We start from the raw sequence: 72,089 nt of genomic DNA, 5'->3' as shown, positions 1-72,089 counted from the left end.
GCATGTTCATCATTACAAATCATGATTACTTTTTGAGTCTCTTTCCCAATTACTTCCTATCCCCCATTTCTCTCCCCCTTTACCACTTCTATAGTTCTGTTCTCTCCTTCTGAAAATTCAATGTTCTATTATGGTCTTTCTTTCTTTCTTTCTTAGCCCCACTTATGAGTGAAGATGTGGTATTTCCTCTCTGTGTCTGTCTTATTTCACTTAACATAATTTTCTTCAAGCTCATCCATGTTGCTGCAAATGGCAGAATTTTATTCTTTTTCATGGCTGAGTAGTACTCCATTGTGTATGTATACGACATTTTCCTTATCCAGTCTTCTACTGATGGACATTTAGGTTGGTTCCATATCTTGGCTATTGTAAACAGAGCTGTGATGAATATGGGAGTGCAGGTATCCCTTCGACAAGATGATTTCCATTCCTTTGGGTATATACCCAGAAGAGGGATTGCTGGATGGTATGGTAGAGAATTTTGGTTTTTATGGTAGAGTGAACAACATGTACCATCCACTGCCTCCTCTATCCATGACAGATCTTCTAGATTTTTATTTAATAACACTTCTCTGGAGTATGAGTTTCATGTAGCTCTTTCCTTCTTTCTAATGATTTTTTTTTTGTCGTTTCAAGATGACTCATATTTGTATGTGTGTGTTTTAAGTGAAACTCTGTTTCCATTTTTTCAGATGTGCTTTTCCTACTTCTGACTTCATAGTATCTTATCTGACTGTTCCATCCATCAGGTTTCAGGCACCATCTGGATTCCCACTCTGTCCTGTTTGTCTTAGGTATACAATTAATCTTACTTTTAGCTCTCTTGTGTCAATTCTCATATCCTGCCCTATGGCCAGCATAGCTTCCCATCTGATTCAGACACCTGAATTTGAAGGTTTGTTGAACAAGGATAGGTTTGTTTTACTCTTTTCAATTCCCATCCTAATCATGCACGGAAAATGGTGGAGACTAGATATTGATTGATATTTCCTGGGATTAATTTACATTGGTAACTAGCCCCTTTTTTGGAAAGTAATTGAGAGCCTCACATATATTATTTTATAGGAGTCAGTTGAGAATATCTCCTAATGTAGCTGATGTGATGACCTAACTCTTTTTTTGAGAACTTATAGTTTATCATTTGCTCAGTGCTGTATTTCATCAAAACAATAGCTCTGATCTCTCTCCTCTCTGTTTCACAATGTCAAACACTGATCCTAACCAAAATACAAAGCTTCTAAAATACTGTTCTGTTTAACCACCATTCCAGTCAGGTCCTGATTCATTTTTTTTTCTAGATTATATGCCCCCAGATAGTTTTTCTTAAAGTCTATCCTCAAGTATTCTCTTCCACATAGAAAACATACATCACTTTCTTCATTTGACAAACTATTCCTATCCTACAAGTGTCAGTTTAAACTCTACCTATTCCATAATGCCTTCCTTTATTCATCTCAGTGGAATTAATCTGACCATCTTGAACCATGTGTATATGTGCTTCTGATACTAGATTATAAACTCCTCTGAGACTGGTGAATAGTTTTATTCATCTTTTCAAATGTATGTGTTTTAGAGCTTCTAATACATTGCTTTACATATTGTAGTTGTTTTTTTGTTGAATAAAATAATACTTGAACATCTTGTTTCTTAAATTCCCTAAAATCTTCTTGGGAAAAGAATCAAGTTGTTAATATAATGTATTCTCCAAAGCACCTTACAAAGACTTTATATAATTCACAGTTCAGTGCAGTCTTTTATACCATAGAGCCTAAGACTTCTTATCTTGGAATGAAACTGACTTTTATTTAAAGCCAGAGGCATAACACTACCTGACTTCAAACTATACTACAAAGCTACCATAACGAAAACAGCACGGTACTGGCATAAAAATAGACACTCAGACCAGTGGAGCAGAATTGAGAACCCAGAAATCACCCCTCAGGCTTACAGCCATCTGATATTGGACAAAGGCAACAAAAATCTACATTGGGGAAAAAACTTCCTCTCCAAAAAGTGGTGCTGGGAAAATTGGATACCCATTTGAGAAGAATGAAACTAGATATGCATCTCTCACCATAAACTAGAATCAACTCAAAATGGATTAAAGACTTAAGTATGAGACCCAATACTGTAAAATTGTTAAGGAAAAATATAGGTGAAACACTTCAAGAACTACAACCTACAGAGTGGGAGAAAATTTTTTCTAACTATGCATCTGACAAGGGATTAATATCCACAATATACAAGGAACTCAGGCAATTACACAGTAAAACATCAAATAACCCAATTAAAGAATGGGTAAAGGAGTTGAATAGGCATTTTTCAAAGGAAGACATATAAATGACCAACAGGTACATGAAAAAATATTCAAAAACACTAGTCATCAGGGAAATGAAGATTAAAAACACATTGAGATACCACCTCACCCCAATTAGACTGGCTATAATTAAAAAGATGGTGAATAACAAATGCTGGTGAGGCTGTGGAGAGAAGGGAACACTCCTACACTGTTGGTGGGACTGTAAATTAGTACAACTACTGTGAGGTTTCTCAGACAACTACAGATAGATCTTCCATATGATCCAGCAATCCCATTTCTTGGTATATACCCAGTGGAATGAAAATCATCATGTCAAAGGGATACCTGTACTCCCATGTTTGTCGCAGCTGTGTTTACAATAGCCAAGACATGGAACCAACCTAAACATCCATTGATGGATGACTGGATAAGGAAACTGTGGTATATATACACCATGGAATACTACTTTGCTACAAAAAAGAATGAAATTCTCCCATTTGCTCCAATATGGATGAGCCTGGAGAAACTTATGCTGAGTGAAATAAGCAAAGCACAGAGGGATAAATACCGCATGTCTTCACTCACAAGTGGGAGCTAAGAAAGAAGGAAGGTAGGAACAAAAGACCACAGTCATATGTTGGACTTGCAGGAGAGAACATACCTTGGGATACAAAATGGAGTGGTGGGGGAAAGGGTGAGGGGGAGGGACGTTGGGGATAATTGGGTGGGGGACATGGGGTGCAATTACAATTTGTGGTAATGGGCATTCTGCCAGTATGGATCTGGCGTTCTTGAGTGCAAGGGGTGACAATCAGCTTTGTATCTCATAAAAATTCATAACCAATAAAAAATAAAATATAAAAATGTGTATGGTCATGATAGTAAAAAAAAAAAAAAAATTCCAGGCACACCGATTTGGCCACTGATAAGATGTGTGGATTTTGACTCACTGATCTTGAACTGAGTTCTAGTTTTCTCATTTAAGAAGAGTAGCAATTGCCCTCTGTTTATGTGATTTTTATGATTGTTGGATGACCTAATTTATGAAAAGTTTTTCAACTGGAGCCTAAAATATGCTGCTGACTTATAAATGGGAACTTATTTTTTTTTCCTGTGCACACTGCTTTCTCTAATGTCTTCAAAAGAAGGTCTTCTTCGCTATATATACCACACACTTCAGAGAGGCAATGGTCCTACCCTCTGTGTCATTTTTAGTCTCCAGTGTAATTTCTTGTCTACTGTTATACTGTCTTATAAAATCCTTTCCTTATTTGAAGCTCATGGTGTTATGTTGTGTCACCCACAGTCATTCCTTATGTTAGGTCATCTATTAAAATATTACTCATGTACCCTCATTCTAGATGTTGGCAATTGACACTCACAGTCTGATTGGAACGGATTCACACTAAAAGCACTGTTCTTCAAGATGAAAAATTGTAGGCTGTCCTTTGATAGAGAGTAGGAAAAAACGAGGTCTCAAACCAGCCAGTGAGGGATGTGTGCTCAGTTTCACTGCACATGTCTATAATTTGTCATGTTACTACTGATGTTTCTCTTGCTCTTTATGAAATGGAAAAGTTTAAAATATTTTATAATGATCTTGGTGGATTGTTCACATTGGCCATCACTTTTCTGATTTTTGAATACCTAGAATTTCATACCTACAAGGATTTTTAAAGTCATCAAATCTAGTGTTCTCTTGAAATTTTCTCCAAAGAATCTTTGCTATATAAGTATCCATGATTTGCTTAAATTCTACTACTGACAAGAAACTACCTTCTAGGATTTGGAAGAGAAGACTTCTGTTTCTGTTTGGGATTTTAAAAAGGTTCCTCTCACTTGTCTGCAATTTTTTTCCTTGGGCCCATGTGGAAACTCTTTCTGGTGAATTAAAATTCTAGTTCTAGCTTCAATAATTTTAACTATATTCCATTTAGGATCATGCAGGCTTGATAGTTCTAAAAAAGGTATATTGTTCACTACCCCTTCCAAATACTTTTCTATTCACCTGTGATGTGCTTTCTCCATTGTCATATAAAGTCTGTTAGGTCAGTATTTATTTCACTCATTTTTGCATTTTCAAATAGAATGACAAAAGCATAAAAGATATTTAGCAAATACTTATGGATAGAGTGATAATACGTGTAATGCAGTAGTATGGGAAAATGTGATGATATGAGGAATGATGTTTGGAGGAACAGGACAGGGAGAGGCCAGTGCTTAAGTGATGAAAACAGTAATCAGATGTCTAAAGCTGAGTAGTGTCTTGAGCTGGGCTAGTTGAGATAGAATTAAGATTAGTCTGAAATCAGAGCCCACATGCAGATGTTTGAGAAAAGGGAGAAAAGTTTACTTTTCAAATGAGAGATTTGCCATCATGTGGGACTCTGCTTCTCCTCCCACAGCTGTGGTGGTAATGGAACAGTATGCAGAAACACTCATGCATAGGAGGTGACACTCAGCCTATGTTGGGGGAAAATATGGCAGAATCAGTGACTCAAGCTGTTAGATGGTCGAGGAATAGCCCACAGAAAAGAAAAGCTTTAATTGAAGCTTATCTGGGCCCTTCTCACTCCATTAAGTGCCCTTTATGGCCAACTGGCCAATTTTACTCCTGCCACAGGAAAGGACTACCCAGGGAGGGCAGAGCATTGAGATAGCAGCTATTAAATGAAGAAAGTGAGAGACGTGACACAGATTAAATGAGTTAAGGTTCTGCCTCACTACCACTCAGTTTTCTCCCACTGTTCTGTACTGACTCTCTGAGAGAATGTGCAGAAGGTCCTGAGATGAGAGGTGGAGCAGAGCCTTCAAATGCTGGTGACTCTTAGAAGACTGATAGAAAAGGTAAAGGATTTAATCATTTGTGCTCAAGGGATTTAATGAGTAGAGATGAGCAATGGTTAAGGAGAAAAATCTAATTTAGTCTAGAACTGTGATATCAGGGAACATGTTACATTCAGACAAAATAAGACAAAAGGGTTTAGGAAAATGGAAAAGAGGGAACATTTCTTGGCTGAGGGAAGAACATGAGTAATGTTTACTGGGGTGAGCCATAACATAAAATCATATACTAGTGTGGCTTAATTACTGTATGGAAACAATGGAAGTTAAGTCTTACAGAGTTATTTTCTAGACATAAGCCCATGGGGACCGTACAAGGATGTTTAAAGGGGAATGGCATACTCTAAATTGCATTTTATTCAGATTGTTCTGGAAGAAGTGTTGTGGAGGTATTTGAGGGGTTAGACTAGAACAGATAGATAACTCCAGGAGGTGATTAAAGGACTCATATATCAAAAGATATATTTATATCTGCTTTATTTCAGACAGTATAGCCCTGTCCTCTCCCCACCAGCCTTGGTGCTGTTTTATAAAAACACACCTGTTATTATCCTTTATTTTGAATGAATTCAGTATTTCTTTTTTTTCTCTTTTTACTCTGTGGAATGTCCTCTTGTGTTTTATTAGTTATAACCTTTTGTTTTCTTTTAAATTTTATTTTGTTCCTTTAGGTTTACAGTATACATTATTAACTTATCACAGAGTATCTTCAAGTGATATGCAATTTCATCTATAGCATAACAAGTTTACAATAGAATACTTATATATTTACTATGCAGTTCTTATTTCCAGAACTGTTCATTCCTTTGTGTGGATACAGGTTGCCATCTGGTATCATTTTCTTTCTGCCAAAGTAAACTTTTTTTTTTTTTTTTTTTTTTTCACAATTTAGGGCTTCTGGTGATAAATGATTTTTTTTTTTTATCAGCATGTTGTATCATCTTTCAGGAGGGGTATGTTAAAGTCTCACCATGATTATGGATTTAGTTCTCCTTTTGTTTTTGTCAATTTTGCTTTATTTTAATGGAAATTGTGATAGTATGTCTTCCAATTCATCATTATAACCACTTTATTATTAAAAAATATCCCTCTTTAAATCTGGTAATGCTCATGACAATGTTTGCTTTAATCAGATCAGGATAGCTACCCCAAATTCTGCTAGTTAGTGGTTTCATAATATATTTTTTTCCTCTTCTTTTGTTTTTAACCATTCTGGATGCCTATATTGAAAGTATCTACTGGAAATAAAATGAATATATTCAATCAGATAATTTTAGTCTTCGCCACAACCTGGCCCTGCTTCAGACACTGGCCCATGCCTGCCCCAAGCCCCGGAGAAGGCATGCCCACTGACAGACTGTGCGGGTGCCCCAGGTAAGCACAACTTGCTGCTGCAACCCAGCCCACTTCAGGGGCTGGTCCATGCCTGCCCTGAACCTAGAGAAGGCACACCCACTAACCAAGCAGGACCCATGGTAGCCCATAACTTACTCAATTGTATTGATATGAGAAGAGTCACCAGTAGAGACTACAAACAGAGGAGAAAGTCTTTCCCCTCATAGTCCACACCAAAGTAATGAAAGAAACAAGGGTCCTACCAGATGACTAAAATCAACAAAAAAATACTAGAACTACAAATAAACAAGAAGATACGACACCACTGAAGGATTATGGTAATTCTCAAGTACCAGACCCCATTGAACAGGAAACCCTTCAGATATCTGAAAAAGAATTCTGAGCATTGATCTTAAGAAAACTCAAAGAGATAACAGAATGATCAAATAGAGAACACAATAAAACAAGAAAAAATATCCAGAACATGAAGGAGGAAATTTACAAAGAGATTAATACCTTAAGAAGCAATATAACAGAACTCCTAGAACTGAAATATTCACTCAATGAAAAAGAAAAGAGAATAGAAAGCTAGAACAGCAGGCTAGAGGAAACAGAAGAAAGAATTTCAGACCTCTAAGATGGTCTTTTTGAAATAACCCAAACAAAAAAAAAAAAAAAAAAAAAGAAAAAGGAAAAAACAATTTAAAAAAATGAAGAAAATCTAAGAGAGCTAGCAGACAACCTCAAGTGTACAAACATCTGAACCATGGGTATTGCAGAATGGGAGGAGAAAGGAAAAGGCATTCAATACATATTCATGGAAATAATAATAATAGAGAACTTGCAAGGTATAGGGAAAGATGCAGACTTTCAGATCCAAGAAGCCCAAAGATCCTCAAACAGATTCAATCCAAAAAAATCCTCTCCAAGACACATTGTAGTCAAACTGGTAAAACTCAAAGACAAAGAGAGAATTCTAAAAGCAGCAAGAGAAAAGCATCAAGTCAACTATAAGGGAGTCCCCATCAGACTAACAGCAGACATCTGAGCTGAAATCTTACAGGCCATAAGAAAAAAAAAAAAAAGATGATATATTCTAAATACTAAAAGAAAACAACTGCCAGCCAAGAATTCTATACCCAGCAAGATTATCCTTCAGAAATGAGGGAGAAATTGTGTATTTCCCAGACAAACAAAAATTATGGGAGTTCACTGCCACATGACCAGCCCTGCAAGAAATATTCAAAGGTGTCCTGCATCCAGAATCTGAAAAATGATAACCACTATCATAGATTTACAAAAACGAGGAAAACCTACTGCTAAAACCAAAATGCAAATGAGAAAGGGAAGCTATCTCACGTCAAAAATCCAACTATCATCAAAGATGAAAAATAAAAAGGGAAGAAGGGACAAATAATATTCAAAACACCTAAACTAAAAGCAACACAAAGTCAGATGTAAAGCAGTACCTGTCAATAACAACCCTAAATGTAAATGGATTAAACTCCCCATCCAAAAGACACAGACTGACTGATTGGATTAAAAAGCTAGACTCAACTATATGCTGTCATCAGGAGACTCACCTCAATTATAAAGACACACATAATAAAAGTGAAGGGATGGAAAAAAATATGCCATGAAAATTGAAATAAAATAAGAGTAGGAGTAGCTATTCTTACATTGGATTAAATAGACTTCAAGTCAAAAACCATAAAAAGAGACAAGGAAAACCATTATATAATAAAAAGGAATCTATCCAGTTAGAAGACATAGCAATCATAAATATGTACATATCCAACACTGAAGCACCCAGATATGTAAAGCAAACACTCTTAGACATACAAAAAGAGATAGACTCTAATATGATAATAGTGGGTTACCTGAACAGCCCTCTCTCAGCATTAGGAATATCTTGCAGGCAACAAATCAACAAGCAAACACAGGATTTGAACTATGCCTTAGACCAATTGGACCTGACAGATATCTATAGAACATTTCATTCAACAACTATAAAATACACATTCTTCTCATCAGCACATAGAACATTCTCCAGGATAGACCACATGTTATGTCACAAATCAAGCTTCAGCAAATTTAAAAAAATTGAAATCATTCCAAGAATCTTTCCAGAGCACAGTGGATTAAAAGCGGAAACCAATAACAAGCCAACTCTGGAACTTATACAAGTGAATGGAAACTAAACAATAGACTCCTGAATGACCTATGGGTCTAAGAAGAAATTAAGAAGAAATCAAAAAATTTCTTGAAACTAATAAAAATAAAGATACATCATACCAAAACCTGTGGCATACTGCAAAAGCAGTACTAAGAGGGAAGTTTATTGCAATAAATGCTTACATCAAAAGAATGGAATGACTTTAAATAAATGACCTAACACTACACCTCAAAGAACTAGAAAAACAACAGTGCAATCCTACAGGTAGAAGACAAATAGAAATAATTAAGATACAGACAGGACTAAATGAAATAGATACCCCCAAACAGTATAAAAGATCAATAGAACAAAAAGTTGGTTTTTTGAGAAGACAAATAAAATAGACAAACCATTAGCTAGGCTAACAAAAAAAAAAAAAAAAAAAGGAAGACAAAAGATCCAAATAATGAAAATCAGAAATGAAAAGGGAAGCATTACAACTGATACCACAGAAATATGAAGAATTCTCAGAGATTATTATAAACAACTATATGCCAATAAATATGAAAACCAGGAAATTGATAAATTTCTGGACAAATACAAACTTCCAAGACTGAACCAAGAAGAAATAGAAAACCTGAACAGACCAATAACAAGCAAAGAGATTGTAGCAGCAATCAACAATCTTCCAAAAAAGAAAAGCCCAGGACCAGATAGCTTTACAGCTGAATTTTAGCAAACCTTTAAAGAAAAATTAATACCACTTCTCTTCAAATTTTTCCAAAAAGTGAAACAGAAGCCATTCTCCCGAAGTCTTTCTATGAGGCCAGCATCATCCTGATAACAAAACCAGACAAAAATATAACAAAAAAAGAAAATTACAAACCAATATCATTGATGAACATAGATACAAAAATCCTCAACAAAATATTGGCAACCAGAATACAGAAACACATCAAAAATATTATACACCACAATCAAGTAGGATTCATTTCAGGGATGCAAGGATGGTTCAACATATACAAGTTAATAAATGTGATACATCACATCAATAAAATCATTCTATTAAGATAATCATATGATTATCTCAATAAATACAGAAAAAGCTTTTGACAAAATTCAACCTCCCTTCATCATAAACACTCTCAGAAAATTAGGTATAGAAGGAAACTATCACAACACAATAATAGCCATTTATGACAAACCGATTGCCAGATCATCTTAAATGGAGAAAGGTTGAAAGCTTTTCCCTTAAGAACAGGAACAAGACAGGGATGCCCACTCTAATCACTCCTATTTGACATAGTATTGTAAATACTAGCCAGAGCAATCAGGCAAGAGAAAGAAATAAAGGGCATCCAGATTGGAAAGGACGAAGTCAAACTATCCCTGTTGGCAGATGACATGATCTCATACATGAGCTTATATACAGAATAGCCTATAGACTCTACTTACAAACTCTTAGAGCTGATTAACAATTGCAGTAATGTTTCAGGATACAAAATTACACCCAAATCAGTAACATTTTTATACTCCAGTAACTAACTAGCAGACAAAGAAATCAAGAAAGTGAGCCCATTTACAATAGTCACCAAAAAAAAAAAAAAAAAAGTGGATATCAATTTAACGAAGGAGGCAAAAGACCTCTACAATGAGAACTACAAATCACTACAGAAAGAAATTAAAGAGGCAACAAAAAGATGGAAAGACAATCCATGCTCTTGGATGGGAAGAATTAACATGAAACTGTCTGTTGTACCCAAAGCAATCTACAGATTCAATGCAATCCCCATCAAAGTACTAATGTCATTCTTTACAGAAATAGAAAGAGCAATCCTAACATTCATATGGAACTACAAAAGACTCTGAAAAGCCAAATCAATCCTGAGCAAAATAAAAATAAAGCTGGAGACATAACATTACTTGACTTCAAATTATATTACAAAGCTATTGTAACCAAAACAGCATAGTACTGACATAAAAATAGACAATTGGATCAATGGAACTGAACAGAAAACCTGAAAACCACAACTGATCAAGCCAACTGATCTTTGACAAAGCCAACAAGAACATACATTGGGGAAAAGACTGCATCTTTAAAAAATGTTGCTGGGAAAATTGGACTTCTCCTCACAGAAAAATGAAATGGCTCCTGCACCTCTCGCTATATGAAAATCAACTCAAAATGGCTTAAAGACTTAAATATAAGAATGAAACCATAAAATTACTAAAGGAAAACATAGAGGAAACACTCCAGGCAATAGTACTGGGCAAAGACTTTATGAAAGCACAAGCAACAAAAGCACAAACAACATAAGAAAAAATAAACAAATGGGACTATATCAAATTAAAAAGCTACTGCACAACAAAAGAAACAATCAACAGAGTGGAAAGACAACCTATGGAATGGGAGAAAGTATTTGCAAACTATACATCTGACAATGGATTAATATCCAGAATATATAAAGAACTCAAACAACTATACAGTAAAAAACCAAATCATCCAGTTTAAAAATGGGCAAAGGAGATGAATAGACATTTTTCAAAGGAAGACACTCCCTACTGTCATGTGAAAAGATGTTGAACATCACTATTCATCAGAGAAATGCAAATCAAAACCATGTTGAGATATTATCTCATTCCAGTTAGACTGTCTATTATTACAAAGGCCAAGAACAACAAATGATGCTGGGAAGGATGTGGGGAAAGGGGAACTCTTCTATGCTGTTGGTGGTACTGTATACTAGTACAGCCATTATGGAAAATAGTATGGAGGTTCCTCAAGTAACTACAGATAGAACTACTATATAATCCAGCAATCTCCCTACTGGGCATATATCTAAAGGAATGGAAATCATCATGTCGAAGGGATACCTGCACACCCATGTTCACTGCAGCTGGGTTTACAATAGCCAAGATATGGAACCAACTTAAGTGTCCATTGATAGCCAACTGGATAAGGTAAATGTGGTATATATACACAATGGAGTACTACTGAACCATAAAAAAGAATGGGATTCTGCCATTTGCAGCCACATGGATGAATCTGGAGAAAATTACGTTAAGTGAAATAAGCCAGACAAGGAAAATGAAATACCACATGTTCTCACTTATAACTGGGTGGGTGGTGGGATGGGGGGAGAGAGAGAGAGTAGAGAGAGAGAGAGAGAGAGAGAGAGAGAGAGAGAGAGAGAGAGAGGGAGGAAGAGGAGGAGGAGGAAGAGGAGGAGGAGGAGGAGAAAAGAAAGAAGGGATGAGCAAAAAACCCAAAACAATACATTGAACATTCAGAAGGGGAAAACAAACGTAAGGATACTAGATATGGGGGTTGGGGGTGGCAGTTTGGGTAGGGATAGGTTGGTTAAAGGGCATAAAGAAAAATCATGATTTGTAGTAATAATATGCTTATAATAAATATTAAATTATTTTTAAGTTAAAATAAATTATTGTTAAGTACTCATTTTAAAAGAAATTTGTAGAATGCGGCATATGTGTAAGATGAAGTAAGTTTCATAAGTGTAACGACTAATTGTCTTAAGGGATGCACCCTCCATGTCCCCCGTGATATTCCTTTCCATTGCAAATAATACATTTTAGCTCATTTAGTTCTCAGTCACCTCAAAGGAGACTATATGCTGATGGTATTACTCTTTCACTTTATCTGAGTTTAAATGTAGGAATCTCACTTTTCATCTTGCAAATGTTTGTGTATCTGTAGGGAGGCAGGAGCTCATGGGAGCATGATTCCCAAACCAACTCTGTCTTTCCAGCCACGGGAGAATGGCTATTATAGAGATAGCATTTCATAAAGTCACCCAGGGGCCAAAGCCACAAGCAGAGGGCCAGTGAGAAACTGAGGAGTCACACATTCTGTGAAAGTCAGGGGATGGCCAAAACAGGTGTTTGAAGAAGTTTCTCTGTAAGTAATTTGGGGAACAGTACATTGAAAAACGAAGAATAAGTGACACTTTGAGTTTCTTTCACTTAATTCATTGTATATATCAGAGAATATTGTTGCACCTCAAGACCCTCAAGGTCACTGATGTCAGAAGAACATGAGCACATTAGAATGAAGGTCAGATGTGCTCATGAGAGGTCAACTCAAGTCTGTCTCTGGCAGGGAGGCTGGCTGACGAGAAGGATTGCTTCTTTGATTATTAGAAGAATAATGTAAGTGTCTGCATTTGTGCCAACTGCCAAGAACAAAAATAAAGGATATCTTGTCCTTCACTTTAATGAACTTCGATCCTCCTAGGAGTGCTTGCTAAGAACTTTAGATCCAGGCAGAGAGAGAAAACCATGGGGGGGGGGGGGGGAAAGAAGCTATGTAATTCCTAGATAGTTCATGGGAGGAAGATTGCTTTAAAATTGGGAGGCCAGAGATTGGCTAGAACTGTGCTTAAATAACTGAAGTTAATGGTAAAAGCGGCAAATTTGGTAGATGAAGCTGAGTAGAGCTGTAGCTAGGGCTAGCTGAACAGAGGCAGTAGCCTTGGATTAGAGTTAATCTAAATCAGTAGTTAGGTCAGTTATCAAAATTGGATATAGCTCTGTCATTCTCAAAGTGTTGTCCCTAGAAAAGAAATATTAGCATTTTGTGGGCATTTATCGGGCAAGCAAATCACTCCGGAACTATAGAGCTGGGTTGTGTGCAGAAATCTGTGTTTTAACAAGTTTTCCAGGTGATTCTGGTGCACAGTCACATTTGAGAACCACTAGTCTAGATAAAAAGAAAATTCTGATGAGAAACCCACACTATATATTTGAGAAAAAATCAACATCTGCATACCTTGATCCTATATTCCAGGGATGCCCCAACAACATGCCCAACAATCCAACTATAAGAGATGATGTTTCCTCTGCTTGGGAGAAGAACACACAGAATCTGGAAACTTTTTCACCTTTGGGTTCTGGGTGGTTAAAGAGATAATCAAAGAGAACTGATGCTTCAGTCTGTGTAGCATCATATCCTGGGGCATGTTTAGGTATTACTTCGGTTCTTCCCTTGTCTTGGAATCCCCATATTCTCATTTTACCAAATTCCCAATTTCTCATTTTCCCCATTACTCATTTTCTCATATTACCAAATACATATTCAAAAAAGCTACTGCAAAGGTCAGTTTGGTATTTACTTTTCTCACCAATCAGTTGTCTTATATATATTGTCCTTATCACTAAATTATTATTTTCCCCTTTTGCTTTGCTCAGATTTTCCAGAGTGTTAAGTAAGAGTGCTGGTGGTTTGTAGTAGAGCAAGACATGGAGATGCTAAATAACAGAGAAAAATTGTCAAGAGCATTATGGTGCTTTCAATAATCTATCAGTTTTCTATACCTGGACTGTATGTATTGCATACCTATTATGTGACCAGGTGCCTGGTGTTTTTCTCTGTGCTGTAATGAAAAAATAAGATTGCATCCCTGGCAAAGTGAGCACAGACTTTTTGGAAGACAAATAGGAAATGTCAATGAGTATAGGAAAGTTTTATTAATGCATTAGTAGTAACACACTTGGAATATTTAAAGTTCATAGAGGAGCAATGGAAAGGAGAGGCATCTAAAATGAATAACAAGAAAACATTTCCAAGAAGTGTAACTCCTGGTATAGATAGAATGGGACAAGCAGCAGTTAGTTTTGACGGCAAAAGAGTGGATTCTAAGAGAAGGATACAATGCATGTTAAAACACAGAGGTGATACAAATAACAGCATATTCTATAGGTGTGGCTGAATCCCTGTGTGTGTGAGGGAACTGTGGGATCTGTGTAGAGTTGGAACATACTCATGTGGAGGGAGTTATTGTTTATTGTTTTAGCAGGGAGTGATGTGGTCCAATTTAAATTTTAGACAGCCTATTATGTCAATAGAATGGTGGATAAGCTTGACAGCCTAGAAGGGAGGAAGATCAGTTAGGAGGTTACTAATGAAACAGTCAAACCCTGAATTCATGCCTCATTTCTTTCAGCCATTTCCAGCCTCATCTTCCAGTCATGGTACTATCCCCCAACAACACAGGGACCCAGGTCACCGAATTCCTGATGATTTGCTTCCCAGGAATGCAGGACACACAGCACTGGCTATCTATCATTCTGGCTCCTCTCCTGGTGCTGGCCCTTGTGGCCAACTTTGTGTTATTACTTACCATCTGGCAGGAGGCATCTCTGCATGAGCCCATGTACTACCTGCTTGTCATCCTCTCTGTGCTGGATGTCATCCTCTGCCTCACAGTCATTCCTAAGGTCAGACCCTCCCTGGACTTGCTGTTAGGCAATGTCATCCTTCTCTAAAAAGTACCTTGTTTTACTGCTGTAAATCTTCTCATACTTGAAGGAAAATGCTAAGTGAGTGACCCATACCATTACATAAGGTTCATCACAGCTCCCAGAAATGTCCCCTCTTATGCTTAACGTCCATGTCTTTTTACGTTTTTATTATTTCCCAACTGACAGGCCCTCTCTCAATGTCTGAGTTAGTGATATTTCAAGTTACAACCCCCATCTCTCTCTTTTAAAATTTTCTTGTTAGTTTATTTTGCAACATAATTCTTATGGATTTAAGAGGATGCCTCCCTTAGAGGTATTATTTTGTGATTCTATTGCTCTCTTTTTGTTTTTTAATATCACATTTATCTATCTATCTGTCTAATCTATCTATTTATTTATATATATGGATTATACACCTACATGGAGTAAGAGCTGATTTCCTGGAAGTTTCTCCTTGACTCCGAATTATCCCATGTCTACACCCAAGGGCTCTAGAATTTACTTTTTAAATGTAATAGGATGCATATTTATGTCCTATACTGAGGTAGGAAGCATGGTTGGAAGAGGGTTGTTATGTGTATTAAGCGATGAGAGAGTGTCCAAATATAAGTATTGGACTTATTGTGTTTGATGTTGCTGTGATACATATATCCTGGGATGGTCAAGTGTGCCCAGTGGAGTTTAGGTAAGAACTGTGGAGCCCAGGGAGAGGACAGGGATAGAAATAAACACTTTTTAAACAAAAATTTGGTCTCTAGATGGAGTTAAAAGATATGTCAGGCTCTGTAGATTGGGATGCACGTAGAAGATACTTGAAATGGGGATACTGTCCCAGCTAGGATTATGGGATTGTGATTTGGGGATATGAATAGTTGAAACCATCCAAGTGTTTTTCCAAAGGTTAAGTATTTTAGGATGAGAATGGATGTACAGATTTTTTGACAATAATGATTCTGGCAGGTCCTGCTCATCTTCTGGTTCAACATGAAGCCCATTAGCTTTGCGGGCTGCTTCCTGCAAATGTTCATCATGAATACCTTCCTTCCCATGGAATCCTCTACCTTTCTGGTCATGGCCTATGACCGCTATGTGGCCATCTGCCACCCGCTGCGCTACCCGTCCATCATCACTGGACAGTTTGTCATTAATGCAGCCATCTTCACTGTCTTCCGCAATCTGCTGGCCACAGTGCCCACTCCAATTCTGGCTGCTAGGCTCATCTACTGTGCCAGCAATGTGGTGGAGAACTGTATCTGTGCCAACATTTCTGTAGCAAAACTCTCCTGTGGGGATATTCATCTAAATAAGCTCTACCAGTTTGTGAGTGTTTGGTGCCTACTAGGTTCTGACCTGGTACTCATCTTGCTTTCTTACTGCTTCATTCTGAGGGCTGTTATGCTTCTGCAGTCGTGGAGTAGAGCCACCAAGGCTTTGAGTACTTGTGGTTCCCATCTCATTCTAATACTTTTCTTCTATACGTTGCTGCTAGTCTTCATCTTCACAAACAAGGCAGGAAAGAAGGTACCCTCTGAGGTACCTATTCTTCTTAATGTCCTGCACCACCTCATCCCACCAGCCCTCAACCCCATCGTTTATGGAGTGCGAACCCAGGAAATCAAGCATGGGATTATCAAGCTACTCAAATACCGATGCTGAGAGATGAGTCTAAAATCAGGGATTATAGAACACTGTGTATGTTTTATTGATGGTTTATCTGAAAGACACAAAAAACGTGACACCCAGGCTTCTTCCCTTATCTAGATCTTAAACCTCCCTGAACTACTATCACAGTATTTATCCTCACACCCCCATCTACAAATATATGCTGAGCCCACCTTTAAGTATGCATTATTCATTCTGATGCCATCGCATTATGGTTCCTCAATCGCTTATTAAATGGGTATTTAACATCATCTGTGTACTTCTCAGTCTTTATATTCTGAGTCTTGTATTTAATTCATGGCAAGGATGGGGAAGAACTTTAAATAGAACATGGGGGGTGGTTATATATAGTATTGGGGAAACCAATGAGAACTTTCTTTCAATAATCCAGGTGAAAATTGGTAATGGCTTGGACTAATGGTGAGTGGAAGCTGAAGTTGTGGGTCACAATATTTGCAGAGAGTCCATACACAGGGTATAAAAGATGGACTGCATTAAAGGGTGATGCCAAGGCTTTTAGCAGGAACAATTGGAACAGTGAAATTGCCATTAATTCAGGAGCTAGTTTGGTATGAGATACTGGGAGTTCAGCTTTGGACACTGAATTTCATTCCATCCCAAACTCCTCTCCATGACTGTAATTTCGAAATAACTATTAAATATCCAAGTGAAGAAGTAAAAGTAAGCAAATGGACATATAGAATCTTGATCTGGGGACCACTAATTATCCACTAATTTCCATCCCTTTCTTCAGAAAACTTTTTCAAATGTTGGATATCCTCAATATACAATTGTTTGCCACCCCCAATAGACTGTGAGCTCATGAAGCTTAGAAACCATGTTTAATTCTTCTTTGTGTCAGTAACATCTGGCATCGTGCCCAGCACACAGTAGCTGCTTTTTCAGTTATGTAAATGATGTTGCCTCTCTCAAGACTTTTGGTCTCACCATGTGGCATCTGGGTTATAGAATCTTGATCTGAAAGACAGTACTGCGTATTAATGAAATTCCATATGCTGGTTTTAGCAAACATATTAAAAATATGCCATTTTTATAAGAATAAAAGCATTAGCATAATTTAGCAGAGCAATGGACTTTCTATATTCAAAGTGGAGGATACAATTTTATAGCAAGGTTTAAAAAGATGCCAAGAGCAAGATGTAATTAATAGAAAAAAAAGCTGGAAACCTCTCACTGACAGTGCTGAATGTGTGCCTCACCCCACCCCTGATGAAGATCCTGGAATCCCTGCTAAGTGTATGTGGATGGGGTGATTGTTTTAGGTTTCCATTATTTATACTTACTCAGCCAGATTTAATAATCTTCTACCATTTGTCTGAGTTCTACCTCCAGCAGCATCCAGTCTAAGATTAATGAGGATGAAATCATGAAGTCAACCAATATTTGAGGTGGATGCTTTAGCGTTGAGCATGATTCCAGTTAAACTTACCCAAGATATAATGTCTTTGTGCTGTTGCATTTCCTCTCCAGCATCACCATGACAATAGTGGTCTGGCTTTTAGGGACCAGGCTCTTCTCATGTATGTCTCTTGTCTGTAGGGTTGGGTCTCTACTTTGGTTCTGACCCAATTTTCCATTCTAATATTCTGTATTACCCTATAGTCTTCTGCCAAGCCCTGATAGTCATCTTCTCATGACCAAAGCTCCTTTGTCTGTTTGGAGCAAGAGGTCCCGCTGTCTGCAGTCAGCTCTCCCCAGGGACCACCACCGGGGACTTCTGTCCTTGCCTCCCCATGGCGGTATCCCACCCATCTGCTTGGTTATCTACTAGTTCTAGGACTTCTTGTTCTAGGCATAGACTCTGCATTTACTGTTCACTTGTCTGGAACAGATTTATCTCATATGTTCAAATGATTGACTTCTCAACATTTATAATCTTACTTCAAAAATCACCTCCACAGGGAGTATATCTTTAATAATCGAATCCATAGTCACCTTCTTCTACCATTTCTGGTCACTCTAACACATTATGCCATATTTTCCCATTATAACATTTATTGCTTTCTGAAAAGATTTAAATTTTTTCCCCATTTAAGATCTTGAATTTCCCACTAGAGTTTTCATGTAGCTTGTCTTTTTTTGCTGTTGACCGTGTCCTTTACTCCTAGAATGTCTGACATATATCAGGTGTTGGATACATATTAGATGAAGAAAGAACTTGTCCCCAGATTTGGCCTTCAGGGCCCCTACCGTGCCCTGTGGACACTATTCAATGTTTTCCTTGATCAATCTTTAGTGTCATTTGGATTTTCCCTCAGATATCTGTCTGATGCACTTAGTGATGATGGGTGAAGAGTCCCTAAAGCCTGATAATGTTAAAGTGAATAACAAATCCTTCATTTTAACGTTATCTAGCTAGTTGTTCCACGGTTCAAAGGGCCAGATTTCCTATTTGTGTTTCTTAATTAATGTTAGGTTATAAAGTATTTCATACATCTTATGTCTTCTCTGAATACTTTTTAAAAAAATTAATATCAGTCAATTTCAAATATTGATGTATAAAATTGTGAAAATCTGTTTAAGGCAAGATTTAAACTTAAGACATAAAAATTATGAGGCATTTATTTTCTTTCTGATAAACTCTGAACATGAACAACCATTGCTTACTCCAATGCTAATATTTCTTATTATTCACTAATAAAAACTAATCGGGAGTAACATTTTCCTGGATTTAAATATGGTTCATCTTCAGCTCTGTCATTGTGGGTCTTTTGGCCTGTTCCACATGCATAAAGCTAGTAAAAAGTGTTATGCCGTTTTAATCTTTTCACCATGCTTTCTCATATTTTATGTGCTGCTCTCTCATCATTTTGGTGCAAAGAGGTCATAATTCATTTTAACTCCTCAGCTTTGTTTTTATTTGTGGCAAAGCAAAAATGAATGACAGAAACCACAGTTCAGCAGAATAAGCCTTATTGTGGCCATTTTTAAAAAAAGAGTGAACTTTCTGCCTCCAATTAACCTACTTTTCTTATCCATTTTCATTAGCTTTTACATTAATGGTTGGAGAAAATCCTGATTCATATCACATACCTTAAGTGGGATACAGCTACTGGAATTTTCCATTTAGTATTTTCTGATCATGGTTGATTGTGGGTAACTAAAACCTTGGAAAGTGAAACTTCAGATAAAAGGGGACTACTATAGTAATATTTGCAAGAGTGAGATTTTTGTTAGCTATGTCAGTCTATTTAATAGAGAGTATATTGTATGAACAGAATTTAGACCTAATTTTATCTGTAATTTTTGCTTATTATTAAGGAGATGTAAATGCATTTTCATTTTCAATCTGATGCTAATTAGGAGTTTAACGGCAGTGAAACCAAAGACCACAGGGAATAATTCAAAACAGATTTATTTTCCTTAATGGATGGAGGATTAGATAAATTGACAAAGCACTGAAGACTATACCTTAAATAGATCAGCATCAATTATTTTATCTCTAGCTAAATGACTGATACTTTGGGAACTGTTCTGATTGTGGACTTAGAGGTATTTTTATTTTGGGGTCAGAAGGCAGAAATGCATGATTTTGAGTTTAGTGGGACTTTTCCTGAATGGAATCGATATTTCTCCCTTCAATAATCCTGATAACATCTTAATTCTAAAGACACAATAAAGATTCAAATAGCATTTCAGAGGGATGTGCTTTGTCTATCTAGGGCTTATAGCTATTGGGCCCCAAACTAAATGTACACGCAGTCCTGCCATCAGAAAGGACCATTAGTTTGCTCTTGGCAGATAAAAGTGAAACTGTAAATGAGGTGGATATATAAGTGGTCCTTCAAGCAGGCTTGGGTTTTGATCTGTGAACAAAGTAATAAACTGTAGCATTTGGAAGTTATCTCTAATACAGTGTTCACATTTCCCATTTGGTTTCAATTGTCATCGAGAGAATGTGGGAAGTGTCTGTCCATGCCTATGCTTAAAGGGAGGAAAAATGGAAAGACTCAATAGTGTGAGTGATGCCTATCTTAAGATAGTGAGTAGTTTCATAAACTCTTAGATCTAGAAGTATATTTTAAAACCATTAGTTTATTGTCTTCATGTGACAGATGAGGATTCTAAAGCTGAATGAGTCTACCATTTTTTCATAGTCACATCTTGTTTGTGGTTGTGCATGCCTAGAATATAGAACTTGTAACTCACAGTCTCAAGCTTAGTCTCTTTTTCAAATCACTTCCTACTTTTATCTGTACCTTGTTTCTTTTCACTTCTTTCTGCATAAAATAAAACATATCATCAATGTTCCAAGGGTCCAGATTGGTTTACATTCTCTGTAAATACCATATGAGTTTCTCAATGATTGCAAGTTTGTTCTATGCATCTTTACGCCCTCGAACTCTAATAAAGTTCCTGAACCAAGGCAGAAAATCTTTGTCCAATTGAAAATAGGCCATAGTACATTTCAATGTCATTACTAGTACATACTCTGATAACCTATTAGTACACCAAAACAGAGCCCTGTACACCAATCATAAATTGAGTCATCACAGACAATGGTGTGCAGACATTAAGGAATAGGATTTATATGATAACTCCTTATCCTAAATGCAGTAAAACACATGCTTCACATGTCAGCAATTCTTGCAAAAGCTCTACCCTTATGAGAGTTGTAGCTAACAACAAGACAGAGGCTTTGACTGAGGGGAGAGAAGAAAGGTGTTAGCCTCGTTGGAGGTAAGAGAAGGAGAGTTACTTATGGACTCTAGCCACTTTCCGTCATTAAGGACTGATATTTTAAATACTGTGGCCTTTTCTCAACTGCATTGTGTAACTGGGTTAATAACAATAATAATACTAGTAATAGTGAGTTATAATCTAGGCCACTAATATACACAGTTACGATTTAAAAAAATTAAGTGTGTAGAGATAGTAAATGCCATATTAGCTGGGACTTATTTTTCCAGTATATAATTTGTCCTCTTGAGTTCTCATATTTTAGACAAAATGGAATCTGGGAAGATTGGGAAAAAAGATTGGGAAAAAATTTTAAAAGTCAGAGATGCCAGATAGTTTTTGGAAGGGGATGCTGGCATTTTAGAAAGAGGCATAGAGTCAAGAAATTATTTCAGAATTAAACTTAATTTTCTTCTTGAAATGATGTCTCTGAGTTATGGGTTTCAACCCAATTTCCTATTAACTAATTAATAAGTCACCCTATTTTAAGAAAGCAAAGATCTGGTTGCACTTATTACCATGGTTTCTTCAGTAATCTCTGGATTCCTTGCTTGATCTCCTGGGTTCTCACCCCATAAACAATTGGGTTAAGGGCTGCAGGGATGACATGGTGGAGGACATTGAGCAACACTGGCACATCGGGGGTGACTCTCTTCTTAGCCACATGAGTGAGGACAAGGACCAGAAGGATGGTGCTGAAGAAGAGGATGAGGATGAAGTGGGAGCCACATGTGCTTAGGGCCTTGGCCACAGCTCCCTCTGCCTTGAGTCTCTGCACAGCTCGCAGTATGAGGGTGTAGGAGAGGAAGATGAGGATGAGGTCAGATCCTAACAGAGTCCAGCCTCCAGCAAATTGATAAAGGCGATTGATGGTGACATCACCACAGGAGAGCCTGGAGACAGACATATTGGCACAGATGCAGTTCTCAATGACATTTCTCCCACAATAATGGAGTCGTGCTGAGAGAACAGGAATGGGCACAGTCATAAGCACATTCCTGGCCAAAATAAAAATGGCAGCCTTGACTACAAATTGATCAGTGATAATAGATGGATATCTCAGTGGGTGGCAGATGGCAATATAGCGATCATAGGCCATGACCATGAATGTGCAGGACTCCATAGCTAGGAAGCAATTCATGATGTACATCTGAAGGAAGCAGGCAGAGAAGCTGATGAGCTTGAGGTCAAACCAGAAGATGGCCAGGACCTTGGGGATGACGGTGAGACACAGCACCATGTCCAGCAGGGAGAGGAGGCTGAGCAGGTAGTACATGGGCTGGTGCAGAGAGGCCTCCAGCCAGATGGTGATCAGGAGGGTGGCATTGGCCCCCATGGCCAGGAGGAAGAGGAGGCTTAGGGGCAGCGACAGCCAGTGCTGCCAGCTGGGGGACCTCACAAAACAGTTCAGGAGGAAGTCTGAAACCTCAGTGGAGCCATTTATGTAAGGTATCATTTGTGGTTTTTGTTTCTATGGATTTCCTTTGGTGATCTAAAAAGGCACCATCAAAACTACCTTCTGATTTTGTACTTACAATGGAAGAAAAATGCAGCTAGATATTTTACATGTCACATAGAGAAAATATGTCCAGCTTAACCTTTTGCATATTTTGATCCTCCTCATTTCTGAAATATTTTTAATTTCTGAAAGAAACAATTTTATAAAGTAGAATGAGCAATTTCAATTAGCTATGAGGTAGTGTTCTTGCCATTGAGGAATATAATAGAATAGGCACTCAGATTTCAACATTGTGGAGATGGTGAAGTAGATCTTTAATGATTCCAATCTGAATCCCTTTGCCCCATTGCAGATAATGTTTCCAGCACAACAGATAATGTTCAGTATTGTCACTCCTTTCTATTTACCTTTTACTCACACTTTATACACCAGGGACACAAATATTAAGTGGTTACCTTGCTATCAAGAAAGTGACAATCCTCTGGGGATATGATAAGAACAACAACAGAATCATGTGCAGAATATTTTGAGAGTACAGGAGAGGATTAACATCACTCACATGAAAACAAAGTGTTCCTAGCACTCCCCTCCTGATGAATTTTAAAGGCAAGTTCAAAGAAGGCTGCAAAAAATGAGTCACCTGTTGCAGTGAGAGATACCTGCAAAATTTGTGGGATAAGTCTTTTTGGGGTCTTTAAAATCATATTGTGTCCCTAGATCTGTCTACCTTGCTCACATGTCATTCAATGAGTGTAAATTTCTTTCTCTATTTAAACTTCACTGTTTTGCATCCTTGTAGCTAGTTAGTAAAATATAAACATGCTTGCAGTGTTTTGAATGAATCTTCAATAATTACCAGGCACTGTGCTAAGAAATATTAGGACCATTATGTCACTTGCTATTAAAAGAACCCTGGAAAGTGTATCTTATTTTTATGACTTTACAAATGAGAGAAATGAGATGAAGAAGAAAATTCCAAGATCACACAGACAGTAAAACTTTCAATCTAGGTGGCTCTATTTGATTTCAAGCCCAGTTCTTAATTACCTATGCTTCACTATGTCTAATAAGCTAAAGAGCATTGGTTTGACAGTCTCTCAGGATTCCTTTGTACCCTATGATGCTACGATATTGTAATTGGTTTTTTAATCCCTTAAAAAAGAAAAAAAACTATCCCCTCTAAGGTAATGAAAATTTTTGCAAGTTCAATCCAGTAATAAATATTTTTGGAATGGGGACTGAGTAGATGGGAAAGGATTTTTAATAGAATTATGACCCCAGAACTGAAAATACTTTTTAATCATCAGATCCCAATTTGATGTAACCATAAAAATGACACATTAATTTCCTTCTATGTGTATGCTTTCCTCCACATTTTTAATCCTGCTCACTTTATTTTTTCTTAGACCTCAACCTTCTTGTCAAATGGCCCTGTAAATTGCTGGGTCAGTGGAAGATAGTGGGCACTACCCTCTCCCCTTCCCCAATTTCTTTCTCCATTCCTTTTGACATTATGCTTTAAAACCAAGGGGATTCTGATTTGTTAGTGTCTGCCAGGGACTGTCTCTCTCTGAAGGCAAAAGTAGTTTTAAGATATACAGTAAGAATTTATTACCTCCCACTTCTTTTCCTGTCATTAAGAATAGCGTGTGTTAATAATGTCTTTGGTAAATTTTGAAATGGGTTTAAAGTTGTTTCATTTGTGCCAAAGAGACAGTACACAAAGCAGGGTTCCTGTTATAGCAATTGATCTCATCATATTATAAAATTATGATTCAGTTGTATCAAGCATCTTTTCAAAGAGTTCACAGAGATTGTGTAAGCTGAAGAGCTGAGATTCAAAGAGTGTCTTTAGGCCAGTACTCAGGATGTGTGAAGGCCTCTCAGATGCCCTATGTAACCATAAGAATGCTCTGAAATTTAGTATGTTGTTTGGCATTTTACTTCATGTGTGGCTGTCTTATTTTTATGACAATTATTCTTGATAACAGCCTAACAGTTTGGAACCTCTCCTGTTCCTTCTATTTGCCCTCCTGAGTCTTATTACTGTGGCTCATCTTATCTGGTCTTACTCTCTCCTTAATTGTTGTTTCTGTGTTTGTGTTGTTGGTTTCCTGTAATTGCCCCTTTGGATTCCAAAAAGTTATTTGAAAGACAGATATCTATATATCCATATCTAGCTAATCTATCTATATTTATATATATATTTATGTCTATGTCTGTTTACCGGTATCTGCATATCTTTATCTATAATATCTGTATCTATTGCCTCTGACAACTTTCTTGCTTAGTACCTCTACTACCATCCCTCATCTACACATTCTCAGTCTCTTCTGCTTGATGATTCCAGGGCTTGATTTGGAGGAATGGTTTTTAATAGTGGGGGATGCTGGAGGTGGTGGATGTCTTGATGTAACAATCACAAGAAAATACTTTCCAACTCTGATGTGGTGACCAAAGAAACTTCTTTACTTACTTGGTACTATTTATAACATTCTGTTGACACTGCTTCTCCGATTTTTCCCATTACTACATTCATATTCAAGAGTTTGGGCAGGCATTGATAGCACCGTGTTGATCCAGTGTTTTCCCACTATAACCACCCTTATCATGTTTGGTTGCACCCATCTATAGCAAATGTAAATTTCAGGTTGTCAGATTCTGACACTACTTCCTTCTATCATGTCTTGTCATTTGCACTTTAGTAGCTATTACTCTGCTCACATCTTATAAAGCATTATTGTACTTTGCTTTTAGAAAGCACAGCCCCAAATCTCACCATAGTCAAGTTGGATTAAGGATCTCCGCGTGGTTTCTGGAAGATCCAGGCACATGTAAGCATCTCTCCTGCAGGAAGAGGATCCATAAGGAAACCTAGAAGAAGCAGATATATATATATTTTATTTTCTGGGTGGCCTTGGAAAGATTATTTCCAGCAGTAGGATGGAACTTCTGGAAAGCAAAAAGGAAGAATTATTCTTCTTATTTTCCATTTTTTTCTCTTCTTGATTTTTCACTCTTTCTCTTTTTTTCTGCAACCAATAATTTATTCAATGAGCATTTAGTACCTATCCAAAAGCAGAGCTAAAGTACTTGAAAATATACATATCTTTTTTTCTCTTCCTCTTTCCGTCTTCCTGTGCAGTCAGAGCCAGCCTTTGGCAAGAGTAGGACTGAGGCCCTAAAGCTTGTTATTTATTTCTTGCCTCCATAAGAATCTGGCCAAGTCATAGAAGCTGAAGCCCAAGACCAATGCAAGGAACCAGCCCAAGCCCTGTTCCCAGGAGTATGTCACAGCACCCTAGAAGCATAAACTTTGAGATTTGGAGGTGATAATAAGGGTGACCTAGCCTCATCGTATTCAGGTAAACTGGTAAGAAATATTTCCACCAGTCTGTGCTTCAGATTTCTGCTGAGTAGATTCATAAACAGAAAGAAAATTACCTTTTCTGGCATATCTTTCTGCTATTAGCATTTCAGTTTTTAGAAATTCTTTAAGGTAAACTGAGATACAGTTTTTTTGTGTGTGTGTGTTTTTCTTTCGTTGATTTGAAGAGTGTTAAAGATATTCTGTAAGTTTATCCTTTATTGATGCATTTCTATTATAACTATTTATTTCCCAGTCTGATCCTTGTCCTTTAATTTTTTTATTATGAATATTCATGAGTTACAAAGCTAATTGTCACCCGTCCTGCCCATGATGTGAGGACCAGATTCATACTGGCAGCATGCCCATTACCAGAAATTACTTTTGCACCCTGTGTCCCCCACCCAATTATCTCCCAACCCCTCTCCCCCTCCCCCATTCCCCCCTACTCCACTTTGTAGCTCTAGGAATGTTCCCTCCCTCAGTAAGACCAACGCACCACTGTGGTCTTTCTTTCCTTCCTTCTTTCTCACTTAGCTCTCACATATGAGTAAGGACATGTGGTATTTATCCCTCTGTGCTTTGTCTATTTCACTCAACGTAAGTTTCTCCAGGTTCATCCATGTTGTTGCAAATGGGAGTATTTCATTCTCTTTTATGGCAGAGTAGTACTCCATGGTGTATATATACCACAGTTTCCTTATCCAATCAAACATTGATGGACATTTAGGTTGGTTCCATGTCTTGGCTATTGTAAATAGAGCTGTGATGAACATGGGAGTGCAGGTATCCCTTCGACATGATGATTTCCATTTCTCTGGGTATTCTTCCTCTCCCCAACCTCATACACAACTTTGTTTTGTGGTCTTTGTTATTATATAAACTGTTTGCTTCTTCCCCTGACAAATCAAGTATTTATATACATATTTTCCCTTTTAGGGCTTCTAGACTTTCAGACTTCAGACTAAAAACATTCAGTTTCTTCAACTGGGTTTCAGCTTTCAGTTATCTCAACACATTAGTTACTTTTCCATGGAAAAGCTCCAGCTTATCTACATCCCTGTGTATGAAGCTCTGGAGGAGGCCGAGGCAGTTAAGAAGGGTGCTCTATCGTCACACAGGACATGGTGTCTACTACCTCTGATTAACCCTCTGAAACACCCCTGACTCAGAAAAGGATAAGGACATGCATTTGGATAGAAGATAGGGTCCCTCTGCCTTCTGGCTAATCTTGATGTCCATGCTGCTCAGGCCCCTCTCCAGGTTCTCTTTCTAGTCTCACTTTTGGAGGATGCAGTAGAATGGGGTATGGCTCCACTGTTGTTGGAGCTCTGACCAGATGCCAGTATAGCTGAGGCTGTTGCAACCTCACTAGCTTCAGGGACTGTCCAGGGAGAACCTGTCCATCTCTATTCCTTTGCAAGGGAGGTGAAAATCAGAAATAGCAAGCCTGCAGGACCTCCTAGGGCAGATAGACATGTATTAGGAAAGAGAATGGTTGTGTCTCAGTCTGAGAAAAAGAGCCTTTGGAGGCCCACCCCTATGGGGTGCAATATTGTTTATGTGACTGGTAGTCAGTGGGTCTTTTCTCTGGACATCAAGGACTTACATACGCACCCATGTATTCTCATGCTGAGAATAAACTCTCAGAAGACACTTAACTGAGCTTTCTTTTGTAATTACCAATGACAGGTAATTAAATAACAGAAAATTTGTGACTGAATTTATGTTAGAAAGAGTATGAAATAAAGGAAATGGTTAATTACACAGAGGTTCTACAGACCCAAGTATTCATTTGTTTTCCTGAGACTAACCTTGGTAGAGAGTTATTGGCGTGAAAAGTGCTCCATCTCCTAACCACCCAAACATGAATTAATTTTACGAGCTAAGAAGGAGGTTTAGCTAGCTTAAATATTATCACATGAAGTTTATCATGGTTACCAAACCATAAGAAAATAGCTGGACAAATTTTGTGATGTCTGACTTAAAAAGTTAGCAAAATGGCATGTGCAAAATTGACTTTGGAGTGTGTGAGAGGGTAATTTCAAAGAGTTAGGTAATAATCCACAAAACATGAATCTGATTTACATTGGAGATCCATGTGACTGCCATTGTGAGAAATAACCATGTTTATGAGGAAGCTATGAACAAAGAAAATTGCCAAAAAAAACCCCACATGAGCACAAAACCAACAATTATGAATGTAGATGACCCAAATAGTAGGCACTGATTTGAGATCAAGCTGCTTCTGACATGCGTAATTCTATGTAAGAGGCTGTGAGATTAGTAGCAGCAGGTAGTTAGTAATTTATTCTTGACTAATATTTTTCCCCCCAAAATGTTGAAAGACCAAATATTATAGTAATCATAACAATGAAATAACCATCATGTGCTTTCCTAACAAGATTGCATTTATTCATTACAAAATTAGACAAATTAGGAATATGAGACTCAGACAATTTAAGCAACTTATCAAGTGACAGAGCTGGGAGTTGAATTCTGTTCTGTCTAACCTCCAGCCTTTGACCCTTGGCCACGAGTGGGAAATATTTAGAAAAATACATTACCACAAGATTACCCTTATCTTTGATCTGCCCAACATTAATGGAGTATCTTAGAAAGTAAGAAGTTAGATAAAAGCAATATTCTTAAATTATTTTAAAGTGTCACACACAAAAAGGGCTCCCTGAAAACATTTCATCTAAATAGAACTATCGGTCAAAGACACTAAAAAGTTAGGGAGCTTCTCTGAGTGTGTTATAATTATTACAAACTATTGGCGTGGGACTGCACATGGTTGCATTGTATGTGCCTTTTGTCAATACGTTTCTAAATAAAATCAGGACTTGATATCCACTGTCATTTTGCCTTGAATCTTCTTGCTCTAAGGTTTTGCTTTTGTATAATTAACATACTTTTATTACCTAAGTGTCACATTCTACCCATTCAACTGGTGCAAGCTGATCAACTCTAAGCCTTCAGGAGCAATAGTGACTTTGCTTAAAGAATGACAGGACATGAAGTGCTAAAAGGAAAGCTTTCTCTCTCAAGAATAAGAAAATGCTGTACTCCTGATTCTCCAGCCTCTTCAGGGCCAGCAAGGCTATCTTTCCCTGGGGAAGCAGAAGAAGCTGAAATCAAACATAAACTCTCTTTTTTGAGAACCAGAGTTGTAGAAGATGTGGACAGACAGAACCAGGAATATCCCTCCCTAGCAGAGATCACAGTCTCCATCCAGTAAGCTTGGCCACATGGGGAAATGAAGGCACCAAGCCACTGCTATGGTATTAGACACCTGGCCAGAGCAGGGACTGTGGGTGGGACTAGAGCTGGGCTTGCAACTGGAAAAACTTTAGGTTGAAGTATGAGGATAGGGGCTTGAAGGAAAGTGGGGGAGCATTTGGGCAGAGAAATGGCATACGGCCAGGTGGAGGTGACTGTGCCATGCCTGAGCCCTGACTCTGTGCTCTCTGAGGAGGGGTCAGAACCAGGTGGGGGTTCATGGATCCAAAGCAGAGTATCAGGTGGGAGATATCTGGAGCATCCTTCATGGAGCCCTTATGGGAACATGAGGGAGAATGCAGACTTGGAAAGGAATCACCCTTCCTTGATCATTATTAATTGGAAATCTTGAATAGTCTGCCTTTTACTTCCTTTATCATTTTCTTAAAGTACCTGCTCTGCCTTCTGCTCTCTACTCCTCTTTGCTTCCTTTGTCCTCTCTATTCTCGGATCAATCTCTTTTGTTCTATATTCGGTTTTCTCTTTTTCCATCTCTGTCGGTCACCTATTTTCTGGGCACATGTTCTTCTGTTCTCCCTGTTCTTTCTACTCTCTCTCAGCCTGTCTCCCACTTCTTCAGTCTAGATTCCCCCCACTGTGCACAGCTTCCTCCTGACCAAGAGAAGTAAACCTACAGCACCATTTTCCACTCAATGACTTTCTCTCTTCTCCTCATCACTATTTATCACTCCTTACCCCTCTCTTATCTCCAAGCCCTATTAAATAGTTTGACAGTACGTGCCATAATTTTTCAAGATTAGCACAAATCCTATCCACCTTCTATATAAAGTGCTTCAATCGACACCAAGAAAGATTATGGAGAAAAGTTTCTGCACAAGTACAACTCCTCTGAACACCAAGAGCAGCAATCTTCCAGTCACTGGGAAGGGTCCCTTGTGCAAACACCCCTTAGAGATCTCCAGTGTTGCCCCTAGAAGACTGTCTGCAGGTTGCTTGGAACTATAAAAAGGGCAGCGAGAACTTATTAACCTGGGCAAGCAAACCTTACAATTTTGGAAAGAAAGGCAGAAAGATATGAATATGGGGGTTAAGAAGAGAAACGTGAAGTAACGTTACACATCAAAAAAGAGGCCAAAAATTCCGTGGCTCTTGTGTACCTCTTAACCTGGAATTCTAGTACTAGTGGCCTGGCACACACTGATTCTTCTGATTGTATTAATCATACTGATCTTTAAGATTTTTTTTTTTAGAAGCACACTACTACGGTTAATTTTATTTGTTTAGGGCTCATTTTGCAAGCATTAAATCAAGCATGGGCTTTAATTCTTTGAGCCCAAATTCACTATTAGTGAAGATAAAAGCAAACTGTGATCCACGTATGTGGACTACCACTAAAGGCTCACAGTTAATCACATTGTAGCAGGTTATATGGAGCCAGCTAAAAAAATAGACTGCCTTAGAGTGGATTGGGGGAGAGGTGTGTAAGATGAGGTCCTATGAAACTGGGAGGTCAGGCTGAGATTACTTGGGTTCTTGATCCCACCATTTTAGGCCTAATTTCTTCATGGCCTAGGCTCTCCCTGAAATCTCACATGACCAGAGTGCAAAACCATGGTCCTGCCTCTCCTGGCAAGCCTGTCTGGGCCTTGTCCTAAAGACTCATTTGGAGGACAGGACAGATTTACACCTCACTGAGCACCAGTAAATAGCATTGGCCCTTTGGCATCATCCTTGAAGTGGTCACTGTGATAAATTGATATCTTGTTCCTTTCCCTGGTCAGGTGTCCTTGGGATTCTCTGGGTCCCCTCACAGCCTTACACACCTGGTCTTCCCTTCACAGCCTAGGAAACCTGGTCTTCCCCAGGTCATGTGCCCATGTCATACAGAAGTAATAGGGGCTGTTCTAATCCAGAAGTATTCCATCAAATCAAGGACAATCCGTTACTTCATTTTTAATACATTGTCAAGTCCTATTAAGTAGATCCCATAGAGATTAGGTAACATTTCCTTGTTTGGGCATGTCTTTCATAATTACTCTTTATTCTATACATTTCAGTTTTAGTCTCAATAATTTTTTGTTTCTAATATGAGCTAAATTCTCCAAATCTTGGGCTACCTGAACTATTGGGTATTAGGCCCAGAGCCCCGCTTTCTCAGGCATTAGGGGCACAATCTATGTTGATTTCTTTTCTGGTCATCTATTGGTGTTATCTAACAATAAGGATTTTATTATGGTAATAAGTATGTCCATTATGAAGGGAATAGTGGGGAAATGAAATCTTGTCTACACAACAATGACTGGGTCATTGACTGGAATGGATTGAATTACTGGGATGGCTGTGACAGCTAGACTGAGTCAAGCATTCTTCTGGGTGTCACCTGGATTTCTTGGTCCTTCTCCACGTGACATGTATTGCAGCTGAAGTATCCAATATGACTTCTTTACTCACAGGACTGGCTCCTGGGTTGGGATAATTCAAATATCTGAGCATGGCTGTGTGTTTTAGTCCACTTTTTGCTGCTATAACAGGGTATCACAAACTGTATAATTTATAAAGAATAGAAATTTATTTGTCTCCTGGTTCTGGAGGCCAAGAACTCCGAGAGTGGGGTGCTGGCATCTGATGAGGATCACCTAGAAACAAGCACATGCACAAGTAAGATCATGAAGGGTGAAGTCCCTTTTATAACAACCCTCTGTCAGGATAACTAACCCACTTCTGTAAAAATGACATTAATACATTCACCCAATCACCTCTTATTAAGCCTCACCTTCCAACACGTTGCATTGGGGATTAAGTTTCCAACACATGAATTTGGGGGACACATTGAAACCATAGCACTGGTCATAGGCCTCTCTATGAGGCTCCCCCATATGTCTAGCTTGGGCTTCCTCACAGCAAAGATATTTCAGGGCAGTCAGACATTTCCCTGAGCAACTTATCCAAAAAATCCAGATATAAGCTGCAAGAGGTCATTTGAGCTTGTCTCAGAACTCAAGCAATTTCACTTCCAACACATTCAGTTAGTCAAAAATGAATCCACGGAGTCATGCCAGTTTCAAGATAAGCAGATCACATGAGGTGTTGAATCCCGACTGGCATGCTACATTGGGGTGGGGACACCTTTTGAGATCAGCTACAGCAAATGCTAATTAGAGGGTGAAGTAAATCTAAAAAGTTCCACAGACTTCAGCTTCCAAACAAGGTGGAGCAAAAGGGACTGAAATTACCTTTCTATTAGAACCAAAACAACTGCATAAAATGTATTAACCAATGGTTTCAAGACACACTAGATATCAGGGAAGTGAGGACAATGATTACTGAAATATGGGAAACAAGTGAGTTGAACTCTAAAGTGGTCCTAGTTTGCAGCCTTGAAAAAGTATCCAGGCTGCACTGCGGGGAGGAAAATGGACCCAGGTGGGACTCAGTGGAGTCACTGAGCTGCGGAGATGTAGTTGGAAGCACAGAAAGACCAAAGCAGCTAGAGCTTACAGGACAGAGTACTAGAGAAGAGAACGTGGTACACAGAGGGAATGTTGAAGACCTACAGATCATTTTTCTCAACTGATGAATGTATGCGGGTGAGGAAACTAGTTGAGGTGGGTTAAGGGAGAAAGCTACACTTAAGGATTAGAAAGAACAGTATCCAGTTTTACACTGGGTCTGGATTAGTACCTGTTCCCACCAGCCAGGTAGGAAATCAATGTACTTCATAAAGCATTGGGTAAAATACAAAAAACGTCTTTCCTCAGGAGTGGGGAAAATTACTCCTAGACTAAAAGTTGGTCTGGTTCCTCCTAACAAATCTTAAGAGTAAATTCCTTAAGGGTTAAATTGTTTCCAAGTAATTTACTTGCACTCCAGAATATTTTATATTCATAAAAATATATAAGATCCAGAACCCAACAAGGCAAAATCCAAAATGCCTAGCATCCAATAACAACTTACTAGATATAAAAGAGCAGAAGGATAACTAGAAATGAGGACCATAAGGAAACTAATCAATTGTAATGAGCAACAATGTTACAATTAGAAGACAAGGACATTAAAACAATTACTTTAACTGTATCCCATATATTCAAAAAAATGAAGTAGATGCATAGAAGATATTTGAAAGACCCAACTTGACCTGCTAGAGATAAAGACAATGTATGAGATTAAAAATACACTTATGATATTAAGGGCAGATTAGACATTGTAGAAATAAAAGATTAATTAACTTGAAGACACAGTCAATTAAAGACAGAAAAATAATTTTTTAAAATTAATACTCCATTAGTTGTGTGACAACTTAAAGGGCTTAGTATTTGTGTAAATAAGAAGAATACAGAATAGAGGACAGAAAATATATCTGAAGAAATAATAGCTGAAAATTTCCAAATCTTATAAAAATTATAAATCCACAGCCTCAAAAAATTCAATGAATTCCCTAAAATAAGAAACATGAAGAAAACTACAGCAAGGCACATCACAATCACATTGCTCAAACTAGTGATAAAGAAAAAATATTAAAATGTTAAATGCATACCATTATCATTCCTGAAGCTATAGGACAGGAATAAAACAGCACAGCATTTGCACGGCTGGGTTGCTTGTAAGCACTGAGCAGACTTTCTGTTGTCTCAACCGGGATCTATGTAATTTGACTTAATAGTAGTTTCTGAAAAATACTAGTGTTGAGACAGGTAAAATGGGAGGTTACCCTAGGGACTAGTATGTGTAGGCTATAGGAAATAAGAAATGTTAAAGCTCAGATAGCAGTAAAGACCTTTCTGTGAGGTGTGACAATCACTAAACTCACCTGGAGGATTTGCAGCCTAGAACTTTGCTCTTTTATCCTTCTCTTTCTCTACCCCCATGTACATTTTACTATCCAAGGTACTTAGAGCCCTAAGGAAATATGAGTACAAGGTAAAAAATAAGAAAATAATAAACACTGTGAAATAAATACGATACACTAAACAAACCATACTATAAGAATTAGAATTAATGGACTGAACAGAATAACAATTAAAGGGGCACTCAAGGGCTCAAATCAGAAGATATTTATAAAAGTAGCATAGCAGTATTTCATATTTTTCTGAAAAATATAAATAAACAGTGTCTAGTGCATAAGTACAATATAAGTATTTTTTAGATAAATAAAAAAATTATCACACTCACAGACTTAGTGGAAGATATTGGTAACATAGAATGGAAGCATTCAGTTAGAATAAAGAACCATTTTTTTTTTTAAAGAGTTCATGTAAGGCATCCAATGGAAGAGTTGAATGGCTGATCAAATGATGTAGAATAGCATCCTACTGACCTGGATCAGGTCAGGGAAATTTCCTAGTCATGTACGATAATGGTTGGAAGTTATGGAAAGGGAGAGGAGGAAATCCATAAGAGATAATGTTTAAAGATTTCAAAATGTTGATTTGGTCTAATGAGTCACATAAGAAATAAGTAAATGGAAGGGTAACATATTTGAAGAAATGGAAATAAAGAACTACTCATAGATTTAAAAATTAAAACTACAGGTTGAAAGTCAGTATAGAAAGACAAACTAGATGTTAAAAAATAAAACTACCTAGACATAGTGATATCAGAGGAAAACGGTCAATTCTCAAGACTGCAAGCAGATCACCCACTATGTTAGATGAATTTCCAGGAAACAGATTCGGAGATTCTGATATTCACTTGCAGGAGGTATTTTGGGGAGTTGAAACTAAAAATAAAAGGATGACAACATACACAAAAGAATATTAAGATAGCATTTTAGTAATGAGCCAAAAAGTTACAATGGAGAAACATTAATGTTAACTTTGGTGGTTTTCAAGATGGCTACAGATTCTTTCACAGTCCTTCCATAAAGAAGTCAAGTCCAGTTTCCCTTCTCATATATCTAGATTGGATTTAGTGATAAACTAGTAGCAAACAGAATGTGGCAAAAGTGGTGCTGATTATAAAATACATGTTGAAAATTAAAATCTACAAAAAACCTACAAATTTGGATAGAATTCCAACAGGAACCCAACTTACCATATAATAGTGTATATTACAAAGCAACAGTAATACAAATATTGTAGCATTTCTGTAATTCAAATGAACTAATTATGGGTCAGAAACACAGACATATATATATATATGCATGTATATATATGAAAACTTCCTATTTATTAAAGCTGTCATCACAAATCAATAGAGAAAGGATCAATTATTTCTCCATATATAGACAAAAATAAAGTTGATCTATATTTAACACTATAAACAAGCTTTGTATTCAGAAATACTTAATAAGTAGTACAGAACTTCCACCAATCACCTAGAAGGTATTCAGGTTAAATATAGCACTGGAGTTGGTCCGGAGGGGTCCTCTCTGTCAGGCAGAAGATATGCTGAAAAGGAAGTAAAAATAAAGAAAAGGAAAAGCCTTGAAGAAACTGATGATGGTTGTTCTCAAATTTGAGGTGTGAATAATTCACATGGGGGTCAAAATTAAAATAAAAAAAGTAGGAAAATTATTTTTCCTAACTAAAAAATATCCAGTTATATATAAATCTCATTATAGCAAAAATTATTACGAGTTTCCTCTCTGAAAAACATATTACATTTTCTCAGTAAGATTTTTTCCAGTTTTCTCTTGCATTTTTACCATTATCATGATAAAAGTCATAATAATTCAACATCATTACATTCAATAGCGTAGTATAAGATAAACCTATCTAATGAGCATGTGCAGAAAGCCCACAAGAATTTCTCAGTGAACTTATTGGATCTATGGGAGATACTGAATATGCATGTGCAAATGGGTATGAACATACATGGATGTGTACCCAGGAGACTGACGAACTTCCTACAAGACACACAACCAATGTAGGAAAGGATTGCGAGGCAGCCATCCTTTTAGAAAGAAAGAAAATAATTTTCTTTTCCAATTTGCCTACTTGTCTTTCCCAGGAGGCCTTTTGGTATCAAGGGAAGAGGAATTGAGAAATTCCTAGAAAGCAGGGTTCCTGAGGCTCTAGAGTTATATAACTGTCTCAGATGCTCCTGGAACTAAAAAGAGCCATGATATTGGTGGGATCAGACCCCACGTTTTACATCTTCTGTGAATCTGGGTAGAGGGTGGTGAGGGGTGGCTATACCAAGATTAGCCAGAAGACCAGAGGGACTAATCCCTTCAGTCTCAGTCTGTGTTCCTTTCCATTCCTTGGTCAGTACAGCTGAAGGAGTCTGAAAAGGGAATAGTAGAGACTTCATCCTGTCTCAGGTCAGGAGGTACATGTGAGAACCTGTGCTCTGAACCTTCTATCTTTTGCTGTCCTCTAAGTGCTTGGTGGTGCCAGAAATGCAAAGAAGCTGTAGTTTGTGCTAAGGAGATTAATAGGAGATCGAACTAGAAAGTGCATCATCTGGAGCCCAGTTAAGAAAATGTGGAGTTTTCAACTACGAATATGGAAATGTAGGGGATTTAGGAGAAAAAAATCAGCTATAAATGCTTTAATCATGGGATAAAAATTAAATTTAGTCTATACATCTTCAGAAGTTGGGTACAAAGACCACAGTTGGGGGCCAGTGGGAGTTAGGACATAGATCAGCAGAATTCGGCTCAATCTAAAGAACTGCTAAAGGCTACTTCTGCCAAAGACAGAAAATTATGCTCAGAAGAGTAATGGCATACCTGTTGCTGCATGCACTCAGTAATGTCTGAAACTACACCTGGGAGGGATGTCTTCCAGATCTGCCTGAGTTTTATGAAGCTAGGTGATCCATAGCAACACTTCCATTCTTAAAATGGGGCTTCTTTGGTACTATGCTGTGGGCTTAACCTGCAGCTGGGGAAAAGACTTGGGCTATAGGTCTCTACTCTGGCCTTTGACTTTCATCTTTGACCTTCATCTTTCCCAGCTTCTTCATCCCATCCCTGGCTGGAACTAGAAATCGTTACCTCTAGGTCCTCAGTCCTACTGCTGTCATTGGTAAGATCTGATTGTAAACCAGGTCGAAAGAGGAGAGGGGAAGAAGAGCAAATATGATTTCAGATGCTTCACTTCTAGGGCTGAATAGGTGATTCAATGCTTGTTGAATAAATTATGGTTGAAGGACATGTAGAGACATTCCAGAGAAAAGACAAAGACAAGGGAAGAATCAGTGAGTGAGGGAAAGAGAAAGGAATCCTCCTATGTAGTCCTCATACATTTCATCCTAGTGCTAAAAATAATTATCCAAAGCTCTTGAGGAGATAAAAAACATCCTTCTTCTTCTAGGCTTCTCCATGAATACTTACACCTGAACCGCCAGATCTTCCATTTATCTCTATCCTACAAAGATCATTTGAAGATTCTCCCTGCTTCCAAGAAGTGTATCCATAATAACCCTTAACATTTTCTAGGAGTACTTTGTGATCCCTGGAGAAGAAAGTCATCTCGGAGTTGGTAAGATCTGGGGCTGAGTTTCGTAAGTGTTAAATGTAAATATTTTGCAGAAAGTAGACTCAGAGGATGCGATGGGCAAAGAATAAATGACAAAAATTGGGTGAAGAAGGTAGTGTTTAGAGGGGATCATTGAAAATTGACAGCCTAAAGGTGTATGCTATGGATACAAGCAAAGACAACAGAGGCTAGATCAATTTTGACAAGTGCTGTGCTTAGCGGACCCTATTAGTTTTTGACCCAAACTTACAAGTGAGTGTATGGAAAGAGAAATAGAGAAGGGAAGGCAGAGTAAAATGGAATAGTGCCAGGGCATGGAAGAGGTTCTTTAGTCACCTATTCAAGACTGGAAGTTGTATTCTATGGGCTTTTATCTTACGAACATGCTCTACTTTGTATGTCTTTCTCCAAGTGGGCCACTTTGTCAAGGCAAAGCGCAGAACCACTGGACAACAGAAACTCAGATTGGAGGGTGGTGGGTATTGAGTCATGAAATAGAAAAGTACATCAAAGGATATGTCTATAGAAATCATTTTGTAATTCTCATTGAACACTTAAGGAGTTTCCCCATAGGGCACAAACCCAGGAAAAGAATAGTAAGATACACAATATAAAAATGAACTAAGGAGGGAAGTGTATCCTATGAACAGTGGGAAGCAAGGGTCAGAGTTGCAAGTGCAAGGAAAAGGGAGATTCCAGACTGTTGGAAAACTGCCCTTAGGATTGCTTGTGCATTCATGTGTGCATATGGAGAAAAAATTAAAAACATGAAACAAAATGCCAAATAATATATGTATTTCTAGATCACTGTGAAGACACAGGACACAGGGAAAATATTAATATTTTCACTCATCTTGGACCTGAAAGAATCATTTATATTTTATTTCTTCCATATTTAAACCCTACCTGTTAAACTGTGTGAAAGACTTTTGAATTTTAATTTTCCCATATGAAAGAAAAATTATTAACAGAGTTAACTTACCCTACCTACTTCAGAGTATTGTGAGTCCAAAAAGAACTTGTCAAATTCATTACAAATATACTCTATTACTAGCAAGAGAAAAAGAATTGGGAGATTATCTAAATCTCTCCTACCTATTAGGTGGAAGGGCCGTGCTTAGCAAACTAGGTTGGGGAATCAGGATCAGGAAGAGTGAAGAGAGGAGCCCTGGAAGGGAGTGCCCGTCCTCCCTCCACTGAGTCACCACTGTCACTGGAGGGTCTTTGTGATGAGGAGAGTCTGAGAGGAGTCAGCTGTGCAGGACTGGAACTGCACTTGGGGAGTAGGAAAGACATAACCAGAAACAGAAATACTATTTTAACCTCTTCAAATAAGTATGTTTCTTTCAGCATGAAAATATCATACACTTCAGGGTTCACAGTTTTATTACAGTTTCCATTCCTGCCACCCTGCCACCAACCCAAAACTATTTCTCCTCTAAAGACCCCATTTTAAAAAACTATTAGTTTTATCATAGGTGGAGTTTGTTCTTTTTAAAATAAAATTGATGGTGCAAGTACTTATACTTATAGAATTATTTATTAGCCATAGAGGAGCCCAAGATATTAATCCAATCCAAGCTTTTCAATTAAAAAGGATTAGAATTAGAACGATAGGGTATGGATGGTTAAGAATACAGATTTTGAGACACCAGTTTCCATGTTTTTATTTTTATTTTTATTTTTTTTGCTTTTATTTCTTTTTTTTCCTTCCAAAGTTTATTTTATTTTGTCAATATACAATGCTGTTGATTATTGTGGCCCATTACCAAAACCTTCCTCCCTCCTCCCTCTCCCCCCTCCCTCCCAACAATGTCCTTTCTGTTCCCTTGTCGTATCAACTTCAAGGAATTGTAATTGTTATGTATTCTTCCCCCCCACCCCGGTTTTTTTGAGAATTTATTTATTTATTTTTAGTTCCCACAAATAAGTGAGAACATGTGGTATTTCTCTTTCTGTGCCTGACTTTTTTCACTTAATATAATTCTCTCTAGGTCCACCCATGTCATTGCAAATGGCAGTATTTCATTCTTTTTTATAGCAGAGTAGTATTCCATTGTGTAGATATACCACATTTTCTGTATCCACTCATCTGATGATGGACATTTGGGCTAGTTTCAACCCTTAGCTATTGTAAATAGTGCTGTGATGAACATTGGGGAACAGGTATACCTTCCACTTGATGATTTCCATTCCTCTGGTATAGAAAACAAACAAACAAAAAAGGCTATCTACAACCCAAGGAAACAAAAAATACAGAAAACAAACAGTAAATCAGAAAGAAAGGAACAAAAGACACCTAAGACATCCAAACAAAAATCAATAAAATGCTAGGATTAAATCAACACTTTTCAATAACAACTCTTAATGTAAAAGGCTTAAATTCCCCAATCAAAAGACACAGACTGGCTGACTGGATTCAAAAGGAGGACCCAACTATATGCTGCCTTCAAGAGACCCACCTCACCCATAAAGACTCACATAGACTAAGAGTGAAAGGATGGAAAAAGTTTTACCATGCAAACGGAAATGAAAAACGAGCTGGAGTAGCTATTCTTATATCTGACAAAATAGACTAAACTAAAAACCATAAAAAGAGATAATGAGGGCCACTACATAATGATAAAAGGATTGATCTATCAAGAAGTCATAACAATCATAAATATATATGCACCCAATGTTGGAGCAGCCAGATCCGTGTTTTTAAGTAGTGATAAGAACATACATTTTATAGGATACAGCCCTAGAATATTTGAGCACAGACCCAGCAACTGTGCTCAATAGTAAGGATTCCAAAAATAACTATGTAATTTTATGTTATATGGGTGAGCATTATGAGGAAAAAACAGGGAACTTCTAAAACACTTGATGAAAAAGACTGTCTAAAAGCACAAATTAACACCTTCACAGAGACCTCTGTCCTAGCAGACAGATTTAAGTGCAATAGACTGCATGATTTGAAGGATCTTGGAAAGACCTGACCTATACATTGCTAAGCCACAGCAAGCATCGTTTGGACTCTCTTTCACAATTCAGGGGGAAGGGAATCTGAGAATCCTTTACCTTTAATGTAAGTAAGGATACCACATCACTTTATTTATAATTTTTAAATTAGCATATTCATTGTTACAAATATGCCCCTTATCAAATCTCTTCCCTTCCCGTCTTCCTCTTCACCTTCCGCCCTCTAATAACCGTAGATTTGTTCTCTCCATCTGATAGATTAACTATTCCTCTGTTGGTTTTTTGCCTAGATGATCTGTCCAGTACTGAGACAGGTGTGATCAAGTTCTCCCCTATTATCGTAAAACAGACGCTTCTTCTATTACAGTGTGGTTATAGTTTTAAGCACTTGGGAGTAAGGGAACAGTTTCTTATTCAATTTTCTGACCACCTAATACCTAACAGAATACCAATGGCAAGGGTTAAACGATAAGAGAATAATTGGAACACTGAACTACTGTCTGCAGGGTAGGAAATGTGCACCTGGATCATTATATTCAAGATGGAAAAAAAATGAAAAGGGGATGGTAGGACCCTAAACGTGGACTTCATCACTCCCACTTTACTGCAATAAGAAGAACCAACTTTTCATCTCATTTAATGACAAGCATTTCTGTCTCATAGCTATGTGAAATTGCTCACTCTCCTCTTAAAGTTGTTTCTTCCCAAAGTAAGAAATCCTACAAATATGAAGATCGATCTAAGAAATAGAGACGAAAAAAGCAATGATTTGGTAGGGTTCATGCCTACCAAACAAAAATAAATATTCACACAAAATGGAAATAAATTAACTTTATTTTCAGGGTTTAATAAATAAAAGTATCCAATTAAAATTAAATAACTATAGCTAAAAGACCAAAATGAGGGTGGCATGGGAAATAAGGACACCTGTCTGAGTTGCTTCTTTGTGCCAGTCTCTGCTAGCTATTTGGGCACACTGTAATAGTTAAAATACAGAAATGGCAGCCAATCTGGTCAGTACAAAGAAAACAAAGGAGAAACTTAAAGATACAATTTTACAGTATCACCTGCCACACAAAAGTAGTTTCCTCCTTTCAGTTTGCATAAAGATATAACAATTCTACTGAAAATAAACATTGAACAAATCAAACATGTACAGATAAAATATACAAGTAAACTCAGTCCTATATACTGTTTAAAGTGATAGGAATACCCCCAGTAGCACGGCACCAAGAATAAATAGATGAATATGCTTGGCTCAAGAAAGCTTGCTAGGATATACAAATTATACCTAGATAAAGAAAATTGTTCTATTTTTATGTATCTATAGTCGGTAGCTAATATTTAGTTCTAACTTTACAGATCACCAAAAGAAAGTTGTAGAAATACATGGCAAAATATGACAGCACACCAAAATGGCACCATCTCCACTGAAGTTTCAGACTTCCTCCTGAACTGTTTTGTGAGGTCCCCCAGCTGGCAACACTGGCTGTTGCTGCCCCTAAGCCTCCTCTTCCTCCTGGCCATGGGGGCCAATGCCACCCTCCTGATCACCATCTGGCTGGAGGCCTCTCTGCACCAGCCCATGTACTACCTGCTCAGCCTCCTCTCCCTGCTAGACATGGTGCTGTGTCTCACCGTCATCCCCAAGGTCCTGGCCATCTTCTGGTTTGACCTCAAGCTCATCAGCTTCTCTGCCTGCTTCCTTCAGATGTACATCATGAATTGCTTCCTAGCTATGGAGTCCTGCACATTCATGGTCATGGCCTATGATCGCTATATTGCCATCTGCCACCCACTGAGATATCCATCTATTATCACTGATCAATTTGTAGTCAAGGCTGCCATTTTTATTTTGGCCAGGAATGTGCTTATGACTGTGCCCATTCCTATTCTCTCAGCACGACTCCATTATTGTGGGAGAAATGTCATTGAGAACTGCATCTGTGCCAATATGTCTGTCTCCAGGCTCTCCTGTGGTGATGTCACCATCAATCTCCTTTATCAATTTACTGTAGGCTGGACTCTGTTAGGATCTGACCTCACCCTCATCTTCCTCTCCTACACCCTCATACTGCGAGCTGTGCAGAGACTCAAGGCAGAGGGAGCTGTGGCCAAGGCCCTAAGCACATGTGGCTCCCACTTCATCCTCATCCTCTTCTTCAGCACCATCCTTCTGGTCTTTGTCCTCACTCATGTGGCTAAGAAGAGAGTCTCCCCCGATGTGCCAGTGTTGCTCAATGTCCTCCACCATGTCATCCCTGCAGCCCTTAACCCAATTGTTTATGGGGTGAGAACCCAGGAGATCAAGCAAGCAATCCAGAGATTACTGAAGAAACTGTGGTAATAGGGGCATTCCTAATATAGAATTACTTTTGAATCATTAATTAATGAATGGGCTGAAATGCATATTCATGAGTTATGATCTCAAACTGGGTAAACTAGCTATTGTGTACTCTTTTCTTAAACTTGTTTTATTTGAAGTTTTCCTTTTCTCATCCGTCCTTAAGAAATATTCTTGATGTTTCTTTTTTTGTTTGTTTTCTCTTGCTTGTAATCCTATTTTTTTGAAACACTGAGATTCCTTAAGGCAGGTTTTAAAGTGAGACATTTATGCTCCTGAACACACAGCTAATATATCAAGAATTTCATATACTTAAAAATAAAACTGCATATTTTTTCTGGCTGTGGTTTATGTAATGTATTCTTATTCTTATTTCTACAGAGTGGGTTATATAAGGGTAATTCAAAACATTCATGGAGTAATGGAATTAAAAGATAATAAGAATCTATGAACTCTTTGAAGACCCTGTTTATCAGAGAAAAAGGCACAGGCGTTGAAATTCCATCCCCAAATGATGGAAAATTGCCACTGGTTGGTCTGTGGTTAGGTCTTTTTCTCTCATTCTTCAACCATATTATTGTCTTTCTCTGTCTCTCTCTCTTCTCTTGAACTGTATCAGACAAGGTGAACTTTCGTAATGTACGTTGCAAAAGGGCAGGGATTTTTCCTTGATTCTTCATGCTTGCAACAATTGTCAGTGATTTTTTATTAGATATAAGAGACTCCTAAATTCTTATTTCCTGTGTGTCTGTCCTAGGATGCTACTCTACTGGATCCAGGGTGTCACAGGTTATGGCATGTGACAGTTTATTAGGTCTGCTGATGAGTCAGAGGAAGATGAACATTATTTTCTTATTCATTGGACAGTTTCTAAGCACACTTTCCTGGAAATTCTGTTCACTCTTAAGAAACAAAAATGAATAGAACATTATTGTTGCTTTGAGGAGCTCAAAGTTTGGTTAGGAAGAATACAAATATGACTTCCAGGAACATGTTCTTCTCAAATGGAGAGCAGTGAGGAGTACATGTACAAGCAATAAAATATTTGACAATGTAAAAAAAGCACTGAACAGAGAGTTAGATGGTCTGGGTAGTAAGTATTGCATAGCCAAAAAAAAAAAAAAAAAAAAAAAGAAAATTGTTCGGTTTCTTCCTGGGAAGAAATCAGGTGGTCTCACTGTGTTTCACATTATTCACCTATTATCTGAGAACAGTGAACAATTTGTTCTAGACTATTCTTTCCAGATATAAGATTTTGTGCCTTCATAACAATTTATATGTGTGTGTTGCTTTGTTTTGACAATGAAAGCATAATCTCTCGATAATCCAATGCCGATACTGTCTTCAAAGTCTGGGTCTTTCAGTCTTAACTGAAAGCACTTAGCATTAACCCTGGCCTACTTAAGCTTACATTCTGTAAAGCTCTGTCCATTTCTTTCTCTTCTTCATTTTGTAGTGAAAAACAATAAATTAGTATTTCATTTCTCTGAACCTGGATCTCCTGAAAGCTACTACTAGAAACGTAAGCATGCACTCACATAATGAAAAGCAATAATTTAAAACACAAAATCAACATTTTAATTAGGAATTTCTCATAAGTAAAAAAGTTCTGTTAAGATGCAAAGAGGTACACCTTTTTCTTTATTACTCAAAGAAGAGTTCCCTAAATTGCTTTCTCTCAAACATCTCAACATAACTCTTAGCTTAGAGTGCATAACTACATACCAACGAGAAAGTTTTACTTATATAAAAATATAATATGCATCTATTGTGAATTTAAGCTACCACCTCTTGGGAAATATTAAAAGTCTGCAACTTTCAACAATATTTTATAGTAACATCTACCCAAAACTTTGGGAACTAGTCTTTTCCAGAGTCACATTGTTTTTATAACAAATCCAGACATCTACAATAAGCTGTAAGGAGAGAACATTAGAGTCAAGAAAGGGACTTTATTGGGAGATTTAGAGCACAAACCATTGCAGAAATGAAAAAAATTTGAATAAGCCTTGTCTTCCAAGACACTGTAAAGGTAAGACCTTACTTTTTATAAAAGTATATGCTTGAAATCTCTGCATTGTTTTGTTCATATTCGAGTTTTGAAATTTATGGCCCATATCCAAGCCATATATTTTTTATTGTTTATGAATATTCATGAGATACAAAGCTGATTGTCACCCCTTGTGCCCATGATGTGAAGACCAGATTCACACTGGCAGCATGCCCATTACCACAAATTGCATTTGTACCCCGTGTCCTCCATCCAATTTTCCCCAACCTCTCTTCCCATCCCCCTTCCCCCACACTCCACTTTGCAGCCCAAGGAATGTTCTCTCCCTCTGCAAGTCCAATACACTACTGTGGTCTTTCTTTCCTTCCTTCTTTCTCTCTTAGCTCCCACATATGAGTGAGATCGCGTGGTATTTATCCCTCTGTGCTTTGCTTATTTCACTCAACATAACTTCCTCCAGGATCATCCATGTTGTTTCAAATGGAATATTGACATATATTTACGTGAAAAACAAGGTGGACAAATTAACAATGTGTTTATCCCAATAAATTGGTTGATTTTAATGAGTATTTCCTCTAGAAAAATGCTGTTCAAGTGAGCTACATAGTTTTTAAATTTTATTTTATTGATTATGCATATTAATGGTGTACAAAGCTGACCCTCATCACCACCTCTGCCCAAAGATGTGATGGTCAGATCAATAGTATCAGGATGCCCATTAACACAAATTGCAATTATTCCATATGCCCCCCACATTATTAACCCTCAATCTCTCTTCCCCTCTTCCCCCCACCCCCTGCATGCAAACCTATGCATGCTTTCTCACTCTGCAAGTCCAATGCACCACTGTGGTCTTTCTCTCTTAGCTCCCACTTATGAGAGAGGACATGCAATAAGGTAATTTTGTAAAATGAGAAGTACTATGAAGGAAATAGTACAAAATTATGAGTTAAATTGAGATGAGGAAAGGGAAGTGATGTGATTAGAACAATCTCTCTGATTTGATCCATTTGAAAGAAGATCACAAAAGAAGAAAATAAGCTTCTAAATCTGTAATAAGGTGATCCAATCAAGATGGCAGAATAGACGGTCCACAGCTTCACTCTCTCCCACAAATCAACCAAATTTACAACTATAAAAATGTAACATCAGCCAAGCTGGTGCCGCTGGAGCTCGGGGAAAGAGAAGGAGAGACCTACGGAGTTCATAAAGGCAGGAGAAACTACGATGAGAGAAAGAAAAAGCTGCTCTGAGCATTTTGGGCCGCAGCTGCTTTAAGGCTTGAGCTGATGAGCGCATGGAGCAGGAGCCAGCAGAAGCCACAGCTGTGCCCTTCAGATGGAGTTACTTGGAGGCAGCAAGAGAGAAGAGGGCCTTGGTGGCCTCCAGGACAGCAAGACTGCTAATAGGGTTCACGTGGACCCACGCAGGAGCGGGGAGCCAGAACAACTGAAAAAGGGAGTCATTCAGAGGCTGGTGAGTCATTGCAAGGGACCAGCGCAGGGCCCATCCCATGGGAAGTGTTTGCAGCACTGGCAGTGGGGAAGATGTGCTCACAGGGGAACACTGGGACACAGCAAGGACAGCTGATCTGACCCCAATCAGCACAGGACCACTCAGAGGAGACTGGTCAGGAATACAGAATTGCATGGGGTGCGGTTTGATGAAAAAACTGAGGCCCAGATCAGAGATTCTACAGAACACAGATCCACCCAGTCTCTGGAAAGCCGGAAGTACCTATAGGGTCAACCATTAAACCCTGAGCTGCACAAAAAGCTTTCCCTAGGGAAACAGCAGCAAAGTAGCAATTTAGCTCAACCATACAGCTCAAGTACTGGTTCCCACAGAAAGTTCCCCTGTGTCAGAAGCAAAGGACAAAAAATTAGTTCTGGCACAGGCACACCACCAGCACCTTGGGGCCTGCCTGGGAACTGGAGGCTTGGATCTGGGGACCGGACCCCACTCCCACTTCCAGGCAAACTGCACCAGTGCCTCGGGGCCACCCTGGGGACCTGAAGCATGGAGAAGGGGACTGGACCCACCTCCCACAACCAGGCACACCATGCCAGCAACTTGGAGCCCGCCCAGAGACCCAGGGCATGGAGAAGGGTACTGGACCTCTCTCCCTTAACCAGGCACACCGAGCCAGTGCCTTGGGTCCCCCGCAGTGACCTGAGGCATGGAGCCAGGAACCAGACCCTCTTCCACAACAAGGGACCCCATGCCAGTACCTCGGGGCCCACCCAGGGACCCGAGGCAAGGATAAGGGGACTGGACCTCTCTCCCACAACCAGGGACACCATGCCAGCACCACGAGGCCCACCAGGCCCAGAGGCATGCAGAGGCCCAGAGGCATACCACCTGGGTACCCGAGGTATGGAGAAGGGGACCGGACCTTCCTCCCACAACCAGGCACACTGCGCCAGTACCTTGGGGCCTGCCCAGGGACCTGGGACATGGAGAAGGGGACTGGACCCCTTTCCCACAACTAGGCACATGGTGCCAGCGCCTTGGGGCCTGCCCAGGGACCAGAGGCATGGAGAAGGGGACCAAACACACCCCACAACCAGGCATATCGCCAGTGCCAAGGAGCATGCCAAAAACAGCACCTCCACGTGGGTGGCCCAACACAGCCACCACAATAACCATGCCTGCTGAGGTGCCACAACCGCCACACAGATGGTCCACCAACCACTGGAGTGCATTCACACAAGAAGAGTCACCAGCAGAGACGAAGAAAAGAAGAGGATGTCTCTTTCCACAAAACCCATTTCAGAGTGACAGAAGAAGCATCTGCTCTATGATAACATTGGAGGACCTGATCACATCTCTCGGCATTGGACTGATCATCTAGGCAAAAAGTTAAGAGTAACCATGATTCTTTCAGAAGGAGAGAAGAAACCAAGGGCAATTAGAGGGGGGAGGGGGAGGGAATGGGGGAAGGGGAGAGGTTGGACAAGGGGCATAAAGAATAATTACGATATATGCTAGTAATATTGATTTAATCAACATATCTCAATGTTCAACCCCCAAAATATGTATAATCAATTTTGATTCAATAAATAAAATAAATTAAAAAAATTAAAAAATATATAAAAATATATTAAAAAAAATAAAAAAAATCTGTAATAAGCAGAAGCAGTGATAAATGTCCACAGGTGTAAAGGACACAGTTGTGAAGAATCTATCATATGTCAAGTGTAAATAACAAACAGATCGAGGCTCTCTAGAAGAGTAATGAGTTTAATTGTGAATAGAACATTGCAATGGGAATACACTTGCCACAGTAAACTATTTGTGTATTCAGGATGAGAAAGGAAGACAAAGGTTTTCAAAGGAAAAAATGGTGGAGGATTATCTAATTGGAGATAATTATCCTTGGCTACAGGGATCAATAAAAGGATGACACCAGTCTCGCGTTAGACAGGCAGTTGCTGGGAAGATGTCCTCTTGGAAGTAAATTTTGCATAAGGTTGTGATGTCCTCTGTACGAGGTTGTGGATTTACGGACGTTTTTATTTTTAGGGGGCGTGGCTGAGGGCCTCAGCCACGCCCCCCCCAAATCGGGGGTCTTCTGGCAGTGAGTCAGTTGTCTATGAGCTGGATGTGAATGTCAGGGAGTGTGGCTGAGGTCCTAGGCTGTCCGTACCCCAGCTCGAGGACCTTGGGGACTTCTGGCAGCACGTGATATTTCTTATCATGTACATGTGCATGAGAACTCTCTCATTCATGGCCATTACCTAGCTCATTTGTCAGGCGTTTTAACACATATGATTCCATTTTGATTCTGACAACTTTCACGGGTACAAGACCAAGGCAGTGGCCACTTGGCAGAGAGTTGGGACTCAAATCTAGGAGAGAATTTGTTTATGTTGTTGTTGTTGTTTTATTTTTATAACCAAGCTAAATTTATTTGTACATTAAAAATATTAAATAATTGATGGTAGAGTTGAGAAAATGGTGTGTTACTTCTTTGTTTTTTTTATTGGTTATGAATATTCATGACATACAGAGCTGGTTGTCACCTCTCGTGTCCAAGATGTGAAGGCCAGATTCACACTGGCAGCTTGCTCATTACCACAAATTGTGTTTGTTCCCTATATCCCCCACCTAATTATACCCCATTCCCCTCTGGGTCCAAGGAGAGAGTTTTCCTTTGAATAATAAAGAAAAAGGTGTACCTCGTTGCATCTTAACAGAATTTTCTTACTTATGAGAAATTCCTAATTAAAATGTTGATTTTGTGTTTAAATTATTGCTTTTATGTGAGTGCATGCTTACTTTTCTAGTAGTAGCTTTCAGGAGATCCAGGTTCAGAGAAATGAAATACTAATTTATTGTTTTTCACTACAAAATGAAGAAGAGAAAGAAATGGACAGAGCTTTACAGAATGTAAGCTTAAGTAGGCCAGGGTTAATGCTAAGTGCTTTCAGTTAAGACTGAAAGACCCAGACTTTGAAGACAGTATCGGCATTGGATTATCGAGAGATTATGCTTTCATTGTCAAAACAAAGCAACACACACATATAAATTGTTATGAAGGCACAAAATCTTATATCTAGGAAGAATAGTCTAGAACAAATTGTTCACTGTTCTCAGATAATAGGTGAATAATGTGTAACCCAGTGAGACCACCTGATTTCTTCCCAGGAAGAAACCGAACAATTTTCTTTTTTTTTTTTGGCTGTGCAATATCTACTACCCAGACCATCTAACTCTCTGTTCAGTGCTTTTTTTACATTGTCAAATACTTTATTGCTCGTACATGTACTCCTCACTGCTCTCCATTTGAGAAGAACATGTTCCTGGAAGTCATTTTGTATTCTTCCTAACCAAACTTTGAGCTCCTCAAAGCAACAACAATGTTCTATTCATTTTTGTTTCTTAAGAGCGAACAGAATTTCCAGGAAAGTGTGCTTAGAAACTGTCCAATGAATAAGAAAATATTGTTTAGCTAGGCTATGTTGTATTTCAGTATCATTATTGGATCACATGTTGTAATTCTTACAATCCTCTTACTCATCAGCAGACCTAATAAACTGTCACATGCCATAACCTGTGACACCCTGGATCCAGTAGAGTAGCGTCCTAGGACAGACACACAGGAAATAAGGATTTAGGAGTCTTTTATATCTAATAAAAATCACTGACAATTGTTGCAAGCATGAAGAATCAAGGAAAAATCCCTGCCCTCTTGCAATGTACATTACAAAAGTTCACCTTGTCTGATACAGTTCAAGAGAAGAGAGACAGAGAAAGACAATAATATGGTTGAAGAATGAGAGAAAAAAGACTTAATCACGGACCAATAGCAATTTTCTGTCATTCAGGACTGGAATTTGAACTTCTGTGTCTTTCTCTGATGTAAGAGGACTTCAAAAACTTCATTGAATAAACCATATTATCTTTTAATTTCATTTTCCCACTTTCTTTTGAAATATCATCGTATACTCCTGTCTGTGCAAATAATAAGAACCCATTACACAAAAAACAGCCATCAAAATACCGTAGTTGTATTTGTAGGAACATAAAATTCATTAAATATTAATGGTGTGTATTCAGGAACACAAATAATTACTTTGAAACATGCACTAAGAAATCTCAGAGTTTTGGGATTACAGAATTGGATTGTAAGCAAGGAAAAAAATAAAGAGTTAAGTGTGTTTCTTATGCAGGGGTGAGAAAAATGGAAACTTAAAATGATACTGAAGTTATACAAAAGAACACACAACATCTAGTTTACTCATTTTGAGATTATAACTCATAGATATGAATTTCAGCCCATTCATTTATTAATGATTCAGAAGTCATCCTATTTTAGTAATGCAGAGATCCAATTGCTCTTATTAAAACCCTTTTGTCCGCAATCTCTGGATTCCTTGCTTGATCTCCTGGGTTCTCACCCCATAAACAATTGGGTTAAGGGCTGCAGGGATGACATGGTGGAGGACATTGAGTAACACCGGCACATCAAGGGAGACTCTCTTCTTAGCCACATGAGTGAGGACAAGGACCAGAAGGATGGTGCTGAAGAAGAGGATGAGGATGAAGTGGGAGCCACATGTGCTTAGGGCCTTGGCCACAGCTCCCTCTGCCTTGAGTCTCTGCACAGCTCGCAGTATGAGGGTGTAGGAGAGGAAGATGAGGATGAGGTCAGATCCTAACAGAGTCCAGCCTCCAGCAAATTGGTAAAGGCGATTGATGGTGACATCACCACAGGAGAGCCTGGAGACAGACATATTGGCACAGATGCAGTTCTCAATGACATTTCTCCCACAATAATGGAGTCGTGCTGAGAGAACAGGAATGGGCACAGTCATAAGCACATTCCTGGCCAAAATAAAAATGGCAGCCTTGACTACAAATTGATCAGTGATAATAGATGGATATCTCAGTGGGTGGCAGATGGCAATATAGCGATCATAGGCCATGACCATGAATGTGCAGGACTCCATAGCTAGGAAGCAATTCATGATGTACATCTGAAGGAAGCAGGCAGAGAAGCTGATGAGCTTGAGGTCAAACCAGAAGATGGCCAGGACCTTGGGGATGACGGTGAGACACAGCACCATGTCTAGCAGGGAGAGGAGGCTGAGCAGGTAGTACATGGGCTGGTGCAGAGAGGCCTCCAGCCAGATGGTGATCAGGAGGGTGGCATTGGCCCCCATGGCTAGGAGGAAGAGGAGGCTTAGGGGCAGCGACAGCCAGTGCTGCCAGCTGGGGGACCTCACAAAACAGTTCAGGAGGAAGTCTGAAACTTCAGTGAAGATGGTGCCATTTTGGTGTGCCATGTATTTCTACAACTTGCTTTGGTAATCTGTAAAGTTAGGACTAAATATTAGCTACTGACTATAGATATATAAAAATAGAACAATTTGCTTTATCTAGGTACAGCTTGCAGATGTTAGCAGGTTTTCTAGAGCCAAGCATATTTATCTGTTTATTCTTGGTGCTGTGCTGCTGGTGTACTCCTATCACTTTAAGCACTGTAGAGGACTAAGGTTATACTCTTATGACTTATCTGTACGTGTTTGATTTGTTCAGTGTTTATTTTCAATAGAATTGTGATGTCTTTATAGAAACTAAAAGGAGGAAACTACATAGGAAACTATATTTTTATGACAGGTGAGGCTCTCAATTTGTATCTTAAGTTTCTCCTTCTTTGGTTCTGTTTGTATTGATCATATCAACTACCATTTACACAATTTAACTATTACAATGTGCCCAAATAACCAGCAGAGCCTGGCACAAACAAGCACCTTATACCGATGCCCTTAGTTCTCATTACCATCCTCGTTTTGACCTTTCAGTTCTATTTATTTAGCTTTAATGGAGACTTTATTTATTAAACACTGAAAATAAAGTTAGTGGATTTCCATTTTGAGTGAATATTTATTTGGTATGTATGAATCCTACCAAATCATTGCTTTTTTCGTCTCTATTTCTTAGATCGATTTTCATATTTGTAGGATTCCTAACTTTGGGAAGAAACAACTTTAGGAGGAGAGTGAGCATTTTCACACAGCTATGTGAGAGAAATGCTTGTCATCATTACACAAGGTGAAAAGTTGGTCCCTCTAACTGCAGTAGTGTTGGAGGGATGAAGTCCACCTTTAAAGTCCTACCATCCCCTTTTCATGTTTTTTTTCCATCTTGAATATAATGATCCAGGTACACAATTCACACTCTCCAGACAGTAGTTCAATGTTCCCATTATTCTCTCATCATTTAACCCTTTCCCTTGGCATTCTGTTAGGATTAGGTAGTCACAAAATTGAATAAGGAACTGTCCTTACTCTCAAGGGCTTAAAACTATAACCACTCTGGGAAATGATGCATAATAATAACAGATGATATGAACAATGACAGGGTAATGCACAAATTATTATGAGAGCGTGCAGGAGTGCTGATTAATTCTGAAATGAGGAACAAGCTGGAGAAAAAGAATTGTAAATAAAACGATGTGGTAGCCTTACTTACATTAAAGATAAAGGATTCTCAGATTCCCTTCCCCCTGAATTGTGAAAGAGAGTCCAAAGGATGCTTGCTGTGGCTTGGCAATGTATAGGTCAGGTCTTTCCGAGATCCTTCAAATCATGCAGTCTATTGCACTCAAATCTGTTTGCTAGGACAGAGTTCTCTGTGAAAGTGTTAATTTGTGCTTTTAGAGAGTCTTTTTCATCAAGTGTTTTAGAAGTTCCCTGTTTTTTCCTCATAATGCTCACCCATATAACATAAAATTACATAGTTATTTTTGGAATCCTTACTACTGAACACAGTTGCTGGGTCTGTGCTCAAATATTCTAGCGCTTTATCCCATTTAATCATTCAATATTCTGTGAAATATATTTTCTTTTCACCACTAAAATCAAGGAAACTGATGTTTCAGAATTTGGATTCTTAACCCTGCATACTCTATTATACTAATCCTAATCCTGTTTAATAAGATAAACTTGGATTGGATTAGTATCTTGGCTCCTCTGGAGCTAATAAATAATTCTAGAGGTAATTGAACCATTAATTGCATTTAAAATATAAAAAGTACTCACCTATTATAAAATTAATAGTCTTAGAAGTGGAATCTTTAGAGGAGAAATAGTTTTGGGTTGGTGGAAGTGTGGCAAGAATGAAAATTTTAATAAAGCCACGAACCCAGAACTGCATGACATTTTCATACTGACAGAAGCATATTTATTGAAGAGGCTAAAATAGTATTTCTGTTTCTGGTTATATCTTTCCTACTCCCCAAGTGCAGTTCCAGTCCTGCGCAGCTGACTCCTCTCAGACTCTCCTCATCGCAAAGACCCTCCAGTGACAGTGGTGACTCAGTGGAGGGAGGATGGGCACTCCCTTCCAGAGCTCCTCTCTTCACTCTTCCTGATCCTGATTCCCCAACCTAGTTTGCTAAGCACGGCCCTTCCACCTGATATGTACGAGAGATTTAGATAATCTCCCAATTCTTTTTCTCTTGCTAATAAGAGAGTATATTAGTAATGACGCTGGCAAGTTCTCTCTCTTTTTTTTAACACTGTGTTTTATTTATGTAAACTTATTCTCTGTTAGCATTTACTGTGCTAGATCAGACATATTATCCTGGCTGTATCTGGTATATTCCCAATATTGCAAGCCCAAATCACTATATTTTGACTTTGGCAAGTTATAAATGAATTTTAAGTAGATTGTTACTTTTGTGACTCACAATGCTTTGAAATACGTAGGGTAAGTTAACTATGTTAATAATTTGTCTTTCACATGGGCAAATTAAAATTCATTGGTCTTTCCCACAGTTTAACTGGTAGGGTTTAAATGTGGAAAAAAAATAAAATCTAAATGATTTCTTCAGTTTCAAGACAAGTGAAAATATGAATACCACAGCTCTGTTTACAATAGCCAAGACATGGAACCAACCTAAATGTCCATCGATGGATGATTGGAAAAGGAAACTGTAGTATATATACACTATGTAATACTCAGTCATAAAACAGAATGAAATACTCCCATTTGCAACAACATGGATGAACCTGGAGAAACTTATGTTGAGTAAAATAAGCAAAGTGCAGAGGGATAAATACCACCTGTGTTCACTCATATGTGGGAGCTAAGAGAGAAAGAAGGAAGGAAAGAAAGACCACAGTAGTGCAATGGTCTTACAGAGGGAGGAAACATGCCCAGGGCTACAAAGTGGAGCAGAGGGGAGATGGGGAGAAGGAGGGAGTTTGGGGGATAATTGGGTGGGGACACAGGGTACAAAAGTAATTTCTGATAATGGGTATGTCTGCAGTATGAATCTGGCCCTCACATCATGGGCACGAGGGGTGACAATTAGCTTTGTATCTCATGAATATTCATAAAAAATAAAGATCCATGAAAATTTTTTTTAAAAAAGGGTATTTTCCCTGTGTTCTGTGTCACCACAGTGATCTAGAAATGCATATATTATTTGGCCTTTTGTTTTATGTTTTTAGTTTTTTCTCCCCACCCACACATCAATGCACAAACAATCCTAAAGGCAGTTTTCCAACAGTCTGGAATCTCCCTTTTTCTTGCACTTGCAACTCTGACTCTTGCTTCCCACTGTTCACAGGATACATCTCCCTCCTTAGTTCACTTTTGGGTTTTCCCTGTACGGGGCAACTTCATAAGGTTCAATAAGGATTACAAAATGATTTCCATAATTATATCATTTGATTTAATTTTCTATTTTATACCTCCATACCCACCACCCTCCAATCATATTTTCTTTTGTCTAGTAGTCCTGTACTTTACTTTGATGAAGTGGCCCACTTGGAGAAAGATGTATGAAGTAGAACATGTCCTTAAAGAAAAACCCATAGAACACAACTTCCAGCTTTGAATTGCTGACTAAAGAAACTTCTTGATGCCCTGGCACTATCCCATTCAACTCTGCCTTCCCTTCTCTATTTCTCTTTCAATACATCCACTTGTAAGTTTGGGCCATAAACTGATAGGGTCCGTTAAGCACAGCACTTGTCACAATTGACCCAGCCTCTGTTGTCTTTGCTTGTATCCATAGCATACACCTTCAGGCTGTCAATTTTCAATGATCCCCTCTTCTTCACCCAATTTTTGTCATTTATTCTTTGCCCATCGCATCCTCTGAGTCTACTTTCTGCAAAATATTTACATTTAACACTTATGAACCTCAGCCCCAGATCTTACCAACTCCAAGATGAATTTCTTCTCCGGGGATCACAAAGTACTCCTAGAAAATGTTAAGGGTTATTATGGATACACTTCTTGGAAGCAGGGAGAATCTTCAAATGATCTTTGTAGGATAGAGATAAATGGAAGATCTGGCGGTTCAGGTGTAAGTATTCATGGAGAAGCCTAGAAGAAGAAGTATGTTTTTTATCTCCTCAAGAGCTTTGGATAATTATTTTTAGCACTAGGATGAAATGTATGAGGATTACGTAGGAGGATTCTTTTCTCTTTCCCTCACTCACTGATTCTTCCCTTGTCTTTGTCTTTTCTCTGGAATGTCTCTACATGTCCTTCAACCATAATTTATTCAACAAGCATTGAATCACCTATTCAGCCCTAGAAGTAAAGCATCTGAAATCATATTTGCTCTTCGTCCCCTCTCCACTTTCGACCTGGTTTGCAATCAGATCTTACCAATGGCAGCAGTAGGACTGAGGACCTAGAGGTAACGATTTCTAGTTCCAGCCAGGGATGGGATGAAGAAGCCGGGAAAGATGAAGGTCGAAGATGAAAGTCAAAGGCCAGAGTAGAGACCTATAGCCCAAGTCTTTCCCCCAGCTGCAGGTTAAGCCCACAGCATAGTACCAAAGAAGCCCCATTTTAAGAATGGAAGTGTTGCTATGGATCACCTAGCTTCATAAAACTCAGGCAGATCTGGAAGACATCTCTCCCAGGTGTAGTTTCAGACATTACTGAGTGCATGCAGCGACAGGTATGCCATTACTCTTCTGAGCATAATTTTCTGTCTTTGGCAGAAGTAGCTTTTAGCAGTTCTTTAGATTGAGCCGAATTCTGCTGATCTATGTCCTAACTCCCACTGGCCCCCAACTGTGGTCTTTGTACCCAACTTCTGAAGATGTATAGACTAAATTTAATTTTTATCCCATGATTAAAGCATTTATAGGCTGATTTTTTTCTCCTAAATCCCCTAAATTTCCATATTCTTAGTTGAAAACTCCACATTTTCTTAACTGGGCTCCAGATGATGCACTTTCTAGTTCGATCTCCTATTAATCTCCTAAGCACAAAATACAGCTTCTTTGCACTTCTGGCACCACCAAGCACTTAGAGGAGGGGAAAAGTGAGAAGCTTCAGAGAACAGGCTCTCTCATACGTGCCTCCTGACCTGAGATGGGATGCAGTTTCTAGTACCCCCTTTCCAGACTACTTCAGCATTATTAACCAAGGAATGGAAAGGAACACAGATTGGAACTGAAGGGATGAGTCCCTCTGGTCTTCTGGCTAATCTTGGAATAGCCATCCCTCAACACCCTCTACCCAGACTCACAGAGCATGTGAAGCAAGGGCTCAGGTCCCACTGATGTTGTAGCTCTGGTTAGTTCCAGGATCATCTGAGACAGTTATATAACTCTAGAACCTCAGGGACCATGGTCTCTGGGAATTTCTCATTCCTTCTTTCCTCAGGACCAAATGCCTTCCTTGGACAGCTAGGCAAGCAAATGTGAGAACAAAATGATTTTCTTTCTTTCTAAAAGGATGTACCCCTGGTAATCCAGCCTTACACTGATTTTTTGCCTTTTTTTTTTTGTTGTTGGTGAATTATATTAAGCATTTTAAAAATTGAAGCATAATTGATCATACATATGTGTGGGGTATCATGTCGAATATCAATATGTGTTTACAGTATGTGATACTCAAATCAGGATAATTACATTTATCATTATGCAATATATTCATTTTTTTTTGTGGCCCTCTGATTGTGTGTCTTGAAGGCAGTAAGTTAATCCTCTGGATACCGGGATATTATATACATGTCCATGTATGTTCATTCTCATTTGCACATGCACATTCAGTATCTTCCATAGATCCACTAAGCTCACTGAGAATTTCTTGTGGGCTTCCTGCACATGCTCTTTAGACAGGTTTAATCCAAACCATGCTATTGAACGCATTGATGTTAAATTATTATGACTTTTATCATGGCAGTGTAATGATAAAAATGGAAAGAAAACTGAAAAAATAGACTGACGGAAAAAATACAATTTCGTAATCATTTTTGCTGTAGTGACATTAGTTAAGAAACTGGATATTAGTTAAGAAACATGATTCTTCCTTTAGTTTTTTATATTCATTTTGACCCTCATGTGAATTATTCACATTTTTCAAAATTTTCTAACAAGCATCCTTAGTTTCTTCAAAGACCTTCTTTTGCATTTTTAAAAAATTTATCTTTCTGTGTATTCCAGCATTCATCCTATTTCACTTCCCTTCAGAAAAGTAAAAACTCTAGTGTATCTAACATATGTCTTCTTAATTAATCTTTTGTATGCTTATTTGGGTATCCATTTATGGTATAATTGCTTGGGTATTGAATTTAAATGAATGTCATTGGGTTATAAATCTGATGTTATTCAACACTGTAACTTAAAAATCTAAGGTACTTCAAAAAGTTCTAGGAAAAATAGAATTAAAAGACAGTATGAATCTTTCCTTGAAGTTCTTGAAGACCTTTTGTACACATGTTGCAATGTGTAAATCAACTTCATTACTTTTGACTGCCATTCAATTTACTTTATGTGAATTATTCCTTCTTATTTAGGTAGCAAACACTACATGAGCCAAAATTAGTTGTTAGTAAAAATAACATTACTGTGAATATCCTTCTACTCCTCTCTTTACGTACTTAGGAAAGATGTATATGCAGAATTATTTTTTCTGAGTTATGGCATATAAACATATTTAGTTTTACTAGGGATAATCAGATTTCTCTTCAAAATATTTACAAAATCCTCCTAGAAATTCCAAAAGTTTTATTTATATTTCACATCTTTTACACTACTTTATCTTTTTTTCTGAAAACTCAAAGGCTCTAGAATACTATCTCATAATTTAAATTTAATTTTCTTCTGAAGTCTGAGCATACTTCATATAGTGTTTAGCTATTTGTGCTTTTCATACTATGAATTACACAGTCACATACTTTGCCTTCTTTTTCTATTATTGCGTTTGCTTGTATGTTTGTTTTTATTTCAGATTTCCAAAATCTTCATGTGTATTTTAAATATTAAAGCTCCTTGTTAGCTAGATATTGATAATATCTCCTCTAGCCTGTCATGTATCTATCAATTTTAGTGTAAGCTGCACATTATTCAATGGAAATCTTTCTTTCAATTTGATTAAGTCCAACCCTATTTTTCTTTTCATAGATTATTTAGTAGGAAACATTCTACAAGACCACAAAGGTATTTTTTGTTTGTTTAATTCTTTTTTTTTTAAACTTAGGGTCTTATGTTTTATTCCGATGTATTCACATCTATTTGTGGTTTATGGTGAGTGATGTTAAGTTGGTATGCACTGGTACAGTCACACCAGCTTTGAAAATATAAAATACTGCCATGGTATTTTTATAAATATCTTCTGATCTGAGCTCCTGAGTGCCCTTGATGCCACTCTTTTCGTATCTTCTAGATCTCCCTACTATCTATCAAGTAGTGGGTTAATGTCTGACACAGCATGACCCATCTGGGCTAGCTCCAATACTATGTATAGCCTGAATACTTTCTGGTTGGTTGATGGAAGAATTGTACTAGTTATTAAATATTTTTGGATACCTTGTTATTCATGGTATTTCGAATACCATGAATATGGTTAAATATGAATCCAAATTTTTTTCTGAATTTGGAGAAATAATTGATCCTTTCTCTACTAATTTTAGATAACAGCTTTATTGTATACCAAGTTATCATATACACTTGGCTCTGTTTCAGACCCATCATTAGTTCATTTGAATTACTTACAGAAATGCTACAACATTTGTATTACTATTGCTTTGTAATACATGCTATTATATGGTAGGTTGAGTTTTTATTGGAATTCTATCAAAAATTTTTAGGTTTTTCTTTGTAAATTTTAGTTTTATACATGTTTTATAGTCAGCAACACTTTTGCCATATTCTATATGCTACAAGTATATCACTAAAACCAGTCCAGATTCATGAGAAGGGAAACTGGACTTGACCTCTTTATGAGAGGAGTGTGAAAGAATTTGTAGCCGTCTTGAAAATTACCACTGTTGACATTAATGTTTCTCCTTTATAACTTTTTTTTGTTCATAAATAAATTGCTACCCTGACTTACTTCTATGTGTGTCTTAACCTTTTATTTTCAGTTTCAACTCCCCAAAATACCTCCTGTGAGTGAATATCAGAATCTCAGAATCTGTTTCCTGGAAATTCATTTAACATAGTGGGTGATTTGCTTGCAGTCTTCAGAATTGATTCTTTTCCTTTGGTATCATTATAATATGTCTATGTACTTTTTTTTTTTAACATCTGATTTGTCTTTCTTTACTGCCTTTTAATCTGTAGTCTTAATTTTTAAATTTATGAGTAGTTCTTTATTTCCATTTCTTCAAATATGTTCCCCTTCCATTTAGCTATTTCCTTACATGACTCATTAGACCTAATTTACATTTGACATCCTTGCATATTCTCTCTTAATGATTTCCTTGTCCTTTCCATTTCTGACCATTATCGTACATGACTAGGAAATTGCATTGAATTTTCAGTGAGCTGATAGAGCTCGCTATTATGTTATTCTGCAGCATTCCTTTAGCCGTTCAGCTCATCAATTGAATGCCTTATATCTTCCATAACTTATGTTGAGAGAAATAAGCAAAACACAGTGGGATAAATACCTCATGTACTCACTCATAAGTGGGAGCTAAGAGAGAAAGAAGGAAGGAAAGAAAGAAAGACCACAGTGGTGAGTTGGACTTGCAGAAGGAGAGAACATACCTTGGGCTACAAAGTGGAGTTGGGGGGGAAGGGGGAAGGGGAGGGATGTTGGGGATAATTGGGTGGGGGACATGGGGTGCAAACACAATTTGTGGTAATGGGCATGCTGCCAGTATGAAACTGGCCTTCACATCTTGGGCACGAGGGGTGACATTCACTTTTGTATCTCATGAATATTCATATCCAGGAAAAAAGTCTGAGAGTATATTAATGCTTTTATTTATCTAACAAATACTTACATTGTACTTATGTGCTAAACACTATTTATCTTTCATTGTTATTTTGTCTAGTCCATTGATTATGATTCTTATAGTATCATTTGTTTAGTTTATTTAAATTTAGTTCACAGTGCTTATCATTTTCTTATTTTTTTAATCCTTACTCACATTTCCTTAGGATACTAAATAACTTGTTATAGTAAATGTACTTGCGGGTGGAGGAAGAGAAGGATAGAAGAGCAAATTCTAGGTTGTAAGTCCTCCAGGCGAGTTTAATGATTGTCACACCTCAGAGAAAGAACTTCTCTGCTATCCGAGCTTTAACATTTGTTTCCTACAATCTAGGCAAATCAGTCTCTCAGCTAACCTCCCATTTTAGCTGCCCCCAAACCATTTTTTTTCAGGAATTGCTATTAAATCAGATTACATAGACCATGGTTGCCTGCTCAGTGTTGTGAGAAAAGCTGATGTTTTATTCTTGCTGCATAGCTTCATGGATGGTAATGGTATGCTTTTAAGATTTTAATTCTTTTTTCTTTACCACTACGTTGAGCAATGTGATTGTGCTGTGCCTTGGTGTAATTTTCTTCATGTTTCTTATTTTTGGGGTTCATTGAAATTTTTTAAACAGTGGCTTTATAATTTTTATAAGATTTGCAAAATTTCAGTCATCATTTTTTAAAAATATATTTTCTGTCCCCTTTTCTGTATACTTCGTTCTGGACTCCATTTTCACAAATATAAAGCCCATTAAGTTGTCTCATACAGTAATAGAGTACTAATTTTTAAAAATTCTTCTCTCTTTAGTTTGATATATCTTCAAGTTCGTTAATCTTTCCTTTCTGCAATGTCTAATTTACCTTTAATCCCATCAGTGTATTTTCATCTCAGATACTGTACTTTTTAATCTCTAGTAGTTTAAGTTGAATCTTATAAATATATTCTACATTTCTCCTTCACTTTTTTGAATATATGGAATACAGTTATAGTAATTGTTTTAATGTTCTTGTCTTCTAATTGTGAAATTGTTGCCCATTTCAGTTGATTAGTCCCTTATTGTCCTCATCTTGGGTGGTATTTTTCTACTTTTTCACTTCTAGTAAGTTTTTATTGGATACCAGGCATTTTGGATTTTGCCTTGTTGGGTGCTGGATTTTATATATTTTTATTTTTATGAATATTACTAAGCTCTGTTCTGGAGTGCTTACTTGGAAAAAAGTTACTTGGAAAAAAATTATTTGGAAAAAAAATTACTTGGAAACAATTTGATCCTTTAGGTATTTACTCTTAATACCACAGATACTTACTCATAAGTGGGAGCTAAGAGAGAAAGGAGGAAGGAAAGAAAGACCACAGTGGTGTGTTGGACTTGCAGAGGGAGAGACCATACCTACGGATATAAAGTGCAGTGTATATATTTTCGAGGCTGCAAACTGGGGGCTATTTTAGATCTTGACTCATTTTTTCCCCATATTTCAGTGATTGCTGTCCTTACTTTCCTGATATCTAGTACCTTGAAACCCATTGACTAATATTTTTACTCAGTTTTTTGCTTGTTTTGTTTTCAGTAGAAAGGTAAATTCAGTCCCTTTTGCTCCACCTTGGTTGGAAGCTGAAGTCTTTGGGAATTTTAGACATTAACTTACTTCACCCTAACATTAGCATTAGTTGTAGCTGATTTCGAAAGGTGGTCCCCCAATGTAGCATGCCAGTCAGGATTCAATGTCTCAGGTGATCCACTTATCTTGATTCTGGGATGACTCTTGGATTCATTTTTGACTAACAGAATGTGTTAGAAATGAAATTGTTTGAATTCTTAGACAAACTCATAAGACCCTTTCCAACTTCTACCTGGTTTTCTTGAATAAGTTGTTCAGGGAAATGTCTGACTGCCCTGAAATACCTTTGCTGTGTGGAAGCTCAAGCTAGCCATATGGAGGATCCTCATAGAGAGAGGCCTATGCCCAGTGCTACAGTTTGAATGTATCCCCCAAATTCATGTCTTAGAAACTTAATCCCCAATGCAACAGTGTTGGGAAGCAGGGCCTAAGAAAAGGTGATTGGGTGAATGGATTAACGTTATCACAGGAGTGGGTTAGTTATCGTGAGAGCGGGTTGTTATCAATGGAACTTCACCCTTCTTGCTCTTTCTGTTGCATGCACTCTCTTTTGCCTTTCATCACAGGATGACCCTCACCAGATGCTGGCACCATGCTCTTGGAGTTCTCAGCCCCCAGAACTGTGAGCCAAATAAGCTTCTGTTCTTTATAAACTACACAGTTTGTGATATTCTGTTATAGAAGCAGAAAGTGGACTAAGACACACAGCCATGCTCAGATGTTTGAATCATCTCAACCCAGAAGTCAGTCCTGTGAGTAAAGAAGTCATTTTGGACATTTCAGCTGCAATAGATGTCACTTGGAGAAGAACCAAGAAATCCAGTTGACACCCACAAGAAGGCTTGAGATACATGGCTCAGTCTAGCTGTCACAGCCATCCCAGTAATTCAGTCCACCCCAGCAGATGACCCAGTCATTGTTGTGTAGACAAGATTTCCTCATAATTCTCCTCCTGAATTCATAACGGACAAATTTATTACCATAATAAAAAACTGGTTGTTAGATAACACAATAGATGACCTGAACAGAAATCAGCATAGCCAGTGCTTCTAATGCTTAGGAAAACAGGGCCCTGGGCCTACTCTCCGATACTTAAGGTAGCCCAAGATTTGGAGAATTTAGCTCATATTAGAAGCAAAAAATTATTGAAACTAAAACTGAAATGTGCAGAATAAAGAAAAATTATGAAAGATATGCGCAAACAAGGAAATGTTACCTAATCTCTACGGAATCTATGTAATAGGATTTGACAATGTCTGAACATGCCCAAGTGAACTCAACTGATTGTCCTTGATTCGATGGAATAGTTCTGGGTTAGAACAACCCCTATTACTTCTGTATGACATGGGCACCTGACCTGGGGAAGACCAGGTTTCCTAGGCTGTGAAGGGAAGACCAGGTGTGTAAGGCTGTGAGCCAGGGGACCCAGAGAATCCCAAGGACACCTGATCAGGAAAAGGAACAAGATATCAATTTATCACAGTGATCACTTCAAGAATGATGCCAAAGGGCCAATGCTATTTACTGGTGCCCAGTGAGGTGTAAATCTGTCCTGTCCTCCAAATGAGTCTTTGGGACAAGGCCCAGACAGCCTTGCCAGGAGAGGCAGGACCATGGTTTTGCACTCTGGTCATGTGAGATTTCAGGGAGAGCCTAGGCCATGAAGAAATTAGGCCTAAAATGGTGGGATCAAGAGCCCACGTAATCTCAGCCTGACCTCCCAGTTTCATAGGACCTCATCTTACACACCTCTCCCCCCAATCTACTCTAAGGTACTCAGCAGTGTATTTCTTTAGCTGGCTCCCTATAACCTGCTGTCATGGCAGTGTCAAGAACAGGCTCTGACCCAGGCCCTGTCTGGTTTTGTTCTCATTCTGTCAAATTGGTCATGTTACTTAACCACAATGTCTGCTTTGATAAAATTTAGAGAACCCAGACCACACATGTGCATTCTGTGGCTAGAATATAACAAACTCTCAATCAATGCTCCCAACAATTATTAGAGCAAAAGCCTGGGTCACACAGTGAGTTCTCTTTGGCTCTTTGGAATCTCCTCTCTAGACACTGCTGTCCAAGAGTGGACCAGATGGATAGCTTGCTGGTTACCGTGGACACTGGAGGAGTAGGATGCCGGGTAGGTGACCGGAGATGTGCCAGTCAGGAGACTGGGGTCCTCAGCTAGTTTAAATATGCCTAGCTGATGACAGCCTTCTCTGCTCAGCTGGGACAAAACTATGTTTCTAAATTTATACTGAGGAACTTACGTTAAGAAATTGGCACTTCCTGTAAACTGTGCCCTCGTGGATGAAGACTTTGCTAGAGAAGAGGTAGTGCCACCAGGACCCTGTGTGCCCTCCTCACCATTCTTTCTACTTTCCTCTATGGCTGTAAAGTGGTGGACACCCTTCTCTTTAGAGTCATGATTTTCGGAGAATTCATGACATCCCTAGCAAAGTCCCAGAAGTGTCATCCTGGGTGCCTTGTTTAAAAAGAAAGTGCAAAGGAAGGAGCTGAAAACCAAGGAAAAGGAAGAAGGTGAAAGAATAGAATGGGAGACATGAAGGGACTTGGCCAAAGAGGATCAAAAAGGCAAAAGAGAGAGGAGCCAAACATATGAGGGTGAAATGGGGCAGGAGCATTTGAGAGCTCACAATGCAGCAGCAGAAGCAGGAGGAGGTATGAGCTTTGAGAGTCTTGGACCTGAAAACCATAGACATGTTGCTTTAAATAAACGTCTGGGTTCATGTTATGGGGACCTAGTTCTCTTGGGAAAATGTGCAGAGCAGCAGGCTTGTTTCAGAGCAGGAGCCCATCCATTGAACTTACAGTCGTCAATGAACCTGTTTCACCTACAGGATTCCTGCTTCCACTCCAGGTGCTCCTTTAGGATTCACATCTTTCCCTTTACAAATTTGGACATATTGAGCAACACACTGCTATTTTCAGTTTTTTGTACAAACTTGAAAATTTCAAAAGCACATGAACTTAAAAATGAGTTAAGGGATGTAAATAATCACAATTTAATTGGTAGTGTTGTATCTGTGAAAATTAAAATATCCTGTGATACTTTATTGTATGAGACATGATTACATTATTTGAACATGATGGGAAAAACTTATGATTTATTTCCAAATTACAGTAATTGGTTTGATACTTTTATTGACTTTTGTAGTTACTACTGCTTTAGCAGAATAAAGTTTCTCTAAATTTAAAATTTAAAAAAAAGCTACCTCAGTACTACAATGACTCAAGAAAAGTTCATCAGAGTTGGTATTGCATTCAAAGAAAGAACATTCATTATGTCAAAATCTGGGTTACCACAGTTTCCTTATCTAATCATCCATCGATGAACGTTTAGGTTGGTTCATGAAATATTCCCATTTGCAACAACATGGATGAACCTGGAGAAACTTATGCTGAGTGAAAAAAGCAAAGCACAGATGGATAAATACCACATGTGCTCATTCATATGTGGGAGCTAAGAGAGAAAGAAGGAAGGAAAGAAAGACCACAGTAGTGCATTGGTCTTACAGAGGGAAGGAACATTCCTAGGGCTACAAAGTGGAGTGGGGGTGGAAAAGGGGGAAGGGAAGGGAGGTTGGGGAATGGTTGGGTGGGGGACGCAGGGTATGAAAGTAATTTTTGGTGATGGGTATGCTCCTAGTGTGGATCTGGCCCTCGCATTGTGGGCACGAGGGGTGACAATTAGCTTTGTATCTCATGAATATTCATAAAAAAATCTGAGTTACACAACATAATTATTGACTTTGTTGAAATAAAGGTAAGAAAATAATTTTTTTCTGAATAAACTTATGATAATTAATTAAAATTTATTTTATTTTATATGTTACATCCACTCATTTGGTGATAGACTCTCCAGACATATATAACCTTGCATTTAAAAGAAATGATTTGTTTTGTAATTCACATTTCAGCCTTACCACTCTCATATATAATATCACTGTGCTCATCTCAATGTGATACACTTCAGCAAGGCTTACTGCCAATGAAATGGAAAAAATTTATGTTTTGATTCCAAGAACAAATAAAAGTGTCCTTTTACCCTTTTGTTTTATTGGGGAGTGTTATAGAAGATGTCTGTGGGCATTTTATTATTTAATCCCTAAAAATACCATGGTCACTATTGAAAGATTTCACTGTAGGAATGCAGTGATTATGACCTAATTAGTTTAAGATAATGTGTGGTAAAGTAAAGAGTAAATTTAACATTACCAGAAAATGAATTATTGTTCACATTTTCCTACATGGTCTGGTCAAGACTTGTGTTTGTTGTTATCATCAACAAGGAAGAGTAACAACCTTGTGAGAGTCAATAGAAGCCAGCGTTTGTGGGCGGCACAATGGAAAATGCAACGTCATGAATATTGCTGCAGTTGGTTTTAAATAAATGCTATTAGGAAACTGTAGAGGCAAGAATATCTATATAATTTCAACAAAACATCTTCCGAAGGATTATAGTATTGTGAATAATAGCAGCATTGCTACAATTTTCTTGTGATGAAAAATATGAACTTAATCTTTGACAGTAAAGAGCATGAAGAAATGCTACCTGTACTGAACAAGAAGAGATGATGCTTAACACTGCAAAAAATCTTTATGTGCATTGATTGGACAATATATACATCTATAAGAATTTTTTCTCTACCCATTATTCTAAGTTTTCATTGATAAGCTTATAAATTTTATAATATGCCCATACATTTTGTAATGCATTTTAAACATTAAATTATTTATGTAGACTGAGGCCTTGCACAACTATGGGTGGCCTTGAATGCAGTTGAACATACTCTCTTAATTGCAGTCCATTGTGAAGTGCTTTCTTATGTGCTTCTGTGACTCTTGTTTTTGCTTCTGCTCCCCTGACCACTACTTCCTTGTTTTCTCTCCATCACCAGAAGTGATGCTAATCTCTCTACACCAGAAGTTAAAAATGATGTGGGGGCTCATCAGGGCTTTTTGGTGTGTTTTCTTCTCTTCTTATTCTATATTCTTTCCATAGGCCATCCATCAACATTTATTGCTTCAATTACAATCTGTAATCAATTTCCAAAGTTCGTATCTTATTTGAGAACCAAACATGTAAGTCCAAATGCTTACTATAAACACTCACTTTCGTGTCTCGTGGACATTCAAATTCAAAGTGTCTTAGAGTGTACTTCTGATCTTTCTCCAAGCTCCCAGTTGTGCAGACTATGGGATCATGCTTGAAATATGCTCTCTCTCTTACTCTTGACAGCTAATGTAAAACACCAGAGGACAAGGATCACGCCTGAGTTATATCCTGAATATCTAGCATACATTAAATCATTTATTAAATATCTATTCAAGCATTTATTAAACAAATGCTTATGGGTCTCTCCCTTATGCCAAGCACTATACTGGGTGCTGGAGATACAGCAGTAAACAAAACAGACAGAAATTCCTGTCTTCATGCTACTTAAGTTTTAGCAAAGAGAGACTGACTAAACAAAAATATGAGTAAAATTTATGGTCATTAGGTTGTGATAAAGGCTATGTAGAACAGTGAAACAGGGAATGCACTAGGGAATCATTTGTGTTTTCTAGGAATATTGCTGGAAACTATCTTAAATAATATGGTCAGAGAGGCCCAATGACCTGAGGAAGAGAGCTATGTGGACAGCGGGAACAACAAGCAAAAAGTCCCAGGAGCAGGATTGTGGTTCATGTTTTTGAGAAACTGCTAAGGAGGCAGTTTAGACAGAGTGCACTAAAGGAGGAGGTAAGATTGTTAGAAGAGGGTCAAAATGTGTAGGGCCTTTAAGCCATTGCAGAGATTTTTCCTTCTACTCTGAGTGAGTTGTGAAGCTATGCAGAGCTTTTGTGTATAGCAGTGACATAACTGGCATGATACATTTTTAAATGGTCACTCCGACTATTGTATTTGGGCTAAACTATAGGGAAACAAGAGCAAAAGCAAAGAGATACCCCTACCCACCCCCAGGAGGCCAAGGCAATAATCCAGAATTGAGAAGAGGTGGCCTGGGCTTGTGCATAGCAGATGAGGAAAAATGGTGGGATTGAAGTCCAGCAGGATTTGCTGATGGGTAATGTACCAGTTACGACGGACAGTGGGAGGCAAGGATACCTCCCCATGTATTGGCATAAAAAACTGGAAGCATGGACTTGACATTAACTGGGCAAGAGAATCCATAGACAATTGCACTCTATTCCATAAATGAACAAAGAACTGTGATTTTAAGCTCTGGTCCCTGGTGATACAGCTCCTGGAATGTTCTTCTCTTGTTATTCTACCTCTTTCATTCCACTGTTGCAGTGTGCTCTCCTGGTCCCACCCAGAGAAACAAATCCCTCTCTCTCCTGAGCTTCCAAAGTTCCTTATTCATGTGTTTAACCTTACTCTTATTACACTGAAAATAGTTCATTTTTACATATTTTTACCTTTTCCACAAGAGTGTGTGCTCCATGAGTAGTGGGACCAAGATTTACTTATGTTAGAGTCCCATTTTCTAGAACCATGCTGAATACAAAATAACTTGCTTTTTTTGTTTAAAAAAAAAACTTTTTATTTCTGTTTTCTGTATTCATTTCTTTCAAAGTGTATTAGAATTTTTTATTATAACACAGTTTGTTGTACATATCTGTGGGGTACAGAGTTAAATATCATTACTTGTGTGCAATATGTGATGCTTAAATCGGGATAATTATTATATTCAACATTGTAAAATATAATAGTTTTTCATGGCCTTTTCCTACTTTGAAAAAAATATTTTTCAATGCCTGAAAGAAAATATTAAAGTTTAATGGTAAAATATTTTTAACTGTTTTTAATATTACAAATATTCTTCCAAAGGCTACGTACCATCCCATCAGCCACACATCTGTATGTGCTGTATTGATTTTCTATCTCCACTGCCTTCCTTGAGATTTAATCAAGAGAAAACAATCAGATTTGATGTTTTACTCATCAAAATTAACAGCCTGCTATCTGCGTGCTGTGGTGAGAAACTGTACATCTTTATCCTTCATCCCGTCCAGGAAACCATAGGATGGTAAGAAGTAGGATATGCCTCCCGGTAAGAGGCAAACCACATAATTCAGATGACCAGGCATGTTCAGAGAGGAGATTAGGATTGTATTTCTATCTCCCAGTCTCTGCCTTCCAATTGTGATTTTGTGTATTCTTGATCCAGGACAGCAAAGCAAGAATACAGTTACTTTCCCATGTCATCTGCTCCGCGTCAGTAATTTCCAAATTTCTTGTTTAATCTCCTGGGTTCATACCCCACAGATAATGGGGTTCCGAGCTGCAGGAATTACATGGTGTAAGACATTAAAGTAAAACAGGGATATCAGGAGAAAAATTTTTCTTGGCAATATTTCCAAAAACTCCAGCAGGATGGTGCTAAAGAAGAGGATGAGAACAGAGTGAGAGCCGTAGTGTTCAGAGCTTAGGTGGCCACCCCTTTTGCTTTAAGTCTATGAGCAGCTCGGAGGATGAGACTATAGGTGAGGATGGAGTCAGACCCTGGAAGAGTCCAGGCCACGATTAACTGGTAGATTCAGTTCAGGGCAATGTTATCACAGAAGCCTTTGGACACAGAGAGGTTGGCACAGATACAGCCCCCAATTATGGTTTTTCCATAACAGTGGAGCTGAGCAGAGAGGATGGAGATGTGTGCAGTGATAAATATATTCCAAGTCAAGATGAAGACAACAGCCTTTGACACAAATTGGTCAGTGGTGATGGACAAGTAATGCAGAGGCTTGCAAATGGCCACATAGCAGTCATACGCTATAGCCAGAAAGGTGCATGATTCTACTGGCAGGAAGTTATTCTCTGATGACTATGTACTTATCCTGTAAAGTCCACGTGGTAAGGACATAACCTCCTTATTTCAGCTCACACCCCCCTTGCCTAACACATTTTTTGACATCTAAGAGGTGGCTATAAAATGCATAAAATGATATTTCCCCATCTTTGTTCTTTCATCTGTTTCATCTGAGATTTTCTCTTGTGTGAATTTATCTTTTTGATTTTTTTGTTTGATTAATATTTAATAAATCAAAAATTATTTAAACATCAATTGTTATTTAAATAAAATACACAAAAATAAAGAAACTAAGGATAAGAAAACATTGCAGTTTAATATACAGAAATACACCCTAAAGTCTAGATGGCATCCAGTATCAAGTTTAAGAGAATAAAAACTGGGAGTACGCAGAAGCATGATGGACTGGGAACAAAGAGCAAATCTTCAAAAACTAAATAAAAGCCATATCTCTATGTCTACACCTTTATTTGTATCTATAGCCATACACACACCCACACGCTCACTTACAACCATGCTCACACCGTACTTATATCTATACCTGTACATAGACCTATACCTATAACTGTACTGATACCTATATCTGTACTGAATGGCTTGAATGTATACATGACCAAGAAAAAAGGAAGAATTCTTAGACTAGGTGTTGAGTGAAATCCAGAAACTAAAATCATATATTGAAGTTAGCTTCCACCCCAAGGGCATTTGTGGCATCATATGAGCTTAACCTCCAGTATTAATTACTTAATGAAGCTCAGGGACAGAAGATAAAATGCAAGCTCATATAGTTGTCATATTTGTGGTGAGAACCCTTTACATCCACTCTTTTGGCATTTGTCAAGAGCACAATATGTTGTTAATGACAGTCACCATATTTCTTATCATTTAAATTTTGCATCCTTGACCAGCATCTCTCCAACCACCTTCCTCCCATGTGCCAAAGCCACCCCAGCCCCTGGTCACCACTGTTCTACTCTCTACTTTTAATGTGTATGTTCACTAGCTAGAATTTATCATTCTGCAATGTACATATACTTCAAAACATGTTGTACACAGTAAATACATACAAATTTATTTATCAATTAAAAAAATTAATAAAATGTAGGCTCAAGCAGGTGGGAATCTGTTAGGAGATACCCTACAAGAAGGGACTCTACAGCAGTACATCCAGAATGAAGGTGTGCACTGGAAATAAACCTAGTCTTCTACCTCCACTCTCAGTCCAGCCTGGAACTTCAAAGGAACTGATTACCTCAAAGCTTGTTATTGGGGAGAAAGTTTCCTTGTAAATATTGAATTATAGGCTGGTTCATTTGTGACTTTGTAGCCTGAGCTCATACTAATTGGCTCAAAAAGGAATTTAAAGTTATCCTGAATTGGCAGTGGCACCATAAAATAACAGAAGCAAGTCCACGTCCTTTCTTGAGAAACAGACTTTTATCTTAGGCCTCAAAGAATTTCAACACATGTGGTATTTCTCTTTCTACCTGGCTTGTTTTACTTAACATAATTTTCTCCAAGCTCATCTATGTTGCTGTGAATGGAAGAATTTCATTGTTTTTTTTTTTTTTTTTTTTTAATGGCTGAGTAGTATTCCATTGTGTATATATACCACATTTTCCTAATCGAGTCATCCATTGGTGCACATTTAGGTTGGTTCTATAACTTGGCTAGTGTAAATAGAGCTGTAATAAACATGAGTTTTCACTCATAAGTGGGAGCTAAAAGAGAAAGAAAGGAACAACAATCACAATAATATGTTGATCTTTCAGAAGGAGAGAACAGAACTGTGGCTACTAGAGGTGGGAAACAGGGAGATGGGGTCAGGGAGAAATTGGTTATTGGATACAAAGAATGATTATGTATTGAAATG

The 72,089-nt window shown here is 38.1% G+C and overlaps 4 protein-coding genes and 1 pseudogene across 4 annotated transcripts; 2 read left to right on the top strand and 3 right to left on the bottom strand.

The window, feature by feature from the left end:
* The first annotated feature begins 14,621 nt into the window (after positions 1-14,621).
* Positions 14,622-16,550, top strand: LOC134376826 (olfactory receptor 56A4-like). The gene is made up of 2 exons (XM_063095360.1): positions 14,622-14,870; positions 15,855-16,550. The coding sequence occupies exons 1-2, from the start codon at positions 14,622-14,624 to the stop codon at positions 16,548-16,550; spliced, it is 945 nt and encodes a 314-aa protein (XP_062951430.1).
* Positions 16,551-21,771: 5,221 nt separating this feature from the next.
* LOC134376377 (olfactory receptor 56A3-like) lies at positions 21,772-22,713 on the bottom strand. Its single transcript, XM_063094956.1, has one exon. The coding sequence runs from the start codon at positions 22,711-22,713 to the stop codon at positions 21,772-21,774; it is 942 nt and encodes a 313-aa protein (XP_062951026.1).
* A 19,399-nt stretch (positions 22,714-42,112) lies between these two features.
* Positions 42,113-43,060, top strand: LOC134376906 (olfactory receptor 56A3). Its single transcript, XM_063095482.1, has one exon. It carries the CDS (start codon positions 42,113-42,115, stop codon positions 43,058-43,060), a length of 948 nt encoding a protein of 315 aa, XP_062951552.1.
* A 7,854-nt stretch (positions 43,061-50,914) lies between these two features.
* On the bottom strand, positions 50,915-51,859 carry LOC134376376 (olfactory receptor 56A3-like). Its single transcript, XM_063094955.1, has one exon. The coding sequence runs from the start codon at positions 51,857-51,859 to the stop codon at positions 50,915-50,917; it is 945 nt and encodes a 314-aa protein (XP_062951025.1).
* Positions 51,860-69,662: 17,803 nt separating this feature from the next.
* LOC134376375 (olfactory receptor 56A3-like) lies at positions 69,663-70,732 on the bottom strand (annotated as a pseudogene).
* Positions 70,733-72,089: the final 1,357 nt, after the last annotated feature.

This window comes from Cynocephalus volans, chromosome 4 (assembly GCF_027409185.1).
Source record: "Cynocephalus volans isolate mCynVol1 chromosome 4, mCynVol1.pri, whole genome shotgun sequence".
Classification (NCBI taxonomy): domain Eukaryota; kingdom Metazoa; phylum Chordata; class Mammalia; order Dermoptera; family Cynocephalidae; genus Cynocephalus; species Cynocephalus volans.
Note: the sequence above shows the minus strand (reverse complement) of the source record. Positions and strands in the feature narration are given on the sequence as shown.

Bases quoted from the DNA above. Each gene is read 5' to 3' on its own strand.
- LOC134376377 (XM_063094956.1), bottom strand. From the start codon at position 22,713: ATGATACCTTACATAAATGGCTCCACTGAGGTTTCAGACTTCCTCCTG.
- LOC134376826 (XM_063095360.1), top strand. From the start codon at position 14,622: ATGGTACTATCCCCCAACAACACAGGGACCCAGGTCACCGAATTCCTG. The intron at 14,871-15,854 runs GTCAGACCCTCC...TGATTCTGGCAG, and splicing joins GCCTCACAGTCATTCCTAAG to GTCCTGCTCATCTTCTGGTT.
- LOC134376376 (XM_063094955.1), bottom strand. From the start codon at position 51,859: ATGGCACACCAAAATGGCACCATCTTCACTGAAGTTTCAGACTTCCTC.
- LOC134376906 (XM_063095482.1), top strand. From the start codon at position 42,113: ATGACAGCACACCAAAATGGCACCATCTCCACTGAAGTTTCAGACTTC.